The sequence below is a fragment of the Meriones unguiculatus genome, chromosome 17 (genome assembly GCF_030254825.1).
Source record: "Meriones unguiculatus strain TT.TT164.6M chromosome 17, Bangor_MerUng_6.1, whole genome shotgun sequence".
Lineage (NCBI taxonomy): Eukaryota > Metazoa > Chordata > Mammalia > Rodentia > Muridae > Meriones > Meriones unguiculatus.
This window is the reverse complement of record NC_083364.1, coordinates 15,011,215-15,083,303: the sequence shown is the minus strand read 5'-3', so window position 1 is coordinate 15,083,303 and position 72,089 is coordinate 15,011,215. Positions and strand designations below refer to the sequence as shown.

Sequence of the window (72,089 nt, the reverse complement as noted above, 5' to 3'; positions counted from 1 at the left end):
AGACACCTTCCTTTGCCTAAGAGTGTTAAAGGTAGAAATAAGTCCCAAATATATTTAATTTCTAGCACGTAGTAGGTATCCCATGAATATTTAAAAGTAGAGTAGACCTGGTAGCTCATGTGAAGACCCTAAGACCAACTCTCAGCATCACATAAACCTGATGTCCTAGTAATCTTTATCTCCCACTCAGACGAGGACCAGCACCAGCTCACACATGACTCACTCACTCTATGTATCTATGTATCTAGGTATCTGCCTCTAACTGTCTCTATCTATCTATCTATCTATCTATCTATCTATCTATCTATCTATCTATCTATCTATCTATCATAATCTATCTATGTACTTATTTATTTATGGTGAGGGTAGAGGGTTTTGGGTAGAGGGTGGAGGTAGGCACACATATGAAGGTTTGGTGACAACTGGAAAGAATCAGTTCTGTCTACCATATTAGTTCTAGGGATATCTACTTTTTGTCTTCAGTTTGGTGGCAAGACTATTTATCTTCTAAGCTATACTGCAAGCCCCAGGTTTTTTATTTTGTTCTTGTTGTGTTTGTTTGTTTGTTTTTGTTTTACAGGGTTTTGGGTAGCCCTGGCTGGCTTTGAACTCATTATATAGCCAACCTTGAGCTCTTGATATTCTTGCTTCTACCTCCAAGGCTGCCTCATGCACCATCCATCAATCATGCCTTCCCAGCTGTGAGATAATTCCCTTCAAAATATGATCCAAATCCATCCCTTCCTACCTTAAGTCACTTTGCTTGGGTGTTTTGTCCCAGTAAAGAGAAAAATAATTAACACAGGCAGGAAGAGAGCAAAGAATGCAGCCCATGACCAGAGGGACCAGCATGAACGAAGAACCTAGGGTCAAAAGGTAATTCCTCATCCAATGAAAAGGTCATTAGGACAGGCCGCCTAGGTAATGGCTTTCCATATGCCAAACAGAGAGGGACATGGTCTAGAATTCTGAGAGTATAAACCTGAGGCCAAGAAGGAGACTGTATAGCATTTGGTGTTGGCATGTGGCATGGAGCAATTTGGATAGACCAGAGACCAGAGACAGTGTAGCAGTTTGGAGCAGACAGACAGAGAGAAACGCTTCAGGGTGCAGTGGCATGGAGAAGTAAAGGGGTCTGCCCCCCCTCCCCACTAACCTTTTCTCTCTCCTACTTAAGGTTGGGGAGTTGGTGGAAGGAAGGTAAAGGCCTAGACACCCCAAATAGATTTTTTTTAAAAAGACTGCTACAGGTGGCTTTCTGCTACATATTCTTCGGTTGAGGGACACCTAGGTTGTTTCCAGATTCAGGCTATTACGAATAAAGCTGCTATTGACATAGTTGTGCAAGTGTCCCTTTTGTATGGTAAAATATCTTTTGCATATATACCCAGGATTGGTATAGCTGGGTCTTGAGGTAGAGCTATTCCTAATTTTCTAAGCACCAGATTGGTTTCCAGAGTGGTTGTATAAGTTTGCACTCCCACCAACAATGGAAGGAGTCTTCCTCTTTCTCCACATCCTCTCCAGCATGTGCTGGCACTTGTGTTTTTGATCTTAGCCACTCTGATGGGTGTAGGATGGAATCTCAGAGTCATTTTGATTTGCATTTCCCTGGTAGCTAAGAATGTTGAGCATTTCTTTAAGTGCTTCTTGGCCATTCCATATTTCTCTATTGAGAATTCTCTGTTTAACTCTGTACCCTATTTTTAATTGGGTTATTTGGTTTGTTGATGCTTAATTTCTTGAGTTCTTCATATATTCTGGATATTAGCCCTTTGTCAAATGTGGGATTATTAAAGATCTTTTCCCAATCTGTATATTGTCTTTTCATTCTATTGCAGTGTCCTTTGCCTTACAGAAGCATTTCAGTTTCATGAGGTCCCATTTATCAATTGTTCATCTTGAAGCCTAAGCTGTTGGTGTTCTGTTCAGGAAGTTGTCTCCTGTGCCAATGAGGTCAAAGATCTTTCCTACTTTCTCTTTTAATAGATTTATTGTTTCTGGTTTTATATTGAGGTCTTTCATCCACTTGAATTTGAGTTTTGTGCTCGGTGATAGATACAGATCTATTTGCATTTTTCTACATGTAGACATCCAGTTAGACCAGCACAATTTATTTAAGATGCTCTCTCTCTCTCTCTCTCTCTCTCTCTCTCTTTTCATTGTATGGTTTTAGCTTCTTTGTCAAAACTTAAGTGTCCATAGGTATGTGGGTCCTTTGGTGTTTTTTCTAAGTATAGATTTAAAATTTCTTCTTATTGTGATTTAAAAAAAAAACATTTCTGACCGATCTATATTATATATTCAGCACTCTGGAAAATGTCTTAATGTTTTTAACCCCACATCATTTTGTGTTCCCAAGCTTTCGCTCTGACTCCAAAGGATGAGTCTACCACTTTTTGTACAATGTGGGTTGCAGCACCAATTTCAAACAGTGGTAATGATAGCACAGCTAAAACTTTTTATCGTTGTTTTTTCCAAGAGGGGTTTCTCTGTACAGCTTTGGCTGTCCTGGACACACTTTGTGGAGCAGGCTGGCCTTGAACTCACAGAGATCCACTCCCCTCCCCTAACATGCTGGGATTACAAGCATGGACTACTTTGCCTGGCTATATCTAAAACTGTTATCTGTTTTTGTAAACTTAAAAATATTGTAAACTTTGGGGAATCAACTTGGATCCACCTCTCACACACAGGTCAAATGGACCCCAGATAAGTATTTCTGTCAGTCAACAGCCTAAGTTTTCCTGCCTGTTCCTGAGGATTGAATCTCTCCCCCTTTTCCTGGTCTTGGGACTCCCCTCTCCCATCTACCAGGACCATGGACCTGAAAGTTTCAAGTGTACATCTAAGATTAAAAAAAAATTCCTCCAATAAAGCTGCTATGTATAGCTGTCCTCTGAGAGGCTCCACCTAGCAGTGATCAAAACAGATGCTGAGACTCCTGGCCAAACATTGGGCAAAGTGTAGGGAGTTTTGTGGAGAAGTAGGAGAAAGGATAGAAGGACGTGGAGGTACCAGGAGCTCCACAAGAAGACTAATAGCACCAACCAGGGCCCAGGGGGACTTGTAACTACTGAAGCACCAACCAGGGACCATGTATAGACTAGACCTAGGCCCCCTACACTGATGTAGCAGTTGGGCAGCTCAGCCTCATGTGGGTGGCCTAGTAAGGGGACATTGACTCTGTTGCCTGCTTTCTGATCACTTCTCCTGGTGGGATTGCCTCACCAGGCCAAAGGGAAAGAGGATGCACTCAGTCTTGATGTGGTGATGAGCTGGGGTGGGTAGGTAAGCAGACTCCCCTAATCTGAGGAACAAGGGAAGAAGAGTAGGACCAGGAAGAGAGGAGGGAGAGGCCTACAGTAGGGATGGAAAGTGAACAAATACATTTTAAAAATAAAGTAAAAAAAATAATTCCCTGAAACTCCTTAGCTTTACCTTCTTTCCCTAGTCTATCTGTCCCAGCAGATTTCAAATCGACTGCAGATTGGTCCAACATCAGCTCCAGGTGTTCCTTCAAACTCTGCAGGTAGCTCCAAAGCAGCTAGCCTCAGGTGGTCCAGCCTCACAAACTGCCCCAGCTGCTGCCTGCAGGTTCCTAGCCCCAGAAGGTCCTGCAGTGTCTAGACAGCAAGTGAAACATCCTGTACTTCCTGGACTTGGCCAGCATTCCAGACTCCTTGGGTACCTCCACCAATGGCCCTCCAGTGTCAGCAGAAAGTAGTTATAGAGAAGATTATATCACCCTGATTTTTTTTTTTAATCAAGAAAAAGTCTCAAACTCAGGACAAATGGCCAAGATGCCTATTTAACATATCAAAATGGACTCTGGCCATTGGCATCTCCCCAAATCACTCTGTTCTTAGGTCTTACAGGGTCGTCCTGGCTGGCATACATTGCTGTCTACACTAAACTGTCTAGCCTAGGGCCTGGGTGCCCTTCCCTATATAATCTGACCATTTTGGTTACCTGGCCCTTTAATCTGCTGTTTGGGCCTCCTGACAGAACCTGGTCCTCCTCTCTTCCTTCTCCCATCCCCTTCCGCTCTCCGATCCTCACATGGTTCATGTCTACTCTGGACTCTCCCAGATGTCTCTGCCTCTAGCCATGCCTCCCACATGTCTATAATAAACTTTCTCCTCTGTCATACCTAGGAGCAGCAATGTTCCTAGTCTTTCCTTTTTATTTATTTATTTATTTCACTCATATCGCTCAGTAAAAAAATAATAGTTTGATTGATGAAGGAATAATTTATAAATAGATAAATCATTAACATAATTAAGTGAGAGACCATGATCAAGAATCAACATAAGAGTTGGGGATGTATCTCACTTATAGAGGGTTTTCCTGGTATGTATGAGACCCAGTGCCAGAAAGAGAGAGAATGTAAAAAATTCGGGCAACAAAACAGACTTCCAAATAGTTAGTATCAGAAGATGTATTGTTTCATTTGAAGAATAATGACTGATGAGCTATCTGAGATCTCCTAAGACTTTACAAAAATTGAATGTCACCTTGAAGACACTCTTTGTAGTATACTGGTCTCCTAAACTACAAGAGAAATATTCACGGTGAATTTCCAAGTAAACTAAGTGTCTTCACCATGGATTGCATAAATTGTTGGGTACTTATGAGTCAGGATTGACCTGAAGTGAGGATTAATTAGGATACATTCCCAGGAAATAAAATTGGTAATGAAGTAATGGAGTAAAATAATTTTAAAAAGGAGAACAATTTGATGATATATTTCTGTAGTCCCAGAACTTTAGAGGCTAAGATGGGGGCAAAGAAAGTTTGAGATCTGTGTCTCAAATAATGAGACCCTATCTCAGAAGGCAGAAAAAAAGGAGAAGAGAATAAAAGAGAAATGGAAAAAGGGAGAGAAGAGGAGAGAAGAAGAGGGAAGGCTGTATTGTGCATCCTTGCACTGTTGTGACAAGAAGAATGTAAGGCAGGATTGGCAGAGCAGCTTAGTTCCTGGTGGAAAGAGTGTGTGGCAATGGCTAACTATATCACATACTGGGAAGTGGAATGCAACAGAGGAAGCAGGTAGAAATAAGACAATCTCAGCAACCCAGCCCCAGAAACCCTACTTTCTCTAGCGAGGTGCTTCCTCTCAAAGCTTCTGGAACCTTCCAAAATAATGCCACCAGCTGGAGGCCAAGCCTTCAAAGTATGCATGAGCCTGATGGAGACATTTCAGAGTCAAGCTGTAGCAGAGGAAGAACTAAGGGTCATATCAGGCAAGGTCCTCAAAGGGTTAACGACCTAAAAGCCTCAGGAGAACAGAATCTCAGGACAGAAAAGTTGACTTGAAGGATACACCTGTGAAAACTTCTGATCCAGTGATCCACAAACTAACCAATCCCAGTTGGTATCTACTGCTTTGAGATATCAGGACAGCTGACTGGCACGTGGAATCTTCCTTCCCACCCAATAAAACCACAGCCCCTTGCACCTCTTGGGCACAGTCTTTCCTCAGACAGAAACACTGGTGTCCTTCAGTTGTTGTGATTAAAGGAAGAATTCTGCTTCTGGAGATGCCATCTTCCTGCGATTTCACATCCCCTCCATTGGTCTAACAGTGCTTAGAGAAGCACTTTGGCCTGAGCTCTTGGGGACTCTTAGAAATATTGAAGATCATGCCTCACAGTTGTTTCTACTACAGGCAAGAAAGAAGGATGAGGTACACGTCCTCCCCAGCTTCTTCGTCAGTGGTTAATGGCTGTTTCCAAGGAGAATGTGAGATTCCATTCTGAGGTCAAGCCGAGTGGGTTTCAAGAGGTCAGAGAGAGCATTGTAGGTGCTGGAGGCTGCGGCCACTTATCAGTGTCTTAGACACAGTAAGAAGTCACCAAAAAAGTCTTCAGTTTTTCTTCCTAAATGGAGATATGGGTATAACTTAATCTTCCTAAATGGGTGGAACCTGGTGCTGCTGTGCAGGGAGGGTCTGGAAACCTTGGGGGGCAGGGTTTGGCTGGAGGGAGCAGGTTATGTCACAGGGGGAGGCAGGGCTGGGGGTTTGGAGCTGGGGTTATTTATCTTGTCTCAGGTCTCTTTCATAGACAGACAGACAGACAGATAGATAGTTGTCCTTGAGCTTAAGGGTGTTAATATACACAGCAAAGTTCCAAAGACAGGCTTCAGCTCCACCAGACAAAGCAAGACATCTCTTCTTAAAGGTTTCGGGGGGGGGGGGCAAATCCTCCAGTGTGAGGCAGCAGACTTAGTAAGTAGTTTATATTAGTGTGTAGTGTCCTGTTGCTTATGCATACTACCTGGCCTCAGGAATGAAAGACTTTGTGTGTACACGTGTGTGTTAATAAGTGGTTCTAACTGGCCTGGAACTCCCTCTGTAGACCAGGCTTTAAACTCAGACATTCTCCTGCCTCTGCCTTCTGACTGCTGGAATTAAAAGCATGTGCCACCACTAAAAAGATTTTTTAAGAAGAAAATTTAAATAAATAAAAGAAGTCTGTTTTTTCTATGCAAATGGTCATCAGTGGACTGCTTTGCTCTTGGCCAATTAAAAGAACATTGAGTTCGAATCCCGGTATACCAGCACCCCTCAGCAGAGGTACAGAAGCCATCTCGGGTTGGAGGAGAATTCTGCTTTGTCTACAAAGGGCAAGGTGCTGTGCTGTGTTAGACATTTTATAGCTGTGACAAAATCTTGGCAGAACAACTTTAAAGAAGGGAAGATGCTTTTTGATTGGCTTTAAATGTTTCAGTCCATCGTCTATGGCTCTTTGGATTCTGAAGCCATAGTGAAGGGGAAAAAAATCACCCTGACAGACTGATGTCAGGTAGAGATATGGGGAGAGGAGGGAGAGTGAGAGGGAGAGGAGAACACCGGGAGGGAGAGAGAGATTAACTGCTATTCTGTAGAGCAGGCTCCACACACATCCTTCACCTTCTCAGCCTTGCTCTCTTTCAGCTGCTGTCACAGGAACTGACAGGCTACGGGCTGAGCCACCTCCTGTACCCACCCTTACCCCACCTGAAGCCTGCAGCAACTAAAATCCCTGCCTTTGCTGGTGTGAATGTAGAATGGTCCAGATACTTTGGAAACAGTCTGACAGGTTTTAGGAACACTGTCTGACACAATCCCACTTCTAGGTGTATATCCAAGAAAAAGGAAAACATTTTGAAATAAAAAGTTGCATAGGGACACTAACAGCAGCATTAATCAAAACATGTGTGTGTGTGTGTGTGTGTGTGTGTGTGTGTGTGTTGAAATGTTCATCAATAGTTAATGGATGAATAAAATATACTGTAGTCATACAACAGAATATGGCATAGCCATTAATAAGGGCAAAAAAACTGATACAGGAGAACCTTGAAATATTAGCTGGGGAAATAAAATGAATCAGGTTGAAAAGACCATGATTCCTCTTATGACCTCATGTGTGTGAAGTGCCCAAGATAAATTTATATAGAGAGTGGGTTCATGGTATGTACAACTGGAAGGGAAGAAACAGAGAATGAAGAAAAGGTGAAGGTCTTTAGAGATTGCTCAGTCAGTGAAGTGCATTTTTGGAAAGCATCCATGTAAAAACCGGTTACAGTAGTCTTCTCATATAGCTTGAGTTCTGCGGGTTGGTAGAGAAGTACTGACCTTAGGAGATTGCTGGCAAACAGCCTAGCTGATTTGGTAATCGCCAGGAGACACCGTTTCTAAAATAAGGTAGAAGTGACCATTAAGGCTGGTGACCGGAGTTTGAGTCCTGGAACCCAAAGGGTAGAAGGAGAGAGCAGGTTCCCATAACTTGCTCTGTGTTTTCCACATGGGCGTGCAGGCACACACACACACACACACACACACACACACACACATGCAAAGTTAAATTATTTTTAAGCCAGTCATGGTAGAACATGCCTTTAATTATAAAACTTGGGTGGCAGAGGTGGATCTCTGTGAGTTGAGGCCAGCCTGGTCTACACAGAGAGTTCCAGGATAGCCAGAGGTACAAACAAGATTCTGTCTCAAAAACAACAGTTTTTGTTTGTTTGTTTGTTTAAAACAAGTTAAAGACAGATTGAGATAGACACCCAGTTTTGACCCCTGGCCTACACACACACACACACACACACACACACACACACACACACACACACTAAATGATATACAAACACAGCCAAAGAGATGGGAAGCAACTGCTAATGGTGTGATTCTCTTTCTTTTTTAAAAATATATTTTTATTTATGTGTACACAGGAGTGTCTATATAAGTACATGTCAGTGCCTGAGGGTGCCCTCATGGGCAGTTGTGGCCATCTGACAGTGGGAACCCAGCTTGGGTACCCTGGAAAAGCAGTAAGTGCTCTGAACCACTGGGTCATCTCTCCATCCCAATTTCCTTTTCAAGTGATGAACGTTTTCCTAAAATTAATCATGTTGATGGTTGCATACTTCCAAACATACTAAAACCATTGAAACCTGCACTGTGATGAATAAGCTATACAGAGCATGAACTGCATCCCAACAAACATCTCAAATTTTAGCAAACACTTAAATAAGAACCTATCCATCAAAAGAGGAGAGGAAATGAAGTTGTAACATTTACTGGGCATCTCTGAAGTGGTGTTTCACACCTACTGACCAATCAGTTGTTTGAAGAATAGAATTTCCTGAGGAAGGCCTTCTTCATGGCATTCTTCAGCTCCTTGTTCCTCAGACTGAAGATGATGGGGCTGAGGAAGGGGGTGAGGATGGTGTAGGGTGTGGCCATCAGAGTATCACCTTCCTGAAAGGAGGGGCCCTTGGGCTTGAGGTAGATGAAGGAGGAAAAGCCATAGTGCACAATCACCACTGTGAGGTGGGATGCACAGGTGGAGAAGGCCTTGTGCCGCCCCTCAGCTGATGGGATCTTCAAGATGGCTGCCACGATGAAGGCATATGAGAGGAGGGCAAGGAAGCAACTGCTAAGCAGGATTATCATACACACCAGCCCCACACTCAGAGTCACGGCTGGCACGCTACTTCCACAGGCCAACTTCAACATCGGGGGCACATGACATAAGAAATGCGAGATATGATTGGGCCCACAGAAAGGGAGGTGGAAAATGGAGGTGTCACCACTAGGCCGCCAGCTGAGCCGCCAGCCCAGGACTCAGGCACGAAGCAGGCGCAGCCCCGGGGGCTCATGAGCACATTGTAGCGCAGTGGGTGACAGATGGCCACATAGCGGTCATAGCCCATGACAGTGAGTAGAAAGGAGTGGGTGAAGCCAAACGTGAAGAAAAGGAACATCTGGATGGCGCAGGTCAGGAAGGCGATGGAGTGGTAGGTGGAAAGCAGGTCAGCCAGCATGCGCGGGATGATGGCAAAGGTGTAGAAGATCTCAGAGATGGAGAGAGCACACAGGAAGAAGTACATAGGCGTGTGGAGGTTCCGCTCGCTCCAGATGGTGGCCATGATGAGCAGGTTTCCCAGCAGCGTGAAGAGGTACATGAGCAGGATCACCACGAAGAAGACAGGCATGAGCTGCTGTGGGAAGTTGGAGAAGCTGATGAAGATGAATTCAGACACTGAGGTATAGTTTGGTCCTATCATCTTGGTTGCACCTGATAGAGGAGAATCGAATTAAACCAGATGTTCAGAAGCATGTCATCTCTGAATACTGTCTGGGGAAGTTTCCTGGAGAAAGTAATATTCCTGTTGAAGTGATCAGTCAAAAGGATGGGTTGCTGCTTGTACATGTCTAATCGCTCAGCACTCAGGAGGGAAAGGCAGTAAACTCATAAGTTCGAGGGTAGCTTAGGCTACATAACAAGACCCTGTAAAATAAAACAAATAATGTGTCGAGGTTTATATAACATCACACATCTTAAGTAATCAGTGCAGATCCTGGCTCACAGTTGGAATTTAATAAACAATAACAGGAATGATTAGTATTTTGCACTATTACGGTTATTACTATTACCAGTCCCACATGCCTCCACGCCCTACCTGCCTTCGCTCATGCCAGGCTCTCTAATCTTCTCCTCATGGTCACACATCCAAACCCTGCAAGGATTAAGGGCCAGCTCCTTCTGACTGGCAGCTTCACTGGGAAGCCACCTCTACACTGAGACATGGAGGAAGGATGCAGGCTCTGCTCAGTCTCGCTGCCCCAAGGGCTGTGTGACACATGCTGTCTGCTCCCATCTCTGAGACTCACTGCAGATCAGCAAGATTCCGTGGGCAACAGGGGACGTGGGGTGTGTGCCTGAGTGATGCTCCCTAAGTGCTGAGCTGTGCTGTGGGGCTCTGATCCACAGCAGCCCCCTGGAGGGGCATCTTGTGACACTGGCTGAGCCTCTGGCTTCTTGCCAGTGCTGTTCCCTCTGTCTGGCTTTTGTTTGTCATGCTTTGAGACAGAGTCTCACCATGGAGGCCTGGAACTTGGCATCCCACTCAAGAAGAACTGGAACTCCTGATCACTCTCACAGATGTCCACCATCACCCTGACAGCTCAGCTAGTCTCTGCCTCTCCTCCCTCTCCCTGATCCCTCCCTACCAGGATCCTCCATCACCAGCCTCCTGTTTGCTGCTGGCAGCTGTGGTTCTCTCTCCTCTGTCCCTGAGTGACAGCAGGTCACATCTGCCCAGTTTTGGAGGATGGAAGGATTGTGGGCTCTCCTTCTCTGTGTTCTAACAGGATCCTTCCTCTTTGCTATGGTGCTTCTCCCTGCTTGGTCATTTGGCAAACAGTCTTGATGCAAAGCACATGTGTTTTAAAGTGCAAAACGCAGCAGCAGGTGAAGGTTAAGAAGGTGGCCCATCTGAACAATTGACTAATATGCAATTCACTGACGGAGCAAAGTGCCGATCCTGCTGCAGTGTGGAACACCCTAGAAAATGGGGCACTGAGTGAAAGAAGCCAGACAGGAAGAGCACATAATTCGTGTTTTAGTTGTTTGGAATCTTCTGACTAAGGAATGAAGGGAGATTAGTATCAGGAAATGGGGGTAAGTACAATGGAGAATAATTGCCAATGGATTTTAGACTGTCAGAATTTAGTTTTTAAAAATTTTGTTGTTTTATGGCTTTCTTTGTTTTGAATATGATATTTTCTTTTGTATCAGTAAAAAGGTCTTGGGAATAATAAATGCTATAGTTGTATATCATTGTGAATGCTAATCAAAACTCTTAATTATTTCAGTAAAATTAAATGCTTCATTTTATACTAAGTGAATGACATCTAAATCAATAGAAGAGAATTCACGGTACAACATGATCAATCCAAAAGATATGATGCTAAGTGAAAGAATACGGAAAAGAGGCCATGTGAGTTCTGGCTCTGTTCCTAGGAAATGTCCTTCACAGGCCATCCAGAGAGAGGGAAGCAGAGTCCATGGCTTCCAGGGACTGAGGGACATGAAGGGGAAGTGACTGCTACTGGTAGGGGTGATGCAAAGGTTTTAAAACCAAATAGAGATGTTGGTTGCCCAGCACAACGACCACAGTATATAGCTCTAGGCTGTTGTGATTAGAAAGGTGAATTGTACATTATGTGAAATTTACAAAAACAAACAAACAAACAAAAAAACCCACAACAACAACAACAAAAAGCTTGTATGTGAAACCCCAGCACTGAGCGTGGGAAGATAGAAGCAGGAGGCTAGGGAATTCCTGGGATAAACAGCGACTCTGGAGAGGCAGGGGAGTGAGCGGACTTTTGAGGAGAGAAATGAGAGAGAATCAAAAAGACAGGGCAAGAGAGCAAGAGATAGGAAAAACTGAAAGAGATTAAGAGAGAACAGTGAGAGAATGAAAGGCATGGAGTCCAAAAACAGGAGAGAATAAGAGAATGAAAGGAGAGAGAGAATGAGAGGAGGAATGAGAGAGAGAGAGAGAGCAAGAGAGAGATGGAGAACAGCCTCGCATAGGACGTAGCACAGGTGTGTGGTGGCGGAGGGGACCATTAGGAACGCGCTTTTCATGGCTGTGCAGCCTTAGGAGCAGGACATTCTCCCGCACACACCGGCTCCCGCTGCCCGGAGCTGGGCTGCAGACTGTGTTAGTAAACCGAGCACGCACAGGGCTCACACGAGTTACCCTCGAGCTTGAGCTCTTGCACAAACAGCAAGATCTCGCCCACTGAGATACACATCAAACCTGCACAGTGCATGTGGCGCTTCTCCTAGACACACGCACTTGGGGCGCCAGGGAGAAGAAGGTAGGTAGCTGAATGCCAGAGCCACGCCCCTGTGCTTCTCAACTTTCCTAATGCTGCCACTTGAATACAGTCCCTCGCGTTGTGGTCACCCCAACCGGGAAACTGTTTTCCTTGCTACTCCATAACTGTAATTTTCCCGCTGTCGTGGATCGTAATGTAAAATCTGTGTTGTCCAACGCTCTTAGGTGACCCCTGTGAAAGGGCAGTTCGACACCCCCACTCTAGGGTCGAGGCCGGCGGGTTAGTGCCAGTCTCCCACCAGCAGGCGTGGCGAGAGGGGAGAGGCTGTCTTGAGTGCAGGGTCCTGGAGTGAGGAGCCACACCTGCGAGTCGGCCTCAGCTTCCCACTGGGGTCAAGGCTCATACCCAGACCCTTCTCTGCCTCCCGCACCCCCAGCCTTCTTGCAGGAAGGCGGCCTGGGACTCACACTGACCTCTGCTGGCGGCTGCGGGGGCTGCCCTGAGAGGTGGCCAAGGGGCCTCTGCCCCACCAGCTCAGGCCACAGGGTAGGAGAGAGCACAGGCTGAAGGCTGAAGCCTGGCTTTAATCCAGCTCCTCTCCCGAAATTCCTCGCAAAACGCTCCCTGGAGAGACCGAGGCAGGCTGTGCTCTGGGCCTCCCCGGGCTCTCTGGAGGCAGGCGCAGGCCTCCGGAGCCTTCCTGGTGCTGTCCCTTGTCTGGGAATTTTCAAAGTAGCATTAAGTCCCAAATGTCTTCTATAGCCAACACATAGTAGGGATCCCAGGAACAAAGGATAACCGAGGCTGGTGGTTCATGCCTGTAATCCTAGCACTTGGGAGGCTGGGACAGCAGGATCTTCAGTTCCAGGTTAGCCTGGGCTACGCACCGAGATGCTGTCGTAAATACCTATATATAGGTGCTTTCCTGGGAGTTTAGTAGGTAGAATGGCTTCCTATCATGCACAAGACCATAGGTCCGATCCCCAGTAGCACAAAAACTAGTCATGGAGATGTGTGCTCACATACATACACACCCATACAAAAGAATTAAATAAATGCTGTAAAAGAGACTTAAGAGAGCAGCTTAACTAAAGCAAGAAGGTGGTTGTTACCAGGCTGTTGGAAAGCCCTTCCATTTTTGGTCAGTGTCTTGCTTTGCAGGTTTCTCCTTCCTGAGACAAGCAGCTGCCTGACCATAAACAAAGCAAGCAAACTCCGTGTGTGAGCTCTTCCCTGATGAAGGGGAGCAAGAAGTGGGGCGTCGGGGGTAGCCTTCTCACACGACAAGGACTATGTGCTAGAGAGCCACCAAGAAGAGACACAGCAGCAGGCACCACAGTCAACAGACATGTCCTGAGTGTCTGGGCCCATAGCTGATCCAGGAGGTGGGGAGAGGGCCGTGGGCAGAGCACACAGCTCACGTGCTCTTGGGGACCAACGCAGAGAGGAGAGGTGATTGCACTGAAACATTAGACCACAGTAAAGGAGTGTGAGGAAGGGGGGTTGGTGGTTATAAGAGCAGGAAAACATCATCCTCAGAGACCAGCGCAGAGTTATCAGCAAGGACGTCGTGGAGGAAGGGGTATTTCATGTAAGGTATTCTGTTCCTGAGGTGGTGTGATGGTTAATTTTATCATCTTAGTAGAATTTAGAATCATTAAGATTCTAAATCTCGGGCCTGACCCTTAGGGATTATCTTGATTTGGTTAACTGATGTGGGAAGGTCCCTCCTCAAATGAGTGGTGCTGCTTCGTGGCCTGGGGTCCTAGACTGCATACAAATGAGAACGAGAGCTGAGCACAGGCAATCAGTTCTCTGATCCTGACTTTGAATATACTATGACCAGCTGCTTCAAGCTAAGCTCTAGCCATCATGCCTTCCCAGATGTGAGGTTCTCTTCTTCAAAATGTGATCCAAAACTCATCCTTTCCTTCCTTAAGCTGCTTGGTTTGGGTATTTTGACCTAGTAATAAGGAAAATAGTTAGTACAGGCAGGGCAGGAGTAAAGGGTTCACCAATCAGAAGGACCCACATCTACAAAAGATCTAAGGTCAGAAGGTAATTTCTCATCCAAGGAAAGAGAAAGGTCTTTAGGATAGGCAGCTCAGCTCCCAAGGTTTACAGTGGCTCAAGATGCTTAAGAACACAGACAAGGCCCCACATCATCTCAGCAACTCCAGCCTGTCCTTCTCGGTGGGATCCTGAGGATGACGATGTGCTGATGCACAGGACAGGAGGGCTCAGATGGTTCCACTCACACCTGGAAATTGCATCTCAGGAAAATAGAATACTTATCTGCACCTTATAGGATGTTGTAATTCCCAGTGGCCTGCCGACCAGGTTGAGTGAGAGAGTAATTTAACTTGCTATGTTTAAAACAATAATTTATTTTTACTTTTAGTTATGTGTATATGCATGTGTCTGTGTTGGGGGAGGGTGTGTGAGTGAGTGTCGGTGCCTGTGGAAGTCAGAGGCTTTGGGTTTTCATGGAGCAGGAGTCCAAGAAGTTGTGAGGAGCCTCTTCTGGGAGTCACATAGAGCACTGTGTGCTGTTAGCCACCTTCCGGGCCCCATTAGATGGTGTTGATTTTTTAACTTTTATGGTAGTACATTTGCTTACTTATTTTGTATGTGCACACACACGTGTGTGTGCCCGTGCCACGGCATGCGTGTAGAGGTCAGAGGATGACTTACAGGGTTTGGGTTTCTCCTTCCACCCTGTGGTTACCTGGGGTTGAACTCAGGTCACAGAACCCATGTCATTAGGCAGCAAGTAGCTTTAACTCCTGAGCCTTCTGGGCAACCCACTTGGGAGCGTTTTTGTTTTGCTTTGTTGTGTTTTGTTATGTGCTGTTTTGCCGTGCTGGGAATTAAACCCACAGTCTTGTGCCTTCTAGACAAGCACTCTCCTAGTGGGCTGTGTCTCCAACCTTTTGCTTGTTTTCCCCCAAATGGTATCTACTGAGGGAGGAAGAGCACGTCTTTGAAGAAGCCCACTGTGTTCCTCTCCTCTTAGGGCTGTGGGCTTAGTGGGGTCAGAAGAACATTGCTGAATGCACCATTTATGACAAGATGCTGAGCACTACGGTGGAGGAAGAGGTCCTCCTGCAGGTCATCCCTGTGTGCCAGGAGCATGGAGTGCTCATGGAGGCCATGCTCTGCATGGCAGAAAGTCACAGCGTTTCCTGTAGCATTTGGCTGCTTGGGTCTCTGGGACTTCTGTGTCTTGGGGAAACAGAGGGCCAGCTCCAATACTGTAGGTCTTGCTTCCTAGGCAGACGCTCAAGTTTAGGCTTGAAACTAAGCAGAAAAACCACCTGGGGAGCATTGCTCCAGAGTAGTTACCTGTGATTTCTCCATCTTAGCCCGCAGCTGTGTATGCATCAGCCTCAGAGGCCTGCATCTCTGTGGCTGGTCCTCAGAGGCTCTGTAATCTGTGCAAATGAAGTGGAGACTGGAATTGCCTGTCAACTTTTAATGAGGCCCCAGTTGTTACGGAAAATTCCCCTTGTGTGAGTCCTGGCAAAACTTGGAATTGGTTTCCTGGGGACTGTTATGGCGGGGAAGTTTAGCAGTTCGCAGGAAGATGTCTCATTTGACTTTTTACTGAGCGTCCTCCAGGACGGAATCCCAGCGGCTTTGACTGATGGGCCCAGAGAACTCCCCAGCAGGGCTGGAGGTGGCAGGTTCTCGCAACACATTGTATCTGCCTGGCCCAGAAATGCCATGGCTTCCTCTCAGCTGGACTCTCTTGGGGATTCCTCCTTAAACAGAAACTTGGTTGAGAAGTGTTTCTCTTCATGCCCCCAAGTTGTGTGTGTTAAGTCGCAGGACCCTGGGCATGCTTAGCCAGCACTGATCCACAGTCCCTACTCAACCTGCGCTTCCTATCCACGCCATTTCTTTAAGCACGGTTGCTTATTTTCCTATATTAAATCCTTTATATAACAGAAGCTCACTGACCACCCCCCTGCCCAGTCCCATTTCACATTCCTCTCTGTAGTTCGGGCTCGGGAAAGGACAGACTTCTAGCCTGAAGAGCTTCCTGAAAACAAGCCCAGAGGAGACAGGAGAATAGGACCACACATTAGACATGATTTCCTAGCCTGAGACAGAGAGGACAAGAAGGCCAGCAGATCTGTGGCTTCACCCAGTGGTCAGCGACGTGCTGACAATTGTCCTCAGGTACACACAGTCACAGGGTTGTGTGTATTACTCCTACAGCTACTATGAAAATAGGTTCAAGTGCCAGTCAATTCCTTCAACGAGCTAGCAGGATAAGAAGCCAAGCCCTTCAGAACTGTCCTCCTGCACTGAGGACCCAGGGGAGGGGGTGCCCACTGGTCTTTGGTAAAAGGATGATGTTCTAAGGAAACAACATTCATATTACATAGTATACTCAAATGTCTACATGAAAAACTCTTGTGTTTTCTTCCCCTCAGCTGAGGTGAATAATATATGTATACATATTTATGGAAAAAGAATATTGTATTCGGTCTATTTGTTTAATAAGTGCTTATTAAACAAATAGGGGTTTCCCTACATTTTGGGCTTCCTTGCGATTTCTCTGAAGCCTCCCTTCCCACCATATATGGCTGCTTGCTCACTAAGTCTGCTCTCCATGCCAGCATAAATGACATGGATTTTCTCCTCCGTTCTCTTCTGGGAAGCTGTTGAGATTACAGCTTCTCTACAATGAGGGATTTTCCTCTTTTTTTTTAATATTCTAATGAGATTGTCCTTGAGCTCCCATTTAAACCTATTCGTAAACTCTTTTTTACTAATAAATATAAGAACCCCAGGAAGGGACCCATGGTCTACACTGTATCAGTGTAACTCAGGGTGGTCCAGGAGGGTGGATGATGTTCTAATGAACAGTGCACTGAGCCCCACTCTGAGGGGTTAAGCTGTGTGGTTGGATGAGGCTAGACTTTGAGGGATACATGCAGGTGTCTCTTGTCCTCACCAAGTTTAGCTAAGACATTGTCAGTTTTGTCCCTAAGCCTTCACATCACTCACTAATACATCAGAAGAACTGTATATTCTGTGTGCATTTGCTTGTTTATTTATTTATTCCTTTATTTATTTTTGGCTGTCCTGGAACTCATTCTGTAGACCAGGCTGGCTTTGAACTTAGAGACCCACCTACCTTTGCTTCTTGTGTGCTGGGATAAAAAGTGTCTGCCACCAATGCCCAGGGTTTGTTTTTTTTTTTTTTTTTTTTTCTAAGACTTATTTATTTATTTTTGTGTGTAGAGTGTGCCCCATGTGTGCAGTTCTCACAGAGGCCAGAGGAGGGCATCAAATTATTTGAAGCTGGAATTACAGATGGCTGTTGCAATGTTGGAAACTGAACCCAGGTCCTCTGCCAGTGTAATAAATGCTCTTAACAACTGAGCTTCTTTCAATAAGAAATTTATTGTTCAGTGGTTGAAGTATATGGTCTTTGGTTCTATGCAAGAAACACAATGTTGTTCAATCCATAACAAAGGCATGGAATATATATATATATATATATATATATATACACACACATATATAAACACACACACTTGCACGCACATATTTGTTTAATCTAAAGTTGAGACAAACACACAGTTACATATATACTTACAAGCACAATAAAACTAACCAGGACACATGAGAAGTAACAAGTGGTTTTATTTATGCCACAAGTAGATTCTTGAGATAGTTGAGAAGCTTTGGTTTACAAAAACTTTTCAAGTTCTGCAGGGGAACTCACTGGGACCAAAGAGTTCTGCATCACCAAGATTCACATGAAGGTGGGAGCTGAATCATCTTGTCATACATATTTGTCTCCTGAGGCCAACCTAGTAACTCGAATTAATTATAGAAAGATAGAAAGAAAGAAAGAAAGAAAGAAAGAAAGAAAGAAAGAAAGAAAGAAAAAGGTGTTAAAAGTCATTAAAAGTCACAATCAAGCTTGGAATAATGGTTCATGCTAGTGATTTCAGCACTCAAGAGGTTTGGGCTCTGTATAAACAAGTGCCATATGAGCTTGAGATACATGGATGTGAGAAGCCAGAGTGACTCCATTTTGTTTAAAAATTCATTTTGTACTAGGCTGGCCTAGCCCAGAAAAACCAAGGAATGTACACTTGGCACAGATATAAAGAAAATTCCTTAGCAATGAGCAATCAGAAGATGGCAAGAACGGACTAGTATTCTAGATGTTCTTTTAGATTTCCTCAAGTTAACAGTTTGTGGTTTTAACATCTGTCTTGAACCAATCAGCTTAAAGGGCAACATTCCTCTGTAAATGTCAACCAATCAGATGCTTGCCAGGCTGGAAACTCCCTTGCTTGCTGCAACCCATAAAAACCCTTCTCCATCAGAGTTCTGGGCATCTCACTTCAGATCAGCTGCTTCGGAGATGGTGAGAGCTGAAGCTCGAACTTGTAATAAAGACCCTTATGGGTTTGCATCAGAATCAGCTCCTTGGTGGTCTTTGGTGTTTCTCAATTCAGGCACAACAGATGCTGATGGAAGAAGTGAAGAAGGAGATTGTCATACTTAGTAAATCTTTGTGTTTGACTAAGAGAGGGGAGAAAGAGCAAGAAAGGGAGGAGGAAGGAGGGGAGCATAGGAGGAGACAAGGAGAGAGGAAAGAAAGGAAGAGGAAAGAATGAGATGGAAAGAGGAGAAAGGGTTGAGGAAAGGACAAAAAAAAGATACCATTAATTGGCCTTTGTATGTAAGAAAAGAGAGGGAGAGAAAGACACAAAATCAGTCTTCATGATAAGAGTTTACTGTTGTGAAAGGTTGTGTTTCTTTTATGTGGATTTTTGTTTGATCCCAAATGTGCTATATGGAAATGTTTTTAGTTCATCCTTAGTTGAAGACAAACTCAGGAGAGGGCATGTGATCTTGGTCAGCTGAAAACAGACACTCAAGAGGGCACGTGATGTTTTGCTGGACACTGTCTCGTGCAAGGAGTGTGAATTTAAAATAGTCTTGTGTGGACTTGGAGAAGGGATAAATAGAAGCCCACGGACAAGGAAACAATGCTTTTGGATGGCTACGTTTTGCAATGGTCCACATTGCTTCACTGGTCCTCATTTTTTAACACCTCACTTTGCAAAGAGAAAATGAAAGGTCAACAATTCGAAATTTAATTCCTAGGGCAACATGACTGTGGTTCTCGGTACAAGTTTAGACAAAGAAGCGGGCAAGATGAGACAGCCCCACCCTGTTGCAGAAAAGTAACAAGGCTTGCCATTGAGAGATACCGTTGTCTGGCAACCAACCCAGGTAACCCCTAGCTGGTGATCCTGCTACTAAGAAATATCACAAGATGTGCTAATCATTCCCCTTCCTTAACAGGAGCAGATATGTCGGGAGCCGTGACTCAGCGGCCTGCTTTGATATTTAAATCTAGGCGGAGAGATGGCTTTTAGGAGGCCTTTTACTAATGGCAGAGGAGAACTTGCAAGTCCATCTCCTTTTGTTTGTGACAACAGGTGGGATAGCTTGTGAGGGTTACACCTCTTCCTCAGGCTCCTTGTGCAAATTAACCATTGTTCTGAGATGTTTCTACTCTGGCTTAGAAACTCTACAATAAAAAGACAGGCTGACAGTTACTGCAGAAGGCTGAAGATGATGCTCCAAGCATCCTGTTTCAACTCTTGTGTAAACAGGATACAGTAAAGCAACTAGATACAATGTTGTGCAATGGGAGGAGCCGGAGGACAGGAAAGAGGGGAGGAGCTAGGTCAGAAGGCTGGAGGCAGAGGAGAAGGCAGAGACAGGAGATTTTGCTGCTGGCACTGCTTGCTGCAAGCAGCCTGCCTTTTGCTGTGACTGTCGAGTCTGGACCTTTAAAAAGTTTCCTATGTGTTTATTTTATTAATTTTAATCCTCACTCCCAACTCAAGAACTGTTCGACTCTGCCCGGCTGGCCCCGGCACAGATACCCTCCAGATGGATGGGCCAGGACCATTATGGCCTTGATGCCTAAAATAGACCAAGACTTGGAAAAGGCTTTAAAATTCCCCACTTGTGGTTTTTCCTTTTAAAAACCCTGTTTCCCCAGACCTCAGGGCAGCATACCTCTCTGTTTCTAAAAGAGATTGTGACCTAGGCTTGAGCTTGTATTAAACCCTCATGTGTTTGCAGTGGAGTCAATTCCTGTTGGTCTTTGGGGGTCTCACAAACTGGGCATAATAAAATGCTCCACTGTGGCACTCAGGCTGAGTCTTTCTGCTTTCGCTGACTCATTACAATTTGCTACTGTTGCTGCTGCTGTTTGGTGTTTGCTATTTGACTGCACTGCTGGTATATGGGCAGTGAAGAGTGGAACTGCTCCAAGAAACTACGTCTAAAACGGTGGTCAACCCCCTTTTTCCTAGTACCCTTCTTTCTCTCCTGTGTTCAGTGTGTTGGAAGGGAGGTAGAAGCATTTAAGAACCCTAAATAAAGCAGATATTTGGAAAAATCTAAGCCTACTGTTTACTTCTAAAAAGAATACTCAGTAAGAAATGGATACAACTGTGAACCGAAGTCACCAGGAGAAAAGATAAAATAAAGAATCTGGGGCTGGTGGGATGGATCAGCAGGCAAAAGCACATGCTGCCAAGCCTGACTACCTGAGTTCAATCCCCTGGAGCCACAGTATGGAAAGAGTGATTTTACTAAGTATATGATCCAGTAACTTCTGAAACCTATAACTAGGATTTCTCTGCTTTTCTGTAACCTGACTACCTCATGGTTCTACCAATGCGTTTTTAAAAAAGCCTTTATTTATAATTTTCTTTTGTTCTACATATGGGCAAATGTCACAAAACTGATATTACATTGGAAAATGGTATTTGTGGTACCCTGAATCTGTGTTGGATTTGGCTCCAGAAAAAACACTTGTTTCTTTTGAAGTAAGAGTTATGTTTAACATAAATAGACCGAGTGAAAATATAAATATTTAAGTGACACAGTCCTACAATACTGCCACTTAGGAGGCAGAAGCAGAATGATGGTGTGTTGGTTACTCTTCTATTCCTGTGATAAAAAACACCATGACCAAGTCTTTATTTATGTCGGCTTATGATTCCAGGAGAATATAAGTCTGTGTCATGTTGGCAAGGTATGGCAGTACACAGCAGGCATGGCAGCTGGAGCAGAAGCTGAAGGCTTACATCTTCACACGCAGGAAGCACAAAAAGCAAACTAGAAATTGCAAGAGTCTTTAAACTCTCAAAGCCTGTCTCCAGTGACATAATATCTGTAGCAAGGTCTTACTCCTGAACCTACACAAACAGCACAACCAATAGGGGATGGAGTATTCAAATATCAGAGACTATTTATTTAGCATTCAAATCACTACAGATGGTGAATTCAAATCCAATTATGATGGCATAGCAAGTGAGCGTTAAGTCGGCCCTTACTGGATAGCAATACTATGCCCTAAAACAAAGAAAGTAGGGGTGCTAAAAAAACAGCAAAGTAGAACAAAAATGATTGCAATACACACGATATCAAGACATCCTGTATGCAGAATAAACATGTTAAACTAGGATGGCCAAAAGTCTGCACTGAACTTTCAGTAACAGAGTTTTAAAAGATCCTGTATTTTATTTAGTGTGTGTGCATGGTTCAAATGATAATGTCCCCCATAGTCTCTGACCTTTGAATACTTGGTTCCTAGTTGGTGGCACTGTGTGGACAGGTTTAGGAGGTGTGTCCTTGCTGGAGGAAGTATGTCACTAGCAGTAGGCTTTGAGAATAAAAAGCCTCTTGCTTTCCCTCTCTGCCTCCTGCTTGCCATTCAAGCTGCGAGACTTCAGCTTCTACTCCATCTCCATGTCTGCTGCTTGCGGACATGCCTCGCTCCCATGATGGTCCCTTATCCCTCTGGAACCATAAGCCCAAATAAACACTTTCTTCTACAAATCACTTTGATGGTGGTATTTTATCACAACAATAGAAAACTAGCTAATACAACTATATCTTGACTGCTGGGAAGAAACCTGAATCAGTAAGAAGGAAGGAAGATCAGAACACGGACTCAGATTCTAAACTGTACACCATCCAGGGGGGAGGGCAGAATTTAGGACACAATTCAAAAGAACAGGATTAGCCTCTCTGTGAACCAGCCTTGTGAAAGACTACCTACCATGAGACGTGGCCAGCATTCACAGCTGTGACCAAGCCTATGAAGGGATGCCCATTGACAGGACTGGCATGTTTGCCCCAACCTCCAAAGGACTACACTGAGGCTCTATGGCTGTGATGGGCTTCAGGCAGATTGCAGAGAAAGGGTTATAGACTCACAGCTGGAGCCATCAAGATGGTTCTCATAGTTTACATCTTCATCCAGTTCATTACACTTCATGTTTACTCTTCTTTACTTAACACCTGGTGTCAGTGTAGTGGACTGTGTCCTACTCTGGGTTTGGTTTGGTTTTCTATTTAATTGAGGGTCTCATAATGTAGGCCAGGCTGGTGTCTGCCTTCCAAGTGCTGAGATTAAAGACTTGCACTACTATGCCCAGTTCTATTCTTAATTTCATTTTCCTGTTTTCTTTTTCACAGGCTTTCACAAAGCTCATAGGCCGTCCTCATTTTCAGGGACTCTGTGTCTCAGCTTACTGAAGGTTGGGACCATTTTAAATCATCTAATTGGACCTTTTCATTCTTCCATTATTAAAATGCTCTAATCATGAAATGTGGACTTAGAAAGACCAAGAATGAGCAGAGAAAAGTGAAGTGATAACCAAAGCTTTATTGAGAAAGGCACTGTAGGTCAGGTTAAGGTGCTTCTTGGCACCAACTTGTAAGCCAGTGTGTCTCATGGAAGCCCAAATAAACACTTTCTTCTACAAATCACTTTGATGGTGGTATTTCAGATGTCTGAGTTCATATATTTTTCAAATGGCTTATTATGGATACTGTAGTTAGGTTGGCAAACATGTTCCGAGTCTTTGAGAATGAACACTAATGTATTAGAAACATCTCTACCATAAGTAGAAAACTCATTTAGAAGACAAACCCCCAGGCATGTGATGAAATACATTGGTTCCAGTAATTCAGGTGAGAAATTTCACCTTAAATGTGGGCAGCACCATTACTTGGGCTGAGATCTTGGACTATAAACAAAAGACAAAAACAAGATAAACAGAAGCATCACCCCTCTGCTTCCCAACTGCAGATACAGTGTGGCCATTTGCTTCAAGCTCTTGTTGCCGTGCCTTGAACACTGAGCCAAAGTAAACCCTTGATCCCTTCGGTTTTCTTAAGTACCTTGCCACAACAGTGAGGCAAGTAACTTACACAGACCTGATTAAGGGTAACTCATTGTACCAATAATTAACCATTTATAAATAGCCATTTATATTTCATTTATTTTGTGTGCATGTATATGTGTGGGATAACACATGTGAAAGTTAAAAGGCAACTATGTAGAGTCAGTTATCTCTTTGCATGTTTATACAGGTTCCTGAGATTAGACTCAGTTCGTAAGATTTACATTTTCAAGCACCAAGCATAAGCTGAGCTATCTTGGAGACCCCAGCATCACTGTTTCTGTAGAATGATGTCAATGGAAAGTAAGAAAAAGGGAAGGATGGTACGTATTCACATAGTCTACAGAATAGCTCTAATCCAGCACTATATCCATCTTACAAAGAAATGAATAACATTCTATAATTTCTAAGACAAACTTTTAAATAGTGTAATGGTTATATTAATTAGGGTTCCCTAGAGGAACGTAATAAAATGAAAACCGGATAAAATGAATCCGTATGTTTTAAAGGGGGATATATTAGAGGGCTTTACAGGCTGTGGTCTGGCTAATCCAACAATAGCTGTCTCCCAAGAGGAAGGCCAAGAATCTGGTAGCTGTTCAGTCCACAAGGCTAGATGTCTCAGCTGGCCTCCAATCTACAATGGAATCCTGAAGAAGTGGTTTTTAATAGCAGTGAGAGAGCCATAAAAGAGGTGAACTTGTCAGTGAAAATGAGGGCTAGCAGGCAAAAAGCAAAGCTCATGTCCCTTTATGAGAGCTGCCACCAGAAGGTGTTGGTTCTCCTCCTGCCTGGGGGCTGTCTCCCCGGAGCCCACAAAGTCAGGAGGGACACTAGACAAGAAGCGTGCCTGAAGTGACCGGCAAACACCAAGCACCTTACAGGGATCACACACACCAGGACCAGCAGGGAGCTAATTCAACTTTAATTCTAGAGAAAAAAAGGTTACATACCTTTTGTGGAGTGGCTGGGGGGGCTCCAAAAATAGGTGCACATAACTGGTTCAAACTAGCCACTTCAAGGATGCTTGATTTGCATTATACAGCATGTTCCTATCACATGAACGGAAACATAGTACCTATTTATCATATAGGCGTGGGGAGGGGACAGCTAGCAGGGAGTTGTGCCAAAGGCACCCACAAGCAGGATACCAGGATGGGAGAGAGCGCTCTTCAGAACCAAGTGGACCAAATTAAACCAATATGGGCAAGGCCTGCTGGTCTGTTGAAATACAAAACCTGGGTTATAATATGAGCTAAGATGCAAAGTTCAGAATTTGTGGGAAAATGGGTCAGGGTCAGGCAAGGAGTAATGCCAAAGGTACAGGTAAACAGGGGCAGGGGGTGTCATTAGGAGGGTGTTTTTGTCAAGGTTCCATTTTAATCCAGAAACTGGATATTCATGATTATCATCACAATGAGATTTGTAGGGGATTTGGATAAGGGAAAAGGAGCAGATTTTAAGCAGGTTCCTGTCCTTTGGACATCTCCTAAGGTAATAAACATCTTTTAGGGTGAGTTATCTGCCTGGCCTAAAGGTATCATGCGTATATCTGAGTCCCATCCTGGGGTAGCTAAAGCAGCAACCCCTATATAGTAGGGGGTCTAGGGCTAAGCATAGCCAGCAATCCACAGCCATGTTCAGTTGGGTGGCATTGAGGTAAGAAAAATTGCAGTAAGGACCTCAAGGAGGGATTCGTTGCAGTAAGCAAGGACCTCAAGGAGAGATTCGTTGCAGTAAGCAATTGTTTCTGGCTTGGGTGGGATCTGTGGATTCATGGTAACCAGTTGCCTGCCTTTGGAAGGTTTTGAAGTAGGGGCTTGGCTTTTAGGCTGTGCATTTGATGTTGGTTCCTGACCTGGTCGGAGGGTTTGGCTCCAGTTTTGGTCTAGGTGATGAATGAATAAGGCTCTCCCGATTTGGCCCTATAGTTTTAGGCCTGAGCCTAAAAGGTTGTGTTTGGATAGTAAATTCAGCCTATCTAAATGGCTAAGTTCATCCTCCTTCCCAGATATTTCCAGGGGGGAAATGCATCTCCAGTCCTCAGGGTTACAGCCATGGAGTTGCAATATTTGGGTGCTTCACCTGCCGTACCGGCCTCTATGGTGATGGAAATGTAAGGATCTCTGTCTTCCTTCCAGCCAGGGGCCCTTGGCTCACATCCCCAATGATGGAAATGGTATTCATTCCCAGTTTCACAAGCGGGATCAGGTTCAGCAAGGCATGCATAAAAGGCTGATTCCCACAAAGAGTTTTCAAAATCTAGATTTCCACAGCCATACCAGAAAGTTTTGGCTGATGCAGTTGCCCACACTGAGGTACCTGGGCTTCCAAGATGTTGTCCTGACCCAGGCCATAAAGGACAGAGGTCAGTCTTAAAAATGGGTGGGGCTGCATGGCACACTGTGAGCCCTCAGTTATTATAAACCTGTCTGTGTGTCTCTCATTTCCCGATTACAGATTTTAGGTCAATAATACTTTGGGGCTACCCATGAGGGGGATAGGCCCCTCGAGTAAAGGAAAAGGAACAAAGTCAAGTTTTGAACAGTCTTATCTTTAGTGTTTTGGGGTGGAGGGGGTCTTCCTGGATCATCCATTTCAGTCCAGGGTCTGCAGCAGGTTGTTTGTTTGTTTTGGTCAGGGTTTCTCTGTATAGTCTTGGCTGTCCTGGACTCCCTTTGTAGACCAGGCTGGCTTCAAACTCACATCGATCCACCTGCCTCTGCCTCCTAAGGCCTGGGAATTACAGGTGTGCCCGTTACAGGCTTCAGATGAGTATGATGTGTCCAAGAATGGATGCTATTGACCTTGACAGCAGTGGGAGTGGTCAGAATGACGACGTGGCGATCTTCCCAGCCGAAAGTCAGAGTCCTGAGGCTTCACACATGGCTGGTCGTGCAGGCAAGGAAGAGGTGGATCTAGGCGTCCTGAGTCCTCTGCAATGTCCACACCAATGGCACTAAGGCAAGTTAGACATTTCGGAGAATAGATCAAATCTGACTTTTGACAGATGGGAGGGGGCCTCCTAAACATTATCCCATAAAGAGTCAGACCTTCTATACAAGGGGTTTTCCTGCCTCGGAGAAGGGCAAAAGGAAGGAGTGCCATCCTGTCCTTGCCAGTCTCCAAGGGGTAATTTAGCCAAGGTCTTCTTTAGGATTCAATTCGTCCTTTCTACCTGTCCTGAACTTTGGGGCTGATATGCACAGTGAAGTTTCCAATTTACCCCCAGGGCCCAAGTGATCCCTTGAACTACCTGAGATATGGAGGCTAGCCCATTATCTAATCCTAAGTGCCAGATCTTGAAATAATTTGACAAAAATCTGAATTGTTTCCCTCTCATAGAGAAGGCCCAGGGACAGTCCACAAACTCAAGTATTTCTATTCATGTTGCTTTGATCTTACCTCGGTGGACTGAACCTCCCAGAAGACTTCAGGAGCAGTCTTTCTCTCTTTCCTGGCTTCCAATTAGGTTGGGGCAGAGGATTTGTAGCCTGACAGGCAGGACATCTGGAGACAAATGTCTTGAAGGATTGGTTCCAGGAAGGGAATAAGCCAATTTCTATTTAAAAGAGTGGTTATCTTGGTCTTACTCGGATGGGTGCTTTCATGAAGTTGTTTGGCTAAAGTTTTTCCAAGGACTTGGGGAAGGATGGTCTGGCCATTGGTAGTTTATCTCTATCCTTTTTTTGATTGAGGTGTTAGGAAGTTTTTGGAAGAAATTCTAGTCCTCAGTAGACTATGTGGGGGAGTCGGGCAGCTCTGGTGCCCAGAGGCTTATTAGTTCAAGGGCTGGTGGATGTCCAGCTGCCTCCTTCACAGCTTGATCAGCCCATCTGTTGCCTTCTGCCTCTCTGGAGGTTCCCTTCTGGTGGCGAGGGCAATGAAATACAGAAACTTTTCTGGGACCTGAGAAGGCTGACAACAGGTCTCGTGTTTGCTTTTTTTTAACAGTTTTTCCTTCTGTGGTTAGAAGTCCCTTTATAGATCGCCCCATGCACACGTATGGTTGCAAACAATCTTCCCTTTTTCCCCACTTTGAGAGCTTTGTCAGTACTATCAATTCAGCCCTTTGAGCTGATGTCCCAAAAGGCAGAGCCGACATCCGTAGAACTTCCTTGTAGGTCACGACTCCCACCCTAGCCAGCCATTTTCCATTTTCTACAAAACTGCTTCCTTCAGTGAATGCTTCCATTTCAGGGCTTCCCACGAGACTGTGGGTCAGGTTGGGTCTCGGCCTCAAAAAGTGATGCTTTCTAGACATCATGCAGAGGACCCTGGATTGTCTGTGGCAGCAGAGTGGCTGGGTTGAAGCTGGGTGCTGGGCAAAGGTGGGTTTTAGTTGCTTCAGCAAAAGGGCTTGGTAGCATTAGTCATCCGTCAGCAGAGCTTTTTAACAGGCTTTCTATTGAGTGGGGGTCGTAATGATCAAACTGTCCCAAAGGCAATTTGTTGTCTTTAGTTAGTAAAGCAGTGGCTGCAATAATTCTCAAACAGGCAGGGCATCTGGTGGCTACAGGAACTAATTTCTTAGATAAGCAGGCCACAGGAAGATGCCACAGCTCAAGTCTTTGGGTTAGTACCCTGCTTGTCAGTGCCCTTTTGTTCATCTACAAACAGGTGGAAAGACTTGGAGCTATAAGACAGGGCTGATACCTGTGCCGGGAGCAGTTTGCTTAACTGTATTGAAAGCCTTATTTTCTGATTCAGTCCATGGGCTCTTACCTTCCAGCTCTTTTGTATCTTTGTATAAGGGTTTAACAATCTCAGCAAATCATGGAAGCCATCGTCTGCAGCACCCCAGAATTCCCTTACTTGCCCCTTTCTGGCTGGAACCTGTATACCCATGGTGGCCTGCCTGTGGGACATGGACAGGGACCTCTTACTTCCTTGCACGTCAAATCCCAGGTATGCAGCGTTGCAGGTGCAGAGCTGGGTCTTCTTTGCCAACACAGGATATCCCAGAGTCTGCAGGCTTCTTAACAGTCTTTCAGTAGCTTTTCTGCGACCTGCCTCATTTGTGACTGCAATTAGCAAATCATCTACATACTGTAAAAGCATAACCTGGGGGAAGCTGAGGCTGTACTCACACAGACGGAGGGCTGGAGAATTCCTAAACCCTTGCAGTAAACAAGTCCATGCCAATTTTCCATTAAAACCTAGGTCCACCCATTCAAAGGCAAAGAGGGATTGGCTCTGGGGGGCTGGGGGGCAGGGAGAAGCTGAAGAATGCATCTTTCAAATCCAGGATTGTACATACCTGTTTTTCTGGTGATGACATACTGAGGATGGTGTTAGGGTTGGGACACTGAGATGAATATCATCCACCTGTTTGTTTAACCCTCAGGTCGAAGACTGGCCTAAAGTCAGTAGTTTCTGGCTTTCACACAGGCCACAAGGGAATATTCCATGGGACTGACAGGAAGCCAGAATCTCTGTATCTGTAGCTGGCTGATGAGTATTTTGATGCCAGGCCCGGCCTCTGAAGATGTTGGATACTGTTAGACCCAGACAGGATCCACCCATGGTTTTAAGTGCACTGGGCCTGGTGTTTTGCTAGTCCTGGGGTTAATTTCAGCCTCTATGTGGGGCTGAAATTTCTGTGGAAGCTCATGCAGCGTACATGAAGTGGGCACTTGATCAATGTCTGGGTTTGTTGGAGAGGTATTCCTCTCCCAGGGGAAGGGTTACATGTATGTTTGACTGCTGAGTCATTAGTTCCCTTCCTTTGGTAACTTAACAGATATTCCTTTGTTCTGAAAGAGGTTCAGTCTCTCAATTTATGCAGTAAGTTACAACCAAGGAGGGGGGATGGAAATTCAGGAATAACAATAAAGGAATGGGTTACTCTACCTTTCCCGAGGTCTACTTGTTGTCCCGTAGTCAGGGGTAAGGCTTGATCCCAGAAGCCTATGAACCAAGATCTGACCGTTGTTCAGAGGTCCTTCCTGGTGTTGCAGACCTAATAAAAGCCCCAGTATCTCCTAAAAAAGCCCATCGGCTTTCTCTCTGAGAGTGGGCAAAAAAACAGTTTCCAAGAGAAAGATAAATCTCTAGGGCTTTGTAGAGAAAGGGATTTTGGCTTTTCAGTTATATAGGTCACTAGTGGTGAGAGGAGTGTAGACCCAGAAAGGCCTGTTTCCTACCCCTGAGTCAGTGGTGCCTCCCAGAGGGAAGGACAGAAGGTAGCAGATGGGGGCTGGTAAAGTGAACTAAAGCCAGTCTAAGTGTTGTTCAAAAAGGGATTCTGAGAAGAATGTTTGGTGCCCTGGGACTGGGTACCTAAAAGGAATGGAGGCAAGGGTAGAAAGGGGAGTGTGTGTATGTTAGTGTGAGGTTGTAGGTGCTGACAGTGCCAGGATGAATAAAGGATAAATAAAGGAGTCTGAGAGGACCAGATCTGACTTTTGGTAAACTGATGACAAAAATGCATCATCAAGTTAAAACAAAATATTAAGACTTACAGACATAAGCTATATAAAAATCTGAAAGGAGTTTTTAAAAGAAGATGCTACTTGTAAAGTCATGTTCCATGGCAGCTTGAAAGCCTGAGTTACATTCCCAGAGTCCACGTGATTGTGGAAGATCAGCACTACCCAACAAACATGCCATGGCACATGTATTCTTACATTCACAAACATTATACATGCCAATAAACAAACAAACAAATACGGGGGGGGCAGAAACTTTTGTGAAAATGTCACAAAAGTTCTAAGTAAATGATCAAACAGTTTTACAGGAGATAAAACTTTTAAAGGTCAGACATTGACAGATTTTTTTTTATTTCATCAGCCCATCTGCTCCAGGCATTAGGAAAAAGTAGCAAACTAGCTGGACCTGGTGACGCATGACTTTGAATCGTAGCACTTGGGAGGGAGAGTGCCTTGGTCACTCTTCTGTTGCTGTTATAAAATGCCAGGACACACAACCCTTTCTTTCTTTCTCTCTTTCTTTCTTTCTTTCTTTCTTTCTTTCTTTCTTTCTTTCTTTCTTTCTTTCTTATATGAGTGCTTTAGCTGCATCTATGCCTGAATGCCAGATGAGGGCATCAAATTCCAGTATAAATGGTTGTGAGCAGTCATGTGGCGAGGGACATTTACTCAGAACCTGTGGAAGGGCAGACAGTGCTCTTATCCACTGAGCCATCCCTCCAGCCCTTCAAGTGGAACTTCTAATCCTTGAAAATAATATATTGTCCTGGACAGATAAATACCTGCCATTTCAAAGAATTGCACAAAAAGGCTTTCCAAATTCCCACTATTATCCCAACACTAAATCCCTGAACTAAGCGGAAGAGACAAAATACCTGACTGGTACATTTTCCTTAAGTTTGTTCCTTTGTTTAAGACTTGTGATCAGGGATTTCCTCCCACCTGAGACAGGACACACCAGTCCTTTACTCTAAAAGCTCAGAACAAGAGGAACTCAGGAGAAAAGAATGCACTCTGACCAAGGAATCAGTCTTTAACACTGGAGGAATTCTCTCCTTGTTTGCTCATTTATCCTTGCTTACCACAAACTTTCTACTTTCTTTCTTTCTATTTTTCTTTCTTCCATCTTAAAACAGAAACAACAAACAATGAACAGCCCCAGCTTAAATCTATAGAAGCCCATGGACACAACATTGGGGCTTTTCCCTGTTGCAATATTCCTTTCTCATGCCGTTATCTCTGTTGGGACTTCATGTGTTAAAATAATGTCTAGGACCAACCCAAGCCATCCATGCATGTGGACGTCCCTATGTCAAGAGGACTTGGAAATGCAGGGATCTATTTATTGTTGGTACTTGGGAATCCTTGACCTAGGCTCTAGACCCTAGGGGCACAGGACCTGAAATTCAGAGAACATTTTCCTTGAATCTGTGATACCCAGGAAAGGCAGGTGCCACTGAAAGAAAAGGTAAGGAAATCAAGGCAGACTCACCAATATGGTTGCCTAAGCAAGACCCAAACAATGACAACACTGGCTGACAAGCTGAGGTGGAAGGCAGCACTCTCACTGGACCCCACAGCTCAGTGTAGAGCTATAGACCATTAATGACCGCTGAAAGAGGGCGGACCGGCTTCCCAGCTCTCTGTAAGAAAAATTGGTCTTTTCCATCAGACACTGTCACGCTTGTATCATCTCCTCCACCTAGTAACCTTCAACGGCTCCACTCCCGTGTATAAACTTTGTTTAGACAAAGATCCTGCTGCATTCTCAGAACTTCAGCGACGTAGGTGGATAACGCCTGCCCCTCTTTTCGGAACCAAATGCCTTTTCTCCGGCCCTACTCAATCTTTTTTCCTGCACCAACTGTAGTTCCCTGAGCTGCCACTGCAGCAGTGATCTGCCGGCACTGATCAAAGCGGGCCACCCTCGACACACCTCTAAAGCTTTAAGCAGCCCGGCCAGGGCTGTCATAGCCCCTCCTGGCCTCAGGCTGCCGCTGAAGAGGCAGCCAAGATGGCGGCTCCTGTCAGCACACTAAGGCCTCCTCGGCGGAGCCAGCCCCTTTCCTGCCTCGGCCTACTGCTCCCATCATGGGAGCTCTCCATAGTGGCCACACCTTTCTTTTTCGTTTCTTTTGAGTCCCAAGATATGCTTGCAATGAGTACCAGGAAGGCCAACACTATTGTATTCTCTAACCCCGCTCTCTGACCCTGGATCCAACACCTCTCTCTCAGCCTCAGCTGTCTTTTTTTTATATGATCTCCTGTTCCCAGAAATCCAAAGGCAACCAACACTGAAGGTCGTAGGGTCAAGCAGTTCTAACAGCTAAGAATTCTTAACGGTTGACTAGCAAGTGGGGCGGGGGTGGGGGGGGGTGGTGGTGGTGGTGTCCTTTAAAGGACCAGGCACGCAAGACAAATCACACTACACTTCTTTTCCTTCTCTTTCTAGTTTTAAGAGTAAGTCTCATTATGTAGTCCTGGCTGGCCCGGAACTAATCTACTTGCTCGCCTGCCTCTGCCGCCTGAGTGCCGGGATTAAAGGTGTGCACCACCACCTTCAGCCAGGGTGTTTACTCTCAAGGCTATGTCCGGACGTAGCCAGGTTGGAGAGTTCACCGAGGAGCTCCTAGACTCTCCACACACTTGGAGAGCGCCACAGGGCTGTTCCGAGGCAGCCTTCCATCCACAAGGATAGTCAGTGTACGGGTGCAATAGAGGTAAGCGACAAATAGGTAAGAGGGCTCAGAGGTAAGGATATGAATCAGTGCAGGAATAGAAACCTTGAAATAAGGTCAGATCTGAAAGGCTTCTGGGGATGTCACAGCTGGTTTAGGAGCCATGGAAGAAGCAATGATCAGGAAAGGGAGAGTCTGAACCTGGCCAATGGTAAAGACAGCTGTCAGAAACTATATTTTAGGGCTTATCTAAAGAGAAAATAGGGGAGAAGAAGTAATGCTAGACTTGAAGCTAGTGCCAGTGAGCAGACAGCTTGGATTGATATTTTTGACCCCATCCAGCTCTCTCTTCCCTACATTTCTTTATTTAAAGCCTGATTCCAATTTAACTGGCCAGCTGTGTTCTGTTCTGTCCGTTTCCTCCTTTCGCGTCTTCTCTTTGAAGTTCTATTATTCTCATTCTTTCCTTTTCATAGACTTGGCCAAAGAATGTAGACTGGATTCATTTTCAGGATTCCATTCAGCCTTCTGAGAACTTGAACTGTTCTAGGTTATCTGATTACATTTCTGTCTTGATTACTGTTCTATTCTGTGAAGAGACCATGACCAAGGCAGCTCTTATGAAAGAAAGCATTTAGCCATGCTGTGTGTTTGTGTTTGTGTGTGCTCGTGTGCGCTGGAGCACGCTTGCTAAAGTTTCAAAAACTTAGTCCTGATAAAGATGGCAGAGAGTCCACTGACAGGCAAGGCAGGCACCAGAGAAGTAGTTGAGAGCTACATCCTGATCTGCTGGTGGACAGACACCAGGCTTGGCCTGGGCTTTTGAAACCTCTAAGCCAATCCAAGACAAACTTCCTTCAGCAAGACCACACCTCCACATCCTTTCCAGTGGTGCCACTTCTGGGTGACTAAGCATTCAAACATCCGAGCCTATGGGGCCATTCTTACTCAGACCAGCACAATTTCTTTACCTCTCTCATTCTGCTTTTAAACAAAACTGCCTCCTTTCCAGTATCCTCACTATTTCCCTATTTACTTTTTCCACCACTGTTTCTCTAATCGAGACAGCACTAGTCACTAATCTCACTTTGCTCTTTTTCCCTTTCCACCCATAATCAACAGAACCAAAATATTAATGCAAAAAGACTTCTCAATACTCCTTTATTTCCTAAAATTGATATCCAAGTGGTGACAGTTTTTTACTCTACATTAAACCCTTAGAACATTGATTCGTTTTGAAGACAATATTGCCCCTACATTGGGAATACTGGACATTTAGTTAGGGCAGAGGTAGCCAACACCATAACACTACCATAACCTAGTCTTTTCTAAGCATCGACAACAGTTCCACTGAAAGAATCAATGTAATTTAAGGGGAAAAAATTCAACAAATGACTCAACCCAATATAAAAAAAGCTTCGATGCAATCTAGAGCAAAAACAACAAAGAGTTACCTGACTCCTACAAAAGCTACTAACCTCACAGTAATGGCCTTCAATGTGAGTAAATTAGATGACAATGACATCAAAAGAACACTTGTAAATAGGTGAAAGAAAATAAAAATGGGCACACATGAATCCAGCAAACAAAAACATGAATTAGTAAGTCAGTAGAGGAAGTGGAGTTCAGCAAAAACGAAATACTGAGGAAGCTCCAAACTAAATACTGGAAATAAAGAACTCAGCAACAGAACTGTTCAAAGGAAGGAGCATAACAGGGCCTAAAGAAAAAAAAAGAGGAACAGAACATTCAGAAAGTGACAAAAATAAATTGTAAGAAAACACTACCAGAAGGGGTTTGGAGATGACTCAGAGGGAAATATGCTCACTGCACAAACTTGGCAACTTCACTCATGTGCGTGCAAGCATACACACACACACACAAATTATACCAACAGTTGCAGAGAGAAAAATTAAGTCATGTATAAAGGCAGAAGGAGCATCTCCTTAAGTACAAGAATGCTTCAGAAGAGCTGGTGGAGCAAAGAATATACTGCAGTTCCCGCAAGTGACATGCGTGGGCAGGGTCCTAGAATTCAGAACCGAGGCTGGGCTGTCCGCCCACCTCCCCACGCACACGGAAAGAAGGAACTGGATTACACTAGGGAAAAGACATGCAAGCAATACAAGCACTATCCTCTGAAGTAGCCTATTACTTGGAAAAAATGAAATGGTATTTATTGGTTTACCATTTCTTTACCTAGCAGGATGCAAAGAATAGAATACAGTTTAGATAAATGCAAAGAGCCCTTCCTGAGATCCCAAACCTTGGAATTCACAGAAAGACTTAAATAATGAGAAGAGAGTGCGGTGGAAATGGTAAAAGAAACATCAGGTCTGTTCGTTAACATACAAAAAGGGAAAAACTCTGGCTCAGCATAATGATAGGAATATTTTTACGATTTCGTGTGTTTACCACTTACGTGCAGATGTTCAGGGAGGCTAGATCCACAATGACTTTAAGGGCAGTTGTGAACTGATGTGAGTGCTGGGAACCACAGCCCTGTCCTCCAGACAAGCAACCAACACTTGTAAAAGCTGAGCCATTTCTCCAGTCCTCAGAAGTGGTCTCACTGTGGTCCAGCGATAGGATTTTCAGACTGTTACAACATGGTCTGGTGCTTTGCATTTGGTAATTATTTTGCTTCCAAAGGTCTGCTTGCTGTCTTTTATGAGCAGACTTTCCAAAATGCTTGTGTGTAACCTTACCTCCAAAGTATCCCTGATTGGCTGAATAAATGCCTACACCTGGGCAGGTCAGACATTAGGTAGTTGGGCCCAAGGTTAATGGGCCTGGAGGACAGGAGGATCATGGAAAAGGGACCAGAAGAGAAAGGAGAGAAGACAAAACAGAGTTGCATGGCTTAGCATAAAGAACCATGAGGCTGGGAAGACTTGCTCTGAGGTTCGTTGTGAAGAGAAGCAGCTCAAATAAAAAGCATGAGCAAGCATTTGTGGGAATGATGGATGGGGAGTAGCCTCGATAGAAAAACAAGAGTAAATGGCATGGGACGTGGGGCTGGGAGATAACAAGGTAATACAGGGGGTTTGTCTGCCCAGCCCCAGGTTTAAGGAATATTAAAAATCTAACAGGTATCTATGTCTTTTATTGATATGATAGCAGAACAAAGAATAACCACCATAATGATTAACAATAAAAATCAATAACCAGTTTTCTCTAAGATAATGCTCTGCATCTAAATGGTTTGAAGTGGGGAGAACTGTGCACAACAAATGAAAGAGCCTCTCACAGATAGGATCAGATTACGCCAACCTGGAGTAGATAGAAAAACAGAACTACCCGCTCTGCCTTGAGACAGTTCCTGCCTAACCTGTGGGAACACAAGGGACGGAAGTCTCTCACGAACTGGCTCATATAAACCATCACTGTCATGAGACTTTCTTTTAAATTATGTTTTATGTTTAGTTAGTGTGCATGCATATATACATTTGCCATGGCTGCGTATGGAGGTCACAGGAAAACTGTAGGTTGTCTCTTCTGTGTACCATGTGGCTCAGAGATCAAACTCAGGGTTGCCATGAGGCTTGATGACAAGAACTTTTATGAACCTTAGCTTTTCCATACCACCCAAAGAAGGGACTCTGGACTATGAATGAGTTGGCCTGTGTATTCCTGTGAGAGTTTATAAACCGCAGCCTGTAGCCGGTGATTATTCGCCCCTCTGAAGGTGTCACCCCAGCACACACATTTTGTGGCTAAGTGAGAGTAAATCCTGAGCTCACATCCTGGGTATGGTCTATTCCCCATCTTCTTCCTTATTTGTTTTAATAAATACTAAGAGTGCTTAAAAGGAAAGAAAAGAATTTCAGAGGCTGGCAGGCAGAACGCCACATTTCCTCAGTTTGCCTCCTCTGTTGTATGTCAGTGTTCAGTTTAACTTTTCCACTCATCTACACTGGGACAATACCTTGAAGCTTGGCCACTTGTTATCACTAAATGTTAACACTGATGTGGGCAAGGCTCAACATGAGGAAAATGGCAAGTCAGAAAGTATGCTGAAGCCTGGGTTCTGACAGCAGCTCCTAACATGAAAAGGGAAACCTCCAAAATGAAGACATTCCTAGGCTTAACGACTCTGGAAAGCCATTTAGAGTATTTGTGTGACTGGGGGTGGATGAATTCTGTTATTAGAGAATACAATGTGGCAGTTCCAGGGCAGACGTGAACAAGTGTCCGCTACAGGTAAGAAACCAACATCACACCAAAGATGATCTCACTGAAGACCAGGCTGGAGAACAATGATTTTATTGAGGTTTACTTACAATAGTGTGAATACAGGATCACTTACAGGAGTACGGGTAACTCAAAGTCAGTTGCATCACCAAAAAGTACGCCAAGAAAGGGTGATCACTCAAAAAACCGTCCACCCTGCAGCTGCTCCTTACACAACTTTCAGGCAGTTACAATATTTACAAAATTTTAATTAGGTACTTCATTGCTTATTATCTATGTTTTCTTTTATACACTTATTCATATGAATAAAGTTAGAGTTGAAAAGGAGACATTACAACAGACAGTAAATGAAATCCAGACAATGATTTGAGGATACTTTTTGAAACTTATATTACAATAAGCTGAAAAACCAAAAAGTAATTTCAAGACATATATGAAATATCAAATCAGGTCAAAAGTTTGGGGTTCTATAGACACCCCTCCAAATATTATAGGCTGTCGTTACTGTACTTGGTGACCACACAGAGCTTTACGGTAAGACTGCATCACTGAAGACACCACATACTGTGTCACAGCACATGAAGAAACTGAGCTTAGACTGACCTAAGGGCTTCTTCCACTGGCTAGCTTCCACAGCACTGGAAGGTGCTGTGCGTACTTACCCAGGGAGAAGACTGGACATCAAGTTTACCCAGCTGAGAACCCTCTGAGAAACAGTAGCGATCGCTCTAACAAGACACAGCCATGAGTATAGCACAAATGTTGAGATAACCAAACACTTTTTGACTGGACTTAAGGACCATTCCACACTCTACAGGATGAAATTCTCATCTGGCACCATTAATGTGGAGAACTTTGTACGAAGTACTCTCAGTCTGTTGAAAGGGTATCTTTAGTTCCAAAGACAAGCTTATCTCTCAACCGTCATCACAGAGGCTGGGTTGTTTTTGTTTGTTTTCTTGTTTTTACAGTTGATGGCATTAATGGAGACTCACAACTGGCTCCGCTCTAAATGGGACATCTACCTACACCACATCCCTTCTCTCAAAGGACCAGCGATCATTACAGATGAGGATGCAGAAAGAGTGTGAGCGCCGGATCGTAGCTTCTGGACACGACAGGACAGTTGCGCATGTTGACTGACAACAGCCGTGACTGCATGTACAGGATCAAGCCAGACAAAAGCCCCAGTGTGGAGAGCTAAGGTATTCAGAAAGGCCCACTACTGGGCAGCTAGCGGCAACTGAAGACTGCTGGGAGAGGGAGAGTCAGTTTTCCTCAGGGAGAAGCTGCTCACCCACAGAAGATGGCCCTGCACCCATGTATACACTGGCAGTTTTAAGGAGACTACAAAGGTTAAAAACAAAAGAACAAATTGAATTGAGAGGGACAGTGGTAGAAGGTATAGAAGAATGAGGGAGAGGAATGAGAACAGGTGGCTTGATGAAAATGTATCATGTGCATGTATAATATTCTCAATCAGTAACAAAACAAAATAAACAGATGAACAAAATAAATCAATGGAATGTGAACAATGTAAAAGAGCAACATAATTAAGCTAGAAATGAATTTTGTCTCCTCAAGGAGAGCTGACTTGACCAATTCCCTATTGAATTCTACCAAGCTTCCCAAACTATTTCACTAACTATAAAGGGAAGAGACACTAATTTTTTCTTAGACAGTGTCACCGTGATACCAAATCCATGAAGGGCTGAACAAAGGAGACTTCAAAACAACTTCCTTGATGAAAAACAAAACAAAACAAAAATCCCTCAAAACTATACTCTCAAACCAACTCGACATAATAAAAATATCACAATCCATCATCAGGTTGATTTCATAGCATGTTTTTCAGATATCCATCAGTGACTCTAACAGAGAATATTGATATTCAAGGACTGAAATCATGTGATCACCTGAATACATAGGAAAAGGTAACAGATGCTATAAATGACAAACTAAAGCCAATATTACACCAACAGGGAAACTAAAAGTACTTTTTCAACAATTGAGAACATAAAAGTGTCCACCTTCTCAACGCTGCTATATACATCTCAAATTCTTAGCTCAGAAAGTTAGGGAAAAGGCAAGGGATACAAGTGAGCGGCTGCATCTCAGAGGTGCGGCACTTGCCCACCACACACGCACTCCTAGGTTTAACCCTGAGCACCAAGGAAAGAAAAAGGAAGTGAAGCAAGCCAAATCTCTACTTGTAGACAATAGGACCATCTTAAAAAACAAACAAACCGACTTTTATTACATGTGTGTAGGTGTGTTGCCTGCAGGCCTGTCTGTGTACCATGTGCATGTCTGGTTCCCCAGAGACCAGAAAAGGGTGCTGGGTTCCTTAGAACTAGACTTAGAGTAGTGGGGTGCCATGTAATCAAGCTTCAGTCCTCTAGGGGAGGAACCAGTGCTCTTGGCTGCTCCTATGATCATATTCTCAAAAAGACCCAAACTGCCACACCAAAAGACTCTACATCTGATCATTACAAGACAAAAAGCCAAATTCACTTACGAATAAGCTGATGAAAGGAGTACATAATGATTTAAAAACACTGAAGAATTGAAGGCTCTGAAAATGGAAAACATTCCTATGCTCACAAATCAGCACCATTATAATATCAAAAAGTGTAAAGCGGTCTTCAGACTCAATGACACCCTTCCCACCAAATTCTGGCAGCCGGGTGTGGTGGTGAACGCCCAAGCCTTTAATCCCAGCACTTGGGAAGCAGAGGCAGGCAGATCTCTGTGAGTTCAAGGCTAGCCTGGTCTACAAATAGAGTTCCAGGACAGCCAGGGCTACATATAGAGAAACCCTGTCTTGGAAAAAGAACTCCAATGCCATTATTTACAGAAATAGAAAACACAAAACTATAATTGTAAGAAAGCCAAAATATCCCAAATAGTCAAAGCAACACTGAGCAAAAAGGGTAATGCTAGCTAGAGTCATTACAACACTCAACTTACATTATGCTATAAAACCATAGTGAAACAGCGTACCTTAAAAATAGACAACTAGAGCAAGGGAAGAATACACTTCCAAAATATCCATGAAGCCACAACCTTCTGATTTCAGCAAAGGTACCCAAAGCACAGGATAATAAATAGCCTCTTCAACAAGAAAAACAACACCATATGCACAAGAATAGCCCTAAATCCCTCTATCATTCTGTACAAAAGCAACTCAAACTGAACTAAAGGCCTTAAGGGAAGGCCTAAACAACTTGAAACTCACAGAGGCTAATCCATGGAATACATGATGATATAGGCATAGACAATGGTATTCTGAAACTAACAGTTTACTGGATGGCAAAGAGAGTGGCAGTAGAGGCTCGTGATTACAGTGGTAACACCCAGAGAACAGAGGCAGGAAGACTGCTCCAAATTAGCTGCTAGTCTCAGGTATACATACACAGCAAGCCCAGGCAGTCAGGCCTACACAGCAAGAATCCATGGAAAAACAGTAACAAACAAAAACGCCCAAAGTATAAAAGAGATTTAATCATTGCAAGGAGTTAAAGAGCTTTTATAAAGAAAAAGGAAACAATTGTCAGACAAAGCTACAGAGTGGGGGAAAATATCTTTGGACGCTCATTCATCTGACAAGGGAGTGATTCACAGAAACACACACACACAGTAAGCTTGAAACCAACTTAAGATACATGAAACACTTTGAGGAAACCAATACAAGGAAAAAAAATTATGTTGTAAACAAGTAATTGAATTACCACATAGGGAAACAATCAGTTCTCAATGTACAAATATCCAATAAATACATGTACACTGTATCCAATATATACAATGTACAAATACCCAATAAATACATGAAAATTCTCAACACCCTAGCGTGAACCAAGCACATGAGAATGTGAGAATGTAAGGTTGCTCCAGGAAACGTACATTAGCATGGTCACTCTGGAAAATAGAAGTATTTCATCTAAAATTAAACTATAACTGTCTTATGCTGCTGCACTGTTGTTTAGCATATAATGAAAGGAATCTATGTCAGATTATACCAGACATACTTGTACTCATTCACTGTACTCAGTTACACTCAATTACAGAATCAGCCTCGGTGCCCATCAAACTAATTTTTTAAATGTGGTGAATATAAAATGTTGACTGTACTAGGCCACTGTTATTGGCAAGAAAATGGACAAAACTGGAGATCACCATGGAAGTGACAGGCCCAAACGATGTTCCTTCTATACAAAACAGAATTAAAATCTAGATTTTAACAAACTAGAGAGATGAAACCACTAGTGAGTCTACTTGGGAGAACAGGACCACAGGGGAGAAGGAAGGGACAAGGAACCAAGTGACTGTGGTTACAGTCTGCGGAAACCTGAGCGACAATGTCATTAGAAAACCTCTAACTTTGCCAACATCCACACTAACAATTTAAAAACATTAAATACAGAGAAAAAGAAACCTTCCCCAACTTTAGGAAAATAATGTGCCCAAACTGTTGATGCAGACTAGACTACGGTTGGATGGTCACTAGCTTGACTGTAAAGTGCTTTTTTCATATTTTCACTTTACTTATTATAATGCAGCCCTGTGGAAAGTCTAGGGACACCTAAACGTGGGTAACCGCATCTGTCACAGTATAGTAATGTTAGTGTTTATAAAGAAACTAAGAAATGCAAAAATGATCCAGAACACTAGTGTTCATCTCATACAGCAAGGCCGCGTCTTCTGCCACTGATGGACATGTCCCAAGCCTCCACCAATGAGAAAGACTCCTTAATGACTATGACAGAAAGACATTCTATAAGGACATCTGTTAAACTGAAAAAAACCATAAAACAGTCTGAATCAAGAAATAGGAAAGTACCTTCTACTCACTGATGGACTGACTAGCACAGCTCATGAATTACATCTCCCTTTAATCCAGGACTGCAGTCTTCTGGGTAACAACCACTGTTTTGTTTACAAGAGCAGAATTACAGCCACCCCTCAGTGCATCCAACACAGGGGACACTGCATTACAGCGTCTACCCTTGTAAGACCCCCTAAATTACACCAGTCCTGTCAAAAACAATATGAAGAATGCTTTCATAGATGAGCCACTCACTTATGGAGATAGTTAGTACAATTTATTGAACATGGTTTTTAGCAAGAAGGCAGTGTAATACCAGTATATACACACATATTTTGCTTTTTAAGACAGATTCTCTGTGTAGCCTTGGCTTTCCTGGACACACTTTGTACACCAGGCTGGCCTCACAAACTCTGAGAGAGCTGGCTGCCTCTCCCTCCCAAGTGCTGGGACTAAAGGTATGTGCCGCCACCACCCGGGCAATACCACTATACCTTAATGCAATGACTAGGGAAATTATAATGAAAATGAAAGATACATAAAAAGTAAAATTTACACAGTAAAATTACATAATCACACACATTTGACAATAAGAGCTCATGACATAAAAGAAAAACTCAGCACAAATTGGCAACAGCCTGGCCTACTAGAAAGTTTCAGGCTAATCAAGCTATATAGCATGACCCAGTCTCAAACAAACAAACAAAAATCAAGTTTCTGCCATCCACTGAGCTCTTGGCACCAAGAGGCCTTGGGTGCTCTCAACTTTGGTCAGAGAAGCTTCTTTTTACAGTGGCCAGCTGTCAATGGAGAGATGCATAACTGGTCAAAGGGCTAAACACAGGCTGAATGTTCACCTCTAAACGAGACAGCTGCATTAATCTCCACTGTGACCAAGGCTCGGTGAAAACCGAAGAAAAGCAATACAAGAATACAAGAGCTAGAGGGTAGGGAGGAGCGCTGTGATGTGGTTGTTATCGTCATGGCCTCACAGCAACTGTGACTGCATAGACAAGACATACAGCGTAAGCTTAAGCAAGCCCAGATCCCAGCACAGAGGGGCAGGTCAGCTCCAGGCCATCTCCCCTGACAAGCTACTGGCAGTGAACAGCTGCTGGGGTGTGAAAACGTAACTACCAGCAGGTCACCCATCCTCCACACCCATGCATGTATGAGAAGCACTAACAGACAAAGTTAACAGGGGGGTGTTAGGGAAAAACAGGGAGGGTGAGGAGAAACAGTGGGGACATAAGAGTATCGTTTATTCCATGCATGTGTAACATTCTCAAAAGGAAAAAATAAGCCAACTTGGAAAGATGATCTGACCTATGATTACAATATACTTATCCCTACCTTCTGATTTGGAAAAACAAAACAAACCCTAACATTTGCTATTCTAAAAGTATTTTGAAAATACTTAAAAGAACATGTACTCAAGGACTGTGTGAGAACACATCAGAAAGAAACAAAACACAGGAGACAAAATCAATTGGAAACTGGTTTGGGCCTGAGGTGGTGGCACACCTGGGTAATCCTGGCACTCCAAGAGGCAGAGGCAAGCAACCTTTGCGAGTTTGAGGCTAGCCTGGTCTACAAAGGAAGTGTGGGACAGCCTACAGTCTCAAAAAAACAAAAATTAAAAAAACAAAACAAAAAACAAACAAACAAACAAACAGCTGGGAATAAGTGTGTCTGTACAGCCAGCACTGTGGGGAGCAGAGAGACAAGAAATGCTGGGTTCTGCTGGCTGCCTGCCCAGCCAGGTTCAGTGAGACCCTGTCTTGGGGGAATAACAGCAATAGACCAAGGCACCCAGTATATTACTTTGCTCACACTGTGAACACCGCCAACACAAAACCATACCAGCAACCACAGAAACAATGGCCCCCAACACACACATGCACGCGCACACATTTTTAAAGTGTTTTTTTTTCATGAAAAATAAAGAGTATACACAAAATGCTTATAATCAGCCAAATGAAACCAACAGAACTATTTCAATATTCACAAAGTCATTTTTAAATACTTACTAAACATGATTGAAAAACAAGACATTTATGCCAGGGCTTGAGGGATGGATGGCTCTGCAGTTAAGAGTACTTACTACTCTATCATTAAGACTAGGATTTAGATTCCATTATACATGTCAAACATGTCATGTTGGTAATGCCAGATCCAAAAGATATGATACCATCTTCTGGCCTCTATGGGCATATACCTATACATACAAGGCGTATACATAAATACTAAGCTGCTTTTTAAAGATATTTATGTGGACTGGCATACTTCAAATCTCAATCACCAATGAATCCAACATAATTTACAATGATAAGAGAAGCATCTACCTTACTTGGTTTACAGAAAAAAAAAGGGGGGGCATCACCCATTAAATTAATACATGATTGCTCTAAGAAACCTCATAAATTTAATAAAACACACTTTGTATTCCTGTCAATTTTTCATATGTAGGTCTTACTAGTCTCCACTCATGGGTTTAAGCTGCCATCCACATTACACAATGCTCTGCTTAATGCTTACTTTTGTAGAGCTAAAACTTAGAATCAAGTCAAGAGATGACTCTTAAAGCAGGAGCTAACGATGGCGAATGTGGAGGCAGGGGCATTTCATTACACAGTCAAGAGCTAGAAGCTGAAACAGTACCAGTTCCAGGACAACCTGGGATACACAGCAAAGGCTTTTCTGAAAAAAATAAAATTTGATTTTATTTTTATGTGTACAGTAAATTTATGCTGTGTGTGAGCAAAGAATTGGATCTCCTAGAACTGGCATCACATGCCGTCATGAGTCATGTGATACGGTGCTCAAAACCAAATTCAGGTCCTTTGAAAAAGCAGCAAAAGCTCGTAAAAGCTAAGCCATCCCTCTCAGCCCCTGAAAATTTCCAATAAATACAAAATACTGTACTTGATAACATTCTCTTCAGTGTGCATTTCCAAGAGCATGCTACAAAAAAATTTAATATGTCCAGTTCTTCATAATACTGATATTTATCAGATTAAGCACGAAAAAATTCAAAGGACTTTTCCTATATTTGCTACTGCTCTAGGTTTTCCAATGCTTTTCAACAGCAAAGGTTTTCATCTGGTGTCTGTTTCCATGTGTGCCAAATGAAACCTTGAACACTTCTTTCAAGCAAATTAGCACTCCATATCAAGTTCTTTCCTTATGTGTTAATTGAACCAGATGGTGTTCACAGAGGTTTTCTGCTGATAGGAATTCTCCCCTTGCACATTCCTGTGCTATGAGGATAATGAAGAGTTCACAAATCCTGTTTTTAAGATTTCTCCATAGGAGGTTCTTCCATGTCTGTGAGGATACAGTAACTGAAGACTAGCTAAGGTTGCCTATATATGAAGGGTCTCTCTCCACAGTGACTCCTTCCATGTATTCAGAGGGAATGGGGACAAAAATGAAGGCTTTTTTACAACACCTTATATATACACATAAAGTTTCTCTACAGCATGAATTTTCTCATGTCTCTTCCAAGATCTGGAACTGCAGAAGGCAATTTACCATAATGCTTACAGTCATAGGTCTGTTTCTCTTTCATGTATTTCAAGGAACTTTAAGCTCAAAAACTGTTTGTACATTGATTAAAAAAAAAAGTTTCTCTCCACTGTGACATTTCATGTTTGTTTCAATGAAACAAATAAAAAGGTTTTTCCACATTGTTAGCACAAATCCAGTTTTTCTTTTTCCAGTGTGATTTTGCTTATTTCTATGAAAGTCACCAAGACCCTTCCCCCAACTTTTTTCTCACATTACTAAAAAACATTGGGATCCAGGGTAGTGTGAAGTAATTCATGTCTATGCAAATGGTTCAAAGTGAAGAAGAGTTTGCCACAGTACTTACAATTATAAGTTTCATCATCGATGTGTATTTTTTCATGCACCTCAAGATGGCTATAGTAAGGGAAGGCCTCCCCACACTGTTTGCACACGTGGGGCTTCCCATCACTATGAGTTTTTTCATGCCTTTGAAGGGAGTAAGACCAAACGAAGGCTTTCCCACACTGCTTGCACTCATAGGGCTTCTCGCCAGTGTGGATTCTTTCGTGTGTTTTCAGCGACCTAGAAGAAGTGAAGCTTTTCCCACACTGCTTACAAACGTAGGAAACTGGGACACTGTGAAGTGCTTTGTGTTTCTGAAACTGACTCCAAAGCACGAAGGCATTGCCACACTGCTCACAGATGTAAGGCTTTTCTTCCGCGTGAGTCTGCTCGTGTTCGGCGAGGTCAGTGGAGCTAGCGAAGGCAACCCCACACTGCTTGCACACATAGGGTTTCTCCTCAGTGTGAATTTTTACATGCCTTTGAAGGGAAGCAGAACGAGGAAAAGTCTTCCCGCAATGATTACACACATAGGGCTTCTCACCAGTGTGAATGATTTTATGTCTTAAAAGCGAATTCAACCGAGTAAAGCTATACCCACACTGGTCACACACATAGGGCCTCTCCCCCGTGTGAATTCTCTCATGTGTTCTCAGGGAACCAGAGCAAGTAAAGCTTTTCCCACACAGCTTACAAGCATAGGGTTTCACACCACTGTGAATTATTTCATGTTTTCGTAACTGAATCCAACGCATGAAGGTGTTTCCACACTGCTTGCATTCATACGGGGTTTCTCCAGTGTGAATTCGTTCATGTATTCGAAAGGAACGGTAAGTAATGAAGGACTTGCCACATGGTTTACACACATAAGGTTTCTCTCCAGTGTGAATCCTTGTATGAATCTGAAGAGAACTGTAATGACGTAAGGTCTTCCCACAGTAATTGCACACAAACAGGTCCCTAACGGAGTGAGTTCTTTTATGTGTTTTAAGGGAACGAGAATGAGCAAAGGTTTTCCCACACTGCACGCACACATAGGGCTTCTCCCCAGTGTGGATTCTTTCATGTGTCTGTAGGTAGGTGGGGAAAGCAAAAGCTTTCCCACACTGCTTGCATATATAGCATTTCTTTGCACGATGGCGGCGCTCGTGCCTTCGAAAGTACCTGGAGGAACTGAAAGCTTTCCCACACTGCTTACACTTAAAGGGCTTGTCTTCAGTCAGGGTCTTCTCAGGGACCTGACCGTACCTATAGTCTTCATTACACTGCTCAGTCTTATACAGTCTCTCGAGTGTGTAAGTACTTTCATAGTTCTCAAACGGCGGAAAAGAACTCGAGGTGGCCCCAAATTCCATGCCATACATTTCCCTTCCATATTCCTGATCGTCATAGGATTCATGCTGTGCATCAGGCTTAAGGAGCACACTCAGAGATAAATGGCCAATGACTACTCTTGCGCACCCACTGTTTTCACATATATATACGCCTGGTAAGGAGTTGTGGTTTACAATACTGTGTGTAGTGAAGTCAAAAAGTTCTGCACATTGATGATCTTCTTTATAGTCATACAGTCCCTCCACCACTTGACCACTGTAAGAAAGCAAATGGACATCACTCATAGATTATGAGCTTCTTAGCAGTAGTTCTGAATTCAATGCTGTCAGAATGTTTTCACATATTTGCCTGAATCCTCAGCAACTCTGAGGACAACTGTAACAAAATCAGTAGTATTCACAGGTGACTGTTTTATATCACCTACATGTCTACCAAACATGTCTGACAAAGCATTAAAATACATGTTTTAATTCCTGACACCATCTTGGCACCTGTGGAGGCCTGCTAAAAACAGGACATCCAAAAGGCAAGTTATGCCTGAAAGGTTGTGGTGCTGGGCCATTCTTGCTGGCTATAATAAGCATGGTCACCGGAACCAAAGAAAGCACATGGCTCTTTTTAAAACTGAAGGATTTTTATCTCTAACATGAAACCAAATTCGACTTAAGCAAGACATGTGCTTATGTGTATAAAAAAAAAAACCCCTACCTCCCTTCCCCCCACCCAAAAAAAGAGTAATCTGGGGAAAAAAAGCCCCTCCCTCCCCCTACCAAAGAAAAGAGTAATCTAGATCCATGAAACAGTGGTATGCTTCATGGCAAATTCTGAAAAAACTTGCTGCAAAGGCCATTGGACAGAGTCCATGCGATGCTGTACTCCTCACAAAGCTAAACTAAAAATATAGACAAAGGTGAATTTGTAAACAACAGCAACAATTCTCAATACTATAATGCTGATATAGCATACAAATGACCACAATCAGGTTACATTTTGAACTACTTGAAAGTTCACAGTGAAATTTTGGTATTTAGTCCAAGAATAAAAAGATACCTTATTTTTTGACTACTCTATACATCAGGTTTGTAAATAAGTAAATATTTAAATTCTAATAATACTGTATGGAACAAAGTTGGCACATATCACACTATGATAAAAATCACTTTGGGCATAATGTTCCAGTACTGAAACTCATATTATTTTCAGAATGCTGATGTTCAGTATGTTTCCAGTTTGGAAGAAAATTTCCTAAGAGTGGTTGCGTTTGAAACTGGATGTGCCTGTGTCTTTCACTACTTTGTAAAATGTACAGCCATACAACTCTTGAGGATCACACTCTCTCTTGAGGTCCGTATTACCTTAGCTTTCTCCAGGAATTTCGGTATATATTTGCAATGATATGGTGCTCCAAACTGTTTCCTAAAATATAAACCAAGTATTATAAATGAGATCATAGCATTAATAGATTATATATTATTAGCATTATGAGTATTATTAGTACTAATAGATTATTAGATATTAATAGATTCTAGCAAAAGTTGCAGTATAAAGTATTCCATCTCATGCAATCATTCAAATGTCTCTTTACCATACCAAACACTTTTTTTTTGATTGACTAATTAATGGAATGGTGACATACTTACCTACAGTGGCCAGGTTCCTCAAGGTTTCCTGCATTACATCTTTGTAGAGGTTCTTCTGGTACGGATTCAGCATAGCCCACTCCTCCAGGGAGAAGTTCACAGCCACATCCTCAAAGGCCACTGACTCCTAAAAGTACACACACATTTCCACAAGGAAGTGTGAGCCTCAGTAGCCTAAGATCTAATTTTAATTCATAAGAGGCAAATAAGATACAATATTCTCTGTGTGTCATACGCACTACGAATCTTTCACACCGTAATTCTGACAGCAGGTTGGAGCTATCTGGTAAAGCAACAACAGGCGAGGAGCTCCCTTGCTCCAGTATATTGTGCTCACCTCTCCTTGTACATTGGTTCACTGCAACAGTGGCAATTAATTCTGATTATCTAACCCAGTCAACACTAGCTGCTCTAAGATGTGAAAACATTCTGACAGCATTGAATTCAGAACTACTGCTAAGAAGTTCATAAACTTGCATATTCTTACAAATGGAGAAGAAAACAAGTCGACTTCTGGTACCTGCAACTGCCGTTCACACGGATTCCTCTCCCACCCAACTGTTAAGAAGGGAGTAGCTTTCCCAAATCACATGCTACTTTTATATCTATTTTCTCTCAAAATTCCTGTAATGTTTTTAAGCGCTCATCAGACCAACATCGTCAGAGAACAGAGGGATTAAAGAACAAACATTTATTGCTGGTTCCTGATGGAGAGACCCAATGTGACCAGGTACCTCAAGCTCTTCCTGAAATGCTTTCTGAGTCATGATGATTTGTACCTTATAAGCCAAAATAGCCTATCTTCCCTCAAAACTTCTTCTCAGGGGGCTAGAGAGATGGCTCAGTGATAAGAAAAACTTGCTGCTCTTGAAAGGACCAGAATGCTAGCTGTTTCACCCCAACTTGACACTAGCTATAGTTGTTTTGAAAGAACTATTACCTCAACTGAAAAAAATGCTCCCAGAGCCAGGTGTAGTGACGCATACCCTTAATTCCAGCACTTGGGGGCAGAGATAGGTGATCTCTGTAAGTTTGAGGCCAGCTGGGTCTACAGAGTAAGTTCCAGGACAGCCACGGCTATACAGTGAGACTCTGTCTTGGAAGAAAGAAAAAGAAAAAGATGCCCCCATCAGATTGGCCCATGGACAGACCTGTGATATATTTTCTTGACTGACTGATATGGAAGGGCACAGATCACTGTGCCACTTCTCAGCAGTTGGTGCTGGGTGCTATAAGAAAGCAGGCTGAACATGTGTCGGGGAGCAAGACAGGGAACAGCAACCCCCATGGCCTCTGCATCAGCTCCTGCCTCCAGGTCCCTGCCCTAGCACCCTCAGTGATGGACTGTGATGTGGAGCTGTAACCTGAAGTAAACTCCTTCCTCTCGAGGCTGCTTTTAGTTACAGTATTTTACCACAATAGGAACTCCAACCACATCACATGACTGGCAACCACCCGGATCTCCAGTTCTTGAGGCTCTGATGCCCTCTTCTGGCCTCTATTGGCACCTTGCATGTGTGAGCATTCGAGAGTACACAAATACATACATACATACACACAGACATACACCAAAAAAAAATCTAAACAACAAGCAAACAAACAAACAGCACAAAACATTTCTTCTTAGGAGTTTTGCCACAGGCACTAGACACAAAACTGATCACGGGCAATTGATTATTAGAGAACATCAGCAGACAATGAAAAAGGGTGGCACATGTTCTTGAAACAGATCTATCCATCATGTCACCTGTCACAGCCATGTACAAAACTCTGTAATTTTTATAACAAACTTTTAAGAAGTGTGACAGTTAATGTTAACTGTCACCTTACAGAATTTATAATCACCTAGGACACAAGCCTCTGGCACACCTGTGAGTGACTGCCTAGATTATGTTACTTGCTATGAGAATAAGCATCTTAAGTGCAGGTAGTGATTTTCCCTGAGCAGGGGATCTTGAACTGTCTAACACGAAGAAAGGGAGCTAAGCATCAGTATTTATTCAGTACTTTCTGCTTCCTGTTTGTGGATGACCTGGGCAGTAGACCCAAACTCCTGACACCCTGACTTCCCTGCCATGGAACTCAGAATGAATCCTTTGTCCAGGGTATTTTATCACAGCATCCAGGAAACCAAGACAGAAAATTGGTTTTCTGTTTATGGAGCTGTTTATGTGATGAATACTACCACCTCTGGCATTGTTTGTAGGAGGAGCATGGAAAAATTTGGTATTTGGGTTAGAAAAGCCCTTGAATGCCAAAAGCAGCGCTCAAGAGCCATGCTTGTGAAAGCCTGAAGAACAACAATGCGGAGAGCAGTGTCACTGATAAAAGCATCAGTGTCACTGGAGGAAAACTTAGTGCAGCACAGTAGAATAACAATAAGCCTGAGGCAAAACCAGAGGCTCCAACCTGAGGTGGCAGTGGAACTTGGCACTGCCATCCACACGGTACCAGTTTTGAAGGAAATGAAGGACGCAAGAAAAAGTCACAGAACAGCTGAGGCCGGCACCATTTAAGAGAGTCAGCATTCCTGCAAAGTGGCTGTGAGAAGTCACTGTGTAGAGTTCTGAAGGTGACATCTAAGTGACACTGGAGACCTCAGAACACCAGCTTTGACATGGCTGCCAAGGACGGCTACAGGCACTGAGGAGCCAGTCCAAGAGATAGACTGCATGACTACTGGTGGCAGAGCTGGAGTTGTGGGATTAGCCACCCTTTGGAACCCAAGCAATTTCGTCAGGAGTTAGATTGTGGCCACACAGACATCGGATTTGGTGTTTGTCTCCCTGGATTTGCATCTTGCTTTGTTCTAATCATAATTTTCTATACCCCAATTCTTCCATTCTGCCATAGGAATGTTTACTCTGGGCTTCTGTATATTGGAAGTATGTGAGGCTGGAGAGATAACTCAGCAGTTAAAAGCACTGGCTCCTCTCCCAGAGGACACAGGTTCAATTCTCAGCACCCACGAGGCAGCTCACAACTCCAGGGAGATATCAACACCTTCACACAGTTATCCATGCAGGCAAAATATCAACACACAAAAATATAGACAGATGTATAGATTGAAAGTAGGTAGCTCAGCTTTTATTTTATTGGAGTTCACAGTTAAGATACTTTGGAATTCAAATTATTTAAACAAGCTTTATAACTACGGGAAGTTTCTGGCATCGGAATAAATGCACGTTACACTGTGAGATAGTTGTAAGTCTATGGAGATACGGGGTGGAAGGTTATGGCTTAAAAGTACCAATCAAGTCTCTATGTCAGTTTGACAAAGGCTGGAATTATGATGGTTAATATTCATTATCAACTCGACAGACTCTAGAATTATCCAAGAGATACATCTCCCTGTGCACCTACGAGACGTTATCTAGACTGAGGTTAGCCCTAGAGAACGTCTCTGACAGATTTGCTGGTTACATTAACCGGTGTAGACACATTCTCTGTGCTGTCGGTGGGCAGAGGATTGTGGACTGTATGAAGTGAAGACAGTGTTCTGTTTCCTGACTGGATGGTGCAGGCATCGACTTGAGGCGCTGTTGTCTTGACTGCCCCATCAGAGTGATACAATCCAATATGAGCGCCAGAGTAAACCCTTGGTACCTAACTTGTCAGGTTTGTATTCAGTCAAAGCTATAGGAAAAATAACTAATTAATATAATCAAACCTACTTAAGTAGTTGAAATAAATGTCAATTATTTCCTATTTAGGTAAGAAAATAATCGCTTGCCTAACAAAAACAAAAGACTAAAATTACAGCAATCACAGCACTAAAGTATCAACACAGACCTAGACAAATACGCTGCCTGGGGAAATCAGTCCTTACTCAGCAACCGTGAAACAGAAGAACCGACCATCAAGTAGAGATAGCATATCAGAGACAAAAACCACCTAAGACAAAGATAAACTGGCAAACTTGGAAACATGCAAATATATTTTCCTCTACTCCATGGACAACAATCAAATATGCACTCTTAAAAGTCACAGTCAGCATGGCTGAAATAATACAGAAAAATTATCCTAGCATTTGGGAAACTGAGGCATAAAAGAATGTAATGTTCATGGCTACTCTGGAAATTTTTTTGTCACAAGTAAGCCTGAAGTGAGACTTTTGGGACACATATATAAACACTCCCCCCCCCAAAAAAAAAAAAAAAAACCAACACAGCAGACCCATAATATGGCTGGGTCAGCGGGTAAAGGCACCTTCTACATGTCTAGCAACCTGAGTTTGACCCCCCAGAAAATTGTTTTCTGAGTTCCATATACATGTCACAGCATATAACTTACACACACTCAGACAGGGGAATAGGCAAATGAAAAACAACAAAAGACCCCAAGTGACAAAGTCTGTCCGAGTTCAGCAGTAGACAAAGCCTTATACTTTAATGATACATTAAGAGAACCTTCATTTGTTCAACTGATTTTTAACTCCTGTTTAAAAATAAGTCAGTTAATTTGTTTTTTTCCCCTATGTTTTATAATACGGAAAAACCACCAATAAAAAGAATTCAGTAGGGAGCAGACAAATGGATATAAATGTTAAACATATGTTTAAACAGATATAAATGATATTGTATTTTTCTTGTTTTACATTACATACATCTATCTATCTATCTATCTATCTATCAATCAATCAATCAATATTCTGCCTGCATGTATGCCTACATGCCAGAAGAGGGCACCAAATCACATTATAGACGGTTATGAGCAACCATGTGGCTGCTGGGAATTGAACTAAGGATCTCTGGAAGAACAGCCAGTGCTCTTAACCTCTGAGCCATCTCTCCAGCCCTACATTTATTTATTTATGTATATGGCTGGCAGGAGGCAGAGAGAAGGAGGAGGAAGGTGGATTTAAAAAAACAAAACAAAACAAAACAAAACAAAAAAAACAGCTTTCAAGAATTGATTCTTTTCTGCCATTAGGTCTCAGGGATCTAATCAAGGTGGTCAAATCTGGTGGCAAATACCTTTACCCACCAAGTCAACTCACAGGCCCTATGAATATATTCTTAGTAAAAAGAGTAATAGAAATGTAAGGCTTTAAATGAGAAAGAACTTGAAATTGTGAATGTTTTACTGGATTGCTCCAATTTAAGAAAGAGAAAGAGTTACGTGAGAAAGCCCTGGAGACCTGGGAGTAACACTATGGAGGAAAGTAGGCCATGGATTCCAGGTCTGCTTTGCCATTCTTGTTTATGAGGTCAGGAAAGACCAGGCACCAATGATGAAGCCAAAACGGCTTACAGGGCTATATGTTTTCTTTAAGACATCTTATCAGGGAATAAATTAGGCTAAACCAGGTGGAAACAATAATGCCTCGTACTGACAATTTAAACAAGGCCCCTCATACATCTATTTTATAATTTTGTTTACGAAAGAAAAGCCTTTCTATCTTTAACATTGTTGTAAACTATACTCTTTGAAGAATGTTTTAAAAAACTGGGGCACGGGGCTGGGTGGCCCAGCAGTTAAGAACACTCGCTGCTCTTCCAGAGGGTCTGGGTTTCATTCCCAGCACCCCCACAGTGGCCAACAATGGTCTGTAACTCCAGTTCTGGAGGATGCCCTTTTCTGTACTCTGTGGATACTGCCCCCGTGTGGTACATACACATATAGGCCAGACAAGCACCCATACATATAACATTACATTCAATTTTTTTACAAAGGTGGTGGAGGGTGAAAATCTTCATAATACTTAGAAACATAACTTGAAAGCTCTCATAGATGCCCACTGCAAAGGACTTAATGGAGACACCCCCTTGGCAACAGCATGCTTATTTTCTTATTCCCTGACCATCTCTTTCCAATCATCTATGCGCTAATATCTAAGCTTTTAAAAAAAGGCTCTTGTTGGATCTCCAAATTGCCTTTATATTTGTTTGACCCAAAACATGTCTATTGGTTCAAGTTTAATTGCCTTGTCAGAGGATCCAGCCACAGCAACCAGTAACCTGCAGCAGAGAGCTAGCTTACTCCGTATGGAACGGCAAAAAGGACCACGACTCAGTAAAATGGACATCGCATATCTTCCATTTTTCAGATAAACATATAACTGCTTCAAAAAAAGACGATCACCTGCGTACAAGTTTTCTCTCCTCCATGATACAAACAGAACCAGCAGGTTTTTCCCCCCCAAGTTTCTTGCCATGGCCAGTGTAGGAGAGCATAAAAACAAAAATTTCATTTTAAAACCAATGTATTTTAAACCAATTTCATGTTAAAATTGCCCGCTTAGAGATCAGGGGAGACTCTGTCCTCAAGATTTAAATTTTCCAATACAGCCTATAACTCTTGGTTATCCAGAACCCGATGCTGACACCCTTTTGCTGAAGACACCTCATGCTTGAGTTACCAGACACGAAGACATCAAGCTGGCACTCATATGGAATCCTATACCCCGTTGGCTAGCTCTCGCAATGCCAAAGGTGCAGTGAACTCTCCCAGCCTATAACAGAATGGCTTGCCGGGCAAGCCACGCCCACTGGCACAAGTGTGGTACCAATGTAATGGTGACAACCAACCACTTTCTGATTGAAGTCACAGCCTGCTCCACAAGATGAGACCCATACTGTTAACTGGACCAAAACCCCACAGCTGCCTAGGTCATAGGCCTTAGGAGAGAACTTAATGCTATTATTTTGCTAATGGACAAAGTATCAAACTGCATTCTAAATACTTAGAGTTGGACCAATAGATTAGGCTGCTGTCAACCCTCATCAAAGAAGCCTGTCTCTCCTTGAAGTTAATACTGAGACCCATGATTGATCAAAATGCAGAGAAGTGACTGTGGAGAGCTCAGCTCTAAATGAGACCTCTATATTACATCCTGTTCCCCACAAGGCTCAAGATCATTACGGAAGAGGGGGAGGAAACAGTGTGGGAATCAGAGGTCATCGAGGACCACTGGAAATCACGTTTTCCAGACTTGACAGGGCTGCCGCCCCCATGAACTCAGAGCAGCTGGGCTGCTTGCATAGAACAGTACAAGACGAAACCAGTCAAAATTTCAGAGTAACTGGGGAGCAGAAAACAGAGCAGGACTCCTAGCAAAGGAGCTATGGTCAGTCAGTGGCTGATGGAGGAAGGAGAATTAGCTTTCCTAAGATGCTGTCCCTGTTCAGTCGCCAATGCTTCAGTGGATGAGCCCACACCCATGAACACACTGGAAACACAATTAGACTCCGTGGGTTACAGAAAGAGAACACGAAACTGGGAGGCAGGTATAGTGTAGTAGGTCTGGGAGGAGACTGGGAGGGTGGGATTATGGGATGGATTTAACCCAAATACACAGAATACATGGTGAGCATTTTCAGAGGGGAAAAAAATATATATATATATATATATATACACACATACATATAAAATTTTAAAAGGACTTAATTTTTTTATGTTGTTTACATCTAAAGCCATACTTACAAAAGTACAGCTTTTCAGATGCTGAGACTTATAGCCAAACTTTGCACAGAATAGAGGAAATCTTATGAAAGAAGGGAGAGATGAAAGATCTGGCAGGGACAGGAACTCTACAAGGAGAGGAACAGAACTGAAAAATCTGGGCACAATGGTCTTTTCTGAGACTGATACTCCAACCAAGGACCATGCATGGAGAACCCCTGCACAGATGTAGCCCAAGGCAGCTCAAGTGGGTTCCCTAGTAATGGGAGCAGGGATGGTCTCTGACATGAACTGATTGGCTTGCTCTTTGATCACCTCCCACTGACAGGGGAGGAGCCTTACCAGGCCACAGAGGAAGACAATGCCTGATGAGACCTGATAGGCTGGGGTCAGATGGAAGGGGAGGAGGACCTCCTCCTATCAGTTGACTTGGGGAGGGGCATGGAAGGAGATGAGGGAGGGAGGGGGTACAGCTGAGATACAAAGCGAATAAACTGCAATTAATAAAAAAATAAATTTAAAAAAAGTATGGCTTTTAGGACTACCGTTTAATAATGACAGGAAAAAAATACACTTAAGAAGTGGCTGAGCTGTTAAGAGTCCTTCATGCTCTTCCAAATTACCCGTCTGCTTCCCAACACCCAAGTCAGGTACCTCACAACCACCTGGATCTTCAGCTCCAGAGACTCTAACACTCCTTCTGACCTTCTTGAGCACCTAGACATGGTTTGTTTGTTTGTTTCTGCTTTTTGGAGACAGGGTTTCTCTATGTAGCTTGGTTGTCCTGGACTTGCTTTGCAGACCAGGCTGGCCTCGAACTCACAGAGATCCACCAGCCTCTGCTGGAATTACAGGTGTGCACCACCATGCCCCACTCTAGACATGCTTAGTAGACATTCATACACACACACACAGACAAATAAATCAATAATTAACATTTTAGCTTATGACTAACAAATGATAACTAGAAATCAACGCTATAATATTCTCTATTCAAATCTGTGTATGGCTATATGAGCATAAATACTGTCTACACACACTTATGTCCTCATATCACATATATGACAACAAATTGGCTCATAGGATGAATTAGTACTCACATAAATTAAGCCAGTTAAATTAGTCCAAACATTTCCTAGTTAATAATGTAACTAAGCAATTTAAAATCAACATCCTAATTCTGGCAATCATGACAGATTACATTGGACCAGTAGTCCTGATATGCCAATTAGCGACACAGTAACAAGAGTGAAAAAACAACAGTTCTATAAGTCAAACTGGCTATGCCAGGGAGAACAAATGAAAGGGTCTGATAATACGAGATCTGGCTTTTGGGACCTGGCACATACTTCTATTAAAGAAAAATAGTAATAATATAGAAAAGAAAGGATTAAGACAAAACACAAGGTGCACACAGTAACAGTTATGGCAAGGGTTGGTCTGGTCTGTTTTCTAGCTGATCATCATCTCAGTTCTCATGCTGTAAGGTGACCAAAAGGGAACATTTCCATGAGAGTCTGTGGAGCAGACAGAGAGGCAGCAGCATGGCCTCAGCTCTAAAGACAGGGCTGTGGACTAGCCTGAAGAGATGCTCTAGGGATGGAAGAGCTTTCTGGGGACAGAATTGGTTTCAAAACAGGAGCCAGGCTGCAGACTCTCAGATTACGAGGCAGAAGGCAGGGGAGCATTCGCGTGGTAAGGAGTGTGGGGAGCAAGATGTGTGGCCACTAGAACCCACTCTGATGTAAGCCCACTTCTCCAGACGAGAAATCCTAGCACCTGGAAGTTTGTTAGCTGGCAATGCAGACGTCTTAGTAAAGGTTGGATGACAGTGTCTGTGAAGAAGGGGGTTGCTAGAAATGGTACTTCCTAAGCAGTAGCTGGCTTCTCTTCTTTCAGCAGCCACTCACATTGGCTGCTGAGTAGGGGTGGGCTGGCCCAACTGACAATCACTGGCAGCAGCCTTCCGCCCTGGGCCCAAGCGACTAATGAATGCATATTCTAGGTAGATACCAGAAGCTGGCAAATGGCCTAGACAAAGCAGCCAGCTTGTATAAGGAGAAGAATTACGAGCTCTCATAAGATCTAACTGTGCCCCGTACACGACCACACCAGATCCTAGAGCCTTCTGTTAACTTGTGTATACACTTGCTTACTCCTGTCCTCTCCAAGCATTAGAAAGGCCCTGTTCAGGGTAACTGTTGGGAACTTTATAGACCTAACATTTAGGGGTTTCTCCTAATGCAACATCCCACTCACATACAGTAAGGCCTATCTCTACCAGGACTCTGACTTCTAAAATAAAGTGTAGAGAATAGAAAAATGGGTCAGTAGGTAATGGTACTTGTGCAGGGGCCTAGTGTCATGAGTTCAATCCTGGGAAGCCATCTAAAGGAAAGAACACACTTCTCCATAGTAACATATAACTAAAACTTGGAAAGCAATGCCTGGAAACATTTGAGGGCGGTCACAATTTTGACAGTGCCCAATTCCAGCCACTATGTATGTGGATATTCCTTTCCAATGAATTTGGGAATATCAATCAGAGAAAGGTAGAAATCCAGCGCTTATGGCTAGTGCTAAGATCCACTGACTTCGGGCGGAGGTCACGGAACTTCCAGGAAGCTGCCCCTGAATCTGTGAGACTCATAGGAAAGCAGGTGCCATTGAGGAAGAGAGGCAGGGTGAGAAAGACAGGGCAGCTGCTCAGGGCTACTCCACACTGAGGGGAATATCTTCTTTCCAACAGTGCCAAGCCTCGAATGATCCCATTTGATCAAGTAACAAGCTTGCCCAGAGTTGCTCCAAGTTTAAGAGCCAAGAAGAGAAGAGCAGGACAGCTTTACAAGCTGACAACCCCGATCTGCCAGAACACTAGGAGGGGCAAAGTGACAGTATCAGTTATTACACCCGAAACGACACCAAATCGCATTAGAATCACCACACAAATCATACCACACGTAAACCCCTCACCTGGGGCTATTACGGAGCACCCCACGACCAAAATATGGCAGGCAACTGTCACACTTACCCACAGGGAAGAACTCCTGAGTCAGCCCTTGGGCTCTGGCTCCAGTGCGGTTTCTCCTGTCCAGGACAGTCAGCCAATTTCAAACCGACTGACTGCACCCTTGCTCAAGTACATTTGACATCTCTGTGCTAGGACACAATTTTTGGTCCCCTACAGATTTTTCTTTGCACCTGTCCCAGCTCAATGTCTCCTACTTCAGAACAGACTCTAAACTCAACCACCTTACTTCTTGGCCATTCTGTGACCTGCACATTTGTATATTTTTATATAAAATGTTCATATGTGATCTGCCGGTTATGTAAGAACCCGTGGTTGCCAACAGCTGGATGGCAAAATCGGGCACACTTGACTAATCGTTAACGAAACAGACATAACTTGTAAAATTATTAATTATTCGATAAATTCTGGCACTGGAAACACAAAAATCCGTCCCCCTGTTTATGACAACACGTTCAGGACCCAAGGTCACCACACCCTGCGGCCTCCCTGCCCCCTCCCCAAACACACACACTCACACCGAGCCCCAGGGTCCCGGATCTCACCACGACGCCGCCGCCACCGCCCAGGCTGCGGAGAGGCGACGCCGCGGGCGCGCGGAGGCCCACGCAGGCCATGGCCGCAGCTCGGAGCGCTCAGCGAGGGGCAGGAGCGCGGCCCTGCCCGCTCGGCCCTGCCCGCTGGCCCAGCTCCACCCAGCGGGGCCCGGGCGGCGCGGCCCAGCCGAGCCCGGAGACGCCGCGGAGGCCGCGTCCCGGTCGCCTCCACTTCCGGCCGCCTCCTCCCACACCCCGGACGCCGGGCCGCACGCACCATTTCCAGTCCCCGGAGGTCCGGCTCGTCTCCGGCGGCTCGTGCAAGCGGCGGATGGGACGCAGGCGCTCGGGAAACAAGCCGCGGGCCTCTCCCCACAGAAGACACAATCGCCTAAGATGGCTGGACGGGAAGTGGCATCCCCCGGGCTGAACCTGCCCTCTCCCAACATCCCACAGCCCCATTGGACGGCTGGTGCAGCCAGGCAACTTTTCTTATTGGCCAGTGGGTCACGTGCACGCCTCCGAGCGCTTAAGTGACAGGAAAAAAGACCCTCTAGCCTGGACTGTGGCGCCAAATCTCAAATCCGAGCGAAAGCCTTACCCGGAGTCTACCCTGGCCGAGAGATTCCCGAACTCTACTTCTGGCTTTACATACGAAAGGGGTGAATACATGGAATTAAAAATAGCAGGTGAAAGTCTGTCACGAGGCGAAGATGTCAGCTAAATTCTGTCTGCATGCGCGAGAGATGGCACAGAAAAGCATGATGTGAATTATGCCTGTTCGGCTGCTAATGTTCCCTGTCCTTTTGCAGTCGATGGTTGTCACCAGGGTCTCCGGCTGGGGATTCACTCATGCTGTTTACTCTTCTGAAAGTCTCTCCTGAACCACCCCACCGCTGTTGAGCTCTCACACAGTCATTTCTACAGAAAAAAAACATTTTGGGAATGGAGAGACACACTTCAGGAAGCGGGAGGGTTGGACAGGTCCCAGTGACAAGTAAGCCTGGAAAACTCCATTGATCGCTTCCGGGGGAGTCATTCCTGCTTTCGGGACGAGCAGCCTGATTGGGGTGGGAGAAATATGTTCACAGAGAAACCGTAGAAGTTAGAAAGGAAGCCTTGAGGAGAGGAGACGATCAGATTTGAGAGGCTGCTCTAGGTGGTGAGGGCGGGGAAGAGGCAATGAGCAGCTAAGAGATTCCTGGCGAGAGACCGGTGAAGAATGTGCCGGCTTGGGAAAGGGTCTGCAGAGCTGGTAGACAGGGATTTGAAGTGATCCTTTAGAAAGACAGGAGGGTAGATAAGGAAGCTGACAGACGAGAGCGCAGCCAGCAAGCTGACTAGGTGGCATCTGTAGATTTTGTTTAAGAATTTATTACTTTTTAAAATGTGTTTGTACATCTGTGTGCCTGTCACATATGTACAGGAACCCACGGAGGCCAGAAGAGGGCACTGGATCCCCGGAGATGGAATTATAAGCAATTATAAGCTGTTGGACATGGGTACTGGTACAGAATTTGGGTGCTTTACAAAACAATATTCACTCTAAACCATGAAGACAGCTCTCCAGACCCCCCCCCCTTTGCACTTCAGACCCTCATCCTCCTCTCTCTCTCTCCTTCGCATTTATAAAGACCATATTTAATATCCACTGGCAGCTTTGTCTTCTGTCTTCTGTCTTCTCTTTTTACCTCTTTCCTTCTACTCCTTTTCTCTATTCCTTCCTTATTTTGTTTTTCAGAGGCTTGCCCAAAGAACGCAGCCTGGCCTGGTTGTCAGGGCTTCTGGTCTCAGCCTCCTAATGGCTGGGGCTGCTTTAGGTTCTCTGGTTGCATTTCTTTACTCATCCTTCTGAAAACAAAAACAAAAACAAAAACAAAACAAACTCCTCTCCACTTTCATGTTCCTACTGTCCCCTTGGATTTATTTTTCTCTACCTGCTGCTTGTCATCAAGACAGAAATGATCGTCACCTTTACTTTTCCTTTCTGCTCATGCTCATTGATCTAGCAAATGCCTTTTTTTTTCATTCTCATCATAATGTAACTGATACACTTGTGCAAAAAGAAGGCATAATATTTCTACATTTTCTAAAATGGTTTGTTTTTGTTTTGTTTTACTATATATCTTTTATTTTAGTGTATCTTCATAGTGAGCTTAGCCATGAATAGTGATTATTTTTACAGACACTGTTTTGCATTTAACCCGGTGGCTCAAACATTATGGAGAAGAATTAACCAAAACTTAAACCCTACTACAACCCGAGAATTGCAAACTATTCCATTTGAAAAAAAGCAATGTGATTTCAAAACAAAACATTGATTTAACCCAAAGTAAAGACGCTCTAATGCAAAACTATAGTAAACATGAAAATCAAGAGAACACAATTTCACTAAAAAACAATAATTCCGTAGTAATGGCCAACACACATACATGCACAGGCATATACACACGTACATACACACACAAACACAAAGAGTCACAAATGCCTTACTTACAGATTCCAACAGAATATAAACAAAAGGTCAGAAGTTAACAAAGAGAGGGTAAATCCTGTGGCCATTGGGCCTCACTGGCTGACAACTTACAAAAAGGTTTCTCATCACTGGCACTGTGATTTTCATTCTACAATTTTATAGGCCTGAAGGAATATCTCCGAATGTGCCACAGCACTGGACTCCTAAGAATTTCACCAAGGTAGAAGGCCCTTGAATTTTGGTTGCCTTCATTTTACACCCTCTGATGTGTGTATGTGTTGGTAATCAGTCGAAAGTGGTTGCTGTCTCCTGCTCACTTGGTCCAATCAGCATAATGCCATCAATATAGTGCATCAATGTGAATTTTGTGGGAGAGACAGACAATCAAGATCCTTTCTAAGTTACGACACAGGGCAAAAGAATTAATATATCTTTGAGGCAAAACTGTACAGGAATATTGGTGGCCTTGCCAGCAAATTGCTTCTAGTGGCCTTTATGGAAAAATACTGAAAAAAAAGGCGTTTGCTAGATCAAGAGCTGCTACCATGTATCAGGAGATGTGCACATCTGCTCCAATAAGGACACCACATCTGGTACGGTAGCTGCCATCACAGTCACAATTTGATTGTCTTTTCCCGTGATCCACCTGTCTTCTGCCCTGGCCAGACAGTGGTCAAAGGGAGATGTGGTGGGAACCACCACCCCTGAGTCTTTCGTGTCCTTGATGGTGGCACTAATTTCTAAAATTCCTTCAGGGATTGTGATACTGATCTTGATTCCCTATTTCTCTTGGTGAAGGCAACTCTAAAGGTTTCCGTTTAGCCTTTCCAACCATAATAGCCACCATTCCCCAGGTTGTTGTAATCAGGGATTAATATTTACTATGGGTTTAACTTCTGGTATCGCTGCTGTTAATCCTCAGCAGCTGTAAAACCAAATCACCACACAGAGACTGGGTTTTTAGTTAACCTAGAACACAATGCTGGGCAATATTTACTCCCTCCTAAACCTCCATGCCCTCAGTTTCCTAACATTTAGATTTCCCACATTATACTTGCTTTTTGTGAAATCTTAGGTCTGGTTCATGCTCCAAGTCCTCCAAGCTCTCCTCCTGCCTTGTTCTCCTCGTGCTCTCCCCTCCTCGAGCTCCTCCTCCTTCTCGACCCTTCCTGTTCTCTAGCTCCTCCCCTCTTTCCTGTCCTCTGGCTCCTCCCATTGCACAACATTGTATCTAGGTGCTTTATTTGTGTAAACCAGAGAGTTGGGGGTGGGGAAATCAGCATTTGAATTAACAAGGGTAAGGCATATACATTTTAAAAGAACAATATACCAACACCAGGTCAAGGAACCAATGTGAGAATTCTGTCAATTTCTAAGTATATCTACCCCAATAATACGTTGTGGGACTGGAGTATTAATACAGAATGGTTCTGGGACTCATTGAACCTATTATGAGTCAGACTTTAGTCAAAACTCCATAATCACCTGACCTCCATGTGTTCCTGCTTTAACTAGAGGGCCACAATGTTCTGTGAGATCTTCTGTAATCAGTGTCTGGTTGTTTTTTCTGGAAGAGAGAGCAGGTTATATGGCTCTGGGCAACCAATCAGGTTCCTCCACACCATCTCCAGGCCTGCCATTGGTTGGTTGTCTCTGGGCAGACTCTCCAGCATTAGGTCACATGTTTTCTGCCTGTCTACTTCTGGAATAAATGAGTCTGCAGCCACTCACCCCAGGTGTCTGTGTGATGACCCCATGCCTCTCAACCCCTCAGCCTGGACCCCCTGTCCTCACCCGTGGGAGGAGGACCAACATTTACCATTGCAAGTTAGGATCCAGTAGTTATCTATCTGTGAGTGTTGATGTCTTTGGGGGTCAAATGAACCTTTTATAGGGGCTGCATACCAGATGTTTACATTATGATTCATAGCAGTAGCAAAATGGCAGCTAGGAAGTATAAATGAAAATAATTTTATGGTTGGGGGGTCACCACCATGTGAGGAGTGTTGCTCAAAGCATTAGGAAGATTGAGAACCACTGGGTTAGGCCATTATTGACATTATTTTATCTGTGCTGTCCATTACAGTTACAAGGATCACTCTGCCATTGGCTATTCAGTGCTGCCTGCCACCTGGCCCCTGCTACCCTGAGTGACCGATTAAACCCTGCATTTAATTCATCCAACTGAGCACCAGTGTCTACAGTCCCAAAGTCTGGCCCAACAGAAAGGGTGGCAACGAATCTCCTCAAATACACTGGTGCCCTTCTTACCATTCTGTGTCTCGTAAAGTTAGTAGTTGGGTCGCTGCTGGCACATGCCTTTACTCCCGGCACTCAGGAAGCAGAGACAGGTTGATCTCTGTGAGTTTGAAGCCAGTTGGTCTACAGAGTGAATTCCAGGATAGTCAGGGTTACACAGAGAAACCTCTACCAAAAATAAAATAAAGATTAGTAAAAGCCATGTCTTTTGGGCCTTCCCATTGTGGTTTTGTTTTGTTTTGTTTTTTTGCCATAGGGTTTCTCTGTTACAGAGCTATGGCTATAACAGACTGGCCTTGAACTCACAGGGATCCACCTGCCTCTGTCACCCTAGTGCTGGGATTAAAGGCTTGTGCCACCATGCTTGGCTGTGGAAGATTAGGTTTTACACAGTATACTCTCTAGTGTTTCAATTTCCCTGAGCCTTAAAAATCCCTTCATCAATACTAAGCTATCAGGCATCTTGAACTCCTTTTCAGTAGGCCCTCTTTTGACATATGCTTCAGCCAACCTTTTAAACCAACTTTTGACAGGCTTTTGAACTGTGTGGGCTTTCATATTAAACCTAGAATTCCCACTCAGTGAGTCCATATCAATAAACTCAGCCTGATTCAGTTTTGTTACTTCTGTCATTATGCCACACCCTTAAAAACCATTCCCACACAGATTCCCCAGACTTCTGCTTAAATGACTTAGCAAACTCTTTAAGCTCTTTAGTCATGAAGTGCTCCTTCTCATGGACTACACTTTCTACCTCCCCTTTAGAAGCCTACTTTGCCTAGAGTCTGATTACTGGTCTAGCAGCAACTATTGGTGGGCCTTGAGGGACATTAGTGCTGTCTTGCCTGGCATTTCTTCTGAGAAAATCACTACTGGCTTAGCAGACAATTAAGAATTAATGTCCTCAGTCAAAGGTGAAAAAGGCAATACTTAAGGGGTCAGGCTGAGAGTACTGCTTTTTCAGGTGAGGTAAATCCTTGAGAATCTTAGGGTTCAAAGTCCTCAGCTTCAATAGGGTCCCCCCACATGTCATTCCAAGTTACAGGATCCTGTTCTTTACCAGCCAGTTCCCTTACTTTAACCAGTGAAACCCTCTGAGGCTGGGACTTGAATTTTTGCTGTAATTCAGCCCACCTTATAATGAGGGCTTTAATTTGATTTTTTTTTTCAACTTGGGCTCTGTGGCTGCTGGAGAGAAGATTCTCTCCCAGGACATACTTAGAACATTTAGACCATTTATCCACATCTGGCCAGTCAATTTTGTCACTAAGTTCATTCCTATCCTTTGTTAATGTATCCAGAGCAACCAATCAGATTCATCATTTTCCTTTTTATTTCCCCCTAAAACTGTCAAAAGGTTCATATACAGAGTTAACAAATTCATTGCCACTCACAATTGGTGAATTTACTTATCTCCTTAAGTAAAACAGTTCACTCTATGGACTTTTGGTCCTCTCCAAGGTCTCAGAAAAGGCTTCATAGATTCGAAGGCTTCAGTAACTATTGATGTTGGCAGATTGAAACACCTGTTTTAGATACTTAGCTGCATCCTTGTATTTCTGTTAGTCTAGAACCACGTTTGGTACCAAACTCTGTATTAGTCTAGACTCCAGAAGTATATAAAAAGGAGGTTTATTAGAATGATTGAAAGGCTACAGTCCAGCTCACCCAGCCATGGCTAGCTAGAACAAAAAGTCTAAGACTCTCTTAATTGCTTAACCCACAAGGCTGGTCTTCAATATATGATAGAATCCTGAAGAACTGGGTTCAAATGCCAGTGAAGGAATGGACAAGGTGAGAGCAAGCAGGCAAAGGACAGAAGCTTCCTTCTTCCATGTCTTTTTACACTTCCAGCAGAAGGCATGTTCCGAAAGTGGGTTTTCCCAGCTCAAAAGATCTTCCTACATCAACGATCTGGATTAGAAGAAGAGCCTCCTACTTCAAATTAAACAAACAAACAAACAACAACAACAAAAAAAAACACTCACAGGGGTGCCCTCCATTTTTGTGTTTTATTTAATTTCAAATGTAGTCAAGTTGACAACCAAAAATAGCCATCAACAGGTGGTATTTGTTGGCCAATTCACTTGGCCAAATAGGCCTGTGTTCATAAGAGAACTGACAAAGAGGTTGGTTCAGTCAGGTCTTGGGCTGAAGCTCCTGGTGTGCTGTATTATGAAGGAGGAAATAGATGAATCATTTGAACAAACTTTTCCTAAAATTCTAAAGCAAGCAGAAGAGGGAAGGGGTCAGGAGAAGAGCAAAACAGACAACGGGACTATCCTGGTCATTCAGTATCAAACACTGAAAGGCTTACATGGAGATGTAGATCCTACTGGGGAATGTTAGTAATAAGAAACATGGGGTGCTATTCACTTCAGAAAATATTTAAAGCCTGAGCAGCAATTCACAGAAGGCTGAATGTTTAAAAATAGCTCCGGTTTATAAAACAAAACAAGCAAACAAACAAACAAAACAACAAACGCTTGTCCTGAGAGTAGGCAGTTATCTTCTTAGTATCTTGTGTATTTATCTCCTGAAAAAAAGATAGAAGAAAGAAAGAAAGAAAGAAAGAAAGAAAGAAAGAATAGGAAAAGAGTCTATGCATCCAATTTGTGGTCCATTCAGTAACTATGGTTGTGGAAAGAAAAGGAATACATTACCGACCAGTGACCTGTCCAAACTGTATAGCCAGCTCTAGCAGGTGACATGAAAGACTAGGGCATGGCTTTATGCCCTCTGGTAAATGTTTATTGAGTAGGAAGGAGAAGGGAATGAGTAACTTAAAACAGGAAATGTCTTTATTTGGGGAAAAGCCTACAAAAGAAGTCTCTATAAAAATCAGAGCTCTTCTATCTGCAAACACTGGCGTGGACAGGAATACTAGGAAGGACATTAAAAGTCTCCTTTCCAGGCCCATTGCAAGAGGTAGACACTGAGGTAAAGAATGTTCCGTGATAGGTCTAACCTTGGGTGGCCATTATCTGCGGTCCTTGGAGCAGGAACAACAATCTAGAAAAATGAATTGCTTTAGTGTTGGAAATCAGGTTACTGGTTACAGAAATTGTTCCAGTTCAACCAAAACTGAGGTTCTTTACAAAATGGCATGGCTCTGCCTAACATCTTAGGCCCATTTTTTTGCCATGAAACACAAGTTGGTCTCACCAAGACCTGTGGTTGTAGGGTCATGCGCAGGGACCTTTTTGCCTCCACAGCACAAAAAGATGAATAAGCCACACGGCTCAAAAAAAAAAAAACTGACTGTGGTTTATAGGGCGATGGATTAGGAACTATCTCCTTCCATGCTGCTCTACTCAATATTGCTTTCTTTTCTTAAGGTTTTAATTTTTAATTATGTTTTAATTAATTTAATAATTTTAAAATAACTTAAATATTTTTAATTATGTACATGCATTTGTGTGTCAGTGTGTATATGAATATCCGTCCAGTGCCCATGAGGAGCCTGAAAGTGGTAGCAGAGTCCCTGGAACTGCAGTTGTGAGCTACAGGTGGTGGGCGCTGGGAACTGAACTCAGGCCCTCTGTAGGAGCAGTGCTCCTAACCATGGAGTCATCGCTCCATGTCCCAGGTCTGCCTTTCTTGAAGACATATTTAATACAAATGAAGCAGACTTTAAATGCAAGCATTGCGTTTCCATATTCCCTTAGGCAACCAAAACTAACTGACACTTGGAATGGATAATGTATCCATTGGATACAAAGCCAATGTGTCCATGTCTTGTGGATTTTAAGCTGTCCTGGAGACAAATAAAATGAGCACCTGAAAGTTTAAAATAAGAGAGATTTTCAGTGGTAAAGACCACTGGCTGCTCTTCCAGAAGACTGGGTTCAATTCCCAGCACCCACATGGGCAGGTCAAAACTGTCTGTAATTCCAATTTCAGGGAGATCCAACACCCTGACACAGACATACATGCAGGCAAAAACACCAATGCACATGAAATAAAAATTTTTGAAAATTAAAAAAAAATAGAAAGTAATTTTAGAAAATAAACACCAAAGAGAGAAAAATAAACACACACAAAACATAAACAAAATCAACAGAAATATGGTTAAAGGGGTTAGCAGGTGATCCATTGGGTAAAAGCACTTTGCAAGGATGAAGACTTGAGTTGGAATCCCTGGCACACGACAGCCTGGGAATGCCTTCAACCACGGCTTCTGTCATGTCCACACATCCAGCACGATCAGGTGTGGGAAGAGGCAGGTGGCTGGGTTTTGCTGGCTGCCAGTTTAGCTCATGGTTCAGTGAGAAACACTTTCTTAAGAGAACAAGGCAGAGAGTGATAAAGCAGGTCACCCACTGTTATTACTATGGCCTCAGTATGAACACATACAAAACATACAACACATGGTCTCACACACACGCACCTAAAAATGTTTTTTGTTCATAAAAAAATAAAAGAATACACATAATGGTCAGAACTAGGTACATAAAAGCAGTGAAAAAATTCCAATATTTTCAAAAAGTCATCTTTAATTAACCACAATTGTTTTTAAAAAAGGCATCTATGCACATTGGCATGTTACAAGCAAATGTCAGTTCACCGATGAATCTAACACAATGTACAATGCAAGTAGAAACATGGACCATGTCTGACGCAAAAAAACATTGCCCGTTAAATTAGATTGCTGCTTTAAGAAACCTTACAAAACCATTTCAAGGTAGTTCCGCACTGACGCTTCTTTCTACAGCTGTTTTTGTTTTTTTTGTTTTTGTTTTTGTTTTTGTTTTTCAAGTGTGAGTCTTACTGTTCTCCCTTCCATGGGTATAAACTGTCATCCATCTCACTTTCGCTGCTTATGCTTATTTTGTAAAACAAAATTTAGAAATAAAAGTCCAGGGCCGGGCTTGGTGGTACATGCCTTTCATCCCATCACTGAGGGGGGCAGAGGCAGGTGGATCTCTGTGAGGCAGAGATCTCTGTGAGGCAGGCCAACCTGTTTTATAAATTAAGTCTAGGTCAACCAAGGCTACACAGAGAAACCCTGTCTCAAAAACAAACAAACAAACAAACACGTAAATAAAAGTTCAAAATTTACTGGGCTGGAGAGATGGCTCCATTTTTAAGAGCGCTCGCTGTCTTTACAAAGGACTTGTGTTCCGTTCCCAGCACCTCCAAAGCTGCTCAGGACCATTTGGAACTCCAGGTACTCTTCGGGGTGGAGCAGGCACCACATACATACGGCGCACATTCATCCATGAGGGAAAACGCTTACACAAGTGAAATAAACAAGTCTAAAATTCTCTTACGATACTGTAGTTAGGGTTACTTTAGTGTAGCTTGTTTCTTGTTGGTGTAAAGAGACCATGCTAATGAGAGGCTACCCCAAATTGCATACATACAAAGGGTTTCTCTCTAGTATGGCTTTAAACATTTATTATGTGTGTCTGTGTACCATGCTCATGAAGGGCCCATTGAGGTCAGAAGGGGCACTGGGTCTCTTGAAACTGGAGCTAGACAGCTGTGGGCTTTCATGTGGGTGCTGGGAATTGAACCTGGGACCTCTGGGTGAATATCATTGCTGTTAACCTCTGAGTCATCTCTCCAGCCCCTCTAGTTAACTTCTTACACATTTTTGGAGGAAGCAGGGAAGTGAAGACTTTCTACATTGCAAGCATGTACCAGGTTTCTCTGTAGTCTAAATTTTGTCATGTCTTTTCCATGATCTGGGACTATAAAAATGTGTAAACATCACTTACACTCACAGAGTTTTTCTCCAGTGTGACTTCATTCATGTACTTGAAGAAAACTTAGCACGAAAACCATTTCTATATTATCTTTTTAAAGGTTCGCCTCCACTGTGACTGTTTCAAGGATTGTTTGTTTGTTTTATGTTCACATTGGTAGCAAAAAGTCCCACTTTTCTCCAGTGTGAGTTTGCTTATGTGAAAGCACCCCAGCCATTTAAAAACTGTAAACATTGCTTACAAACCTAGGGATTTATGCCAGCGAGAACGACTTTGTTTTCACAAAAGATGCTGCGTAAACATTTTCCATGTTGCTCGCATGCATAAGGTTTCTGCTCAGTGCTGAGTCCTTTCGTGCTTCTTCAGGTGACTCAGAGACCGGAAGCCTTTCCCACATCTCTTACAGCCGTGGGGCCTCTCTCCGGTGTGTGTCAGTGCGTGGTACTGAAGAGAACTTAAGTGAGTGAAGGTCTTCCCGCACTGCTTACACACGCAAGGCTTCTCCCCCGTGTGGATCATCTTATGCTTCCGCAGCGCACCCTCGGAGCTCAAAACTTTCTCACACTGTGAGCACACGTATGGGCTATCGCCACTGTGCGTCTTTTCATGACTGCGGAAGGTAGTAGAGCAGACAAACCCCTTCCCACACTGTGTGCACACATAGGGTTTGATGCCGGTGTGGGTCACCTCATGCCGTCTCAACTGGTTCAGAGACAGGAAGGCTTTCTCACACTGCTTACACACGTAGGGCTTCTCGCCAGAGTGAATTCTTTCGTGTATTTGTAGAGAGCCAAGGCGCGTGAAAGCTTTGTTGCATCGCTTACAAACGTAGGGATTCACGCCGCTGTGAACTACTTTATGTTTTTGAAATTGAGTCCAAAGCATGAAGGCATCCCCGCATTCCTTACACACGTAAGGCTTCTCCCCAGTGTGAGTTCGTTCATGTACTTGAAGGTAAGTAGAAGTGATGAATCCTTTCCCACACTGCTTGCACTGGTACGGTTTCTCTCCAGTGTGGATCCTTGTGTGTCTTTGAAGGGAAGCAGAGCGAGAAAAACTTTTCCCACACTGGGTACATGCGAAGGGCTTCTCGCCAGTGTGAATTATCTTATGCCTTAAAAGAGAATTCAGACGAGTAAAGGTCTTCCCACACAGCTTACACTCGTGGGGACTTGAACCAGTGTGAATTCTCTCGTGTCTGAGAAGAGAGCTGGAATGGCCAAAGGTCTTCCCGCACTGCTTACACGCGTAGGGCTTCTCCCCCGTGTGGATGCGCTCGTGGACCTGCAGGGAACTGGGGAACGGGAAGGCCTTCCCGCACTGCTTACACACAAAGGATTTCTTTGAGTGGTAATGCTGTTCATGCCCCTTCAGGGACCGCAGAGAAGTGAACGTTTTCCCACAGTGCTTACATTCGTGGTGCTCCTCTTCAGCAGGAGTCCTTTCCTGATTTTGACCAAGTCTGAGGTCTTCATCAGGCTGCTTGGTTTTATCAGGTTTCTCTGTAGTGTCGGCACTTTGAGGCTTCTGTAAAGACAAGGGAGGGCTGGAGGAGCTCCCAAGTTCCTCATTATTACACAGGTCTTCTCCTTGTTCTTGAACTTCATTTGAGTTTTGCCCTGGCCTAGGTTTCAGCGGCACATTTAGAGCTAAATGGCCGATGACTACATTTACAAACCCATTTCTTTTACATATATGTATTCCTGGATAAAATTTGTGGTTCACGGTGCCCTCTGTAGAGAATTTGAAGATCTCTGCACACTCATGACCCTCTGTACAGTCATGGAGTTTCTCCACCAGTTGACATCTGTAAGAAATGAAAAGTGAATTGCTAACTGTCTGATTATCGGTGATTTACTAGTAGAAATAATGGTTCTATGCATTGTGAGAATTTTGAACATTTTTGACTAAATGCTGTGCAGAATGATTTGAGGACAGCTATAGTAAAAGCAATTTGTATAATGGTATAAAAAACCACAATGAGAGGTTGTGTTATATTGTTTCCACGTTTGGCAAACACTGAATGTATATTACAATTAGACATTTCAATACTCAGTATTCTGCACAATTTGATGCACAGTACTGATGACAAAAATCAGGTTGCATTTTGAACTGCTTGAATGTCGTGGTGATTTGAATTAAAATGGCCCCCATGAGCTCACAGGGAGTGGCACTATTAGGAGGTGTGGCCTTGGAGTGGGCGTGGCCTTGCTGCAGGAAGTGTGTCCCTGGGTGGGTGTTGAGGTTTCAGATGCTCAAGCCAGGCCTAGTGTGAATCTCTCTTCCTGCTGCCTGGCAATCCGGATGTGGAACTCTCAGCTACCTCTTCAGCACCATG

At 43.6% G+C, this 72,089-nt stretch overlaps 2 protein-coding genes and 1 pseudogene across 3 annotated transcripts in view; all 3 read right to left on the bottom strand.

The window, feature by feature from the left end:
• Positions 1-8,608: 8,608 nt before the first annotated feature.
• LOC110543979 (olfactory receptor 10H2-like) lies at positions 8,609-9,558 on the bottom strand (annotated as a pseudogene).
• Positions 9,559-36,741: 27,183 nt separating this feature from the next.
• On the bottom strand, positions 36,742-59,729 carry LOC110564917 (zinc finger protein 878-like). The gene is made up of 4 exons (XM_021662460.2): positions 59,583-59,729; positions 48,338-48,464; positions 48,053-48,113; positions 36,742-46,952 (listed from the first exon to the last, which is right to left on the bottom strand). Exons 1-4 carry the CDS (start codon positions 59,583-59,585, stop codon positions 45,296-45,298), a joined length of 1,848 nt encoding a protein of 615 aa, XP_021518135.1. The 5' UTR covers positions 59,586-59,729; the 3' UTR covers positions 36,742-45,295.
• Positions 59,730-69,142: 9,413 nt separating this feature from the next.
• Positions 69,143-72,089, bottom strand: part of LOC110564916 (zinc finger protein 14-like) — a 14,497-nt gene continuing 11,550 nt past the window's right edge. For both annotated transcript variants that reach the window (XM_060371022.1, XM_021662459.2), the window contains one exon: positions 69,143-71,558. In XM_060371022.1, the coding sequence (XP_060227005.1) occupies positions 70,088-71,558 (1,471 nt within the window). In that variant the 3' untranslated portion in view covers positions 69,143-70,087. The remainder of the gene's footprint in view (positions 71,559-72,089) is intronic.

Excerpts from the sequence above, each read along its gene's own strand:
- LOC110564917 (XM_021662460.2), bottom strand. Across the intron at positions 48,114-48,337 it reads GAGGAACCTGGCCACTGTAG|GAAACAGTTTGGAGCACCAT; the intron begins GTAAGTATGTCA and ends TTTATATTTTAG. Across the intron at positions 46,953-48,052 it reads AATTCCTGGAGAAAGCTAAG|TGGTCAAGTGGTGGAGGGAC; the intron begins GTAATACGGACC and ends GCTTTCTTACAG.